This window comes from Heterocephalus glaber, unplaced genomic scaffold (assembly GCF_053883595.1).
Source record: "Heterocephalus glaber isolate CG9 unplaced genomic scaffold, H.glaber_assembly_v1.0 deba00001608, whole genome shotgun sequence".
NCBI classification, from domain to species: domain Eukaryota; kingdom Metazoa; phylum Chordata; class Mammalia; order Rodentia; family Bathyergidae; genus Heterocephalus; species Heterocephalus glaber.
The window spans coordinates 35,501,519-35,573,607 of NW_028258379.1; the positions used below are offsets into that span (position 1 = coordinate 35,501,519).

Below are 72,089 nucleotides of genomic sequence, written 5' to 3' on the forward strand. Positions count from 1 at the left end.
ACTCAAAAAGAATAAAGACAGAACACATATGTCCAGAAATTACTAGTAGTTTTACCTGCGGGATGGGGATATAAGATGTGCTATTCAAGGTAGAATAATGTTACCCTTTATTTGAAATATTTGAATGGTTCATATATGTGATTTAGCAGGGAGATTAAAAATCAAAGTAAAATAAGCTTGGGTAAAATTCTAGAACATGGGTTTGTAAAAAAGAGACAACTTTTTAGACATCTATGGGATTATTTTTCCTGATAACAAAGCTCTTCTGGATTGTAGTTTCTAGAAAATGTATTTCTAGAAAAGGGCTATGGAGAATTGCATGGTAGAAGTACTTGGTTATCGGCTGTAGGGCAGGAAAAGGTGGATGAAATAAGAACAGAAAGCTGAGAGGGCCCAGCCAGCCCCTTCTCTAGCTATGTGAGGAGGGAAATGGGCTATGCTAACGTGAACACAGAATGAAGAGAGTGAAGGACACCCAGGAGCTGAGGCTTGGCCAGAGTGAGAACCCAGGGATCAGCGGGACCCCAGAGTCTGCCTTCACCCCTATTGCACCTTGCAGGGCAGAAGGTTCACTGGGTTCTGAAAGGCTATGGCAGTGATGGCGAACCTATGCCACGCGGGCTGCAGTGGGTACGCAGAGCCCTGTGTGCTTCAACATTGCTCCAGCAGCCAAGCATCAGATATTCAGGTTTAATTGTAGTGTTGGCACTTTGCAATTAATCAGTGGGTTTGCAGTTTGGGCATTCAGTCCCTAAAAGGTTCACCATCACTGGGCTGTGGGCTCCCTAGGGCACCAGAGATGAAATCCAAGACTTGCAGCACATGTACAGGCACACAGAGCCCAGCCTTCAAATATCCACACCCTTGGTGTAAGACATAAACTGCTTTCCTGGGGACTTTAAGGAAAATTCCCTGTCTTAAGCCTTGGCATGAATGGGAAGTAAAACTAAAAATCTCTTGGAATATAATATAAAATGGCTTCAGCCCAGTCATGCACTCAAGCACCTGGTGATAGCCGACACAAATCATTTCTTGGCGGAAACTCATTTTCAGCAGCAGATTTAAGGAATTTCTACAAAGTTTTCTTTAAAAATGAGCTCATAAGTTAAAAATAACACAAAATACAACGAAACAAGGGACTATTAGAAAGATCCAGCAACACAACAGACAGCAGAATCAAGATTGGAAAAAATGCATATTCAAATTGTCCCAGCCAAGGAATTTTTTTTTTTTTGCGAATTAATCTGTAGGGATGAAAACAGTGATCAGTGGTTGCCTGGGGGGAGAAACTGAGGCAGGGACAGGCAGGGAAGATGAAATGAGTATGCTTGGCCGCGGTGGATGTGCTCCCTGTCTTGACTGTCGTGATGGTTTCACAAGTGTACGCCTATGTCAAGCTTATCAAATTGTACACTTTAAGTATGTGAAACTCATTGTAAATTTTTATACCTCAGTGAGGTTGCTGAAAAATAAGAATTTTTAATGTGTTGCAGTATGAAAGAAAATACCAAAAAATTGATGCATTGAGAAATAGTAAAAATGAATGATCAGGTGTATTAAAAGAACTGAATAGACAAGAAAAACATTTTAAAAAATGATAACTGGAATTTAAATCTCAATGACTGCTTAACAGTTGATTAGGTACAAATGGTGAATGGTTCACTGACATGGAAAAGCAACTGGAAGAGATGGTCTTGAATGTTCCCAAGAAAGAGGAAGAGGAGGAAAGAAAGGCCAGGAAACACTGAGCATGCAGAAGGAAGGCCTAATATCTATATGTCTATGTATTATCTATCTATCTATCATCTATCTATCATCTATTTATCTTTAGGATCCCAAAAGCACAGCATATAAGACTAACAGAGGTGTCATTTAAGAGATAATAATACCTGTAATTTCTCCAAAATTAATTAAAGACATCAATCTGAAAATTCACCAAGCCAAATAAATCCCAAACAGCTTCAGTATAACAAATCCACAGACACATTATAGTGAAAACCAGAAGAACAAAGACAAAGAGAAAATTTTAAAAGTTGCTGGAGGAAAAGAAGAAGAGATAACTTTTAAAATCTGAAGGTAATCAGAGCAAAATGGAAGCCAGAAGACCTCAAATAATGTCTACCATGCACTGAAAACAAAGACTGTTAAATAAGAATTAAGAATTGTCGGGGCCGGGGATTTAGCTCAGTGGTTCTGGTGCCTGGCTCGCAAGCGCAAGGTCCCGAGTTTGATTCCTGGTACCAAAAAAAAAAAAAGAACTGTGCAAGTCAGAGACAAATTATATCAAGAATGAGGGTGAGCTTAAGACATTTTCGTAAACAAAAAGAAAATGGAGCGAGTTTAACTACTATCAGAGTTTCTCTAAAGAAATTTTAAAGGTAGAAGTCAAGTAAGCCCAGGAAGATCTGCAAATCAAAGCAAGGATGATGATAAAAAGAAGTGGTATCTGTGTGATGATATCCAATCAAATATGGGGTGTATTAAAAATATCAAAGATGTATCAGGCTTAAAAACACAAAATACCTGAATAACAATACAGAAAAATGAAGAAGAAATGTCTTAAGTTAGATTGTTCCAGAGTTTTGATACTGCTCAGGAAGGAAGTAGACATACAGTAGCTCTTGCCTGTGATAAACAAAGTATGAATCTTAAAATTTCCTGGCTCTCAATTAAAAGATAGCAAACATGGTTTTTAATGTTCAAACTAGAAGAAGGAAAAGACAACTGAAGAGAGGAAAAGAAGAAATTAGATAAAACAAATGAAGAAAAGAAAGTTACTAGACCCTATGAAGTAGACTGATACAAATTAAATGTAGAAATGATTACAGTAAATGAACAATATCAAATGCTTCAGTTAAAAGACATAAAATGTTAGAATGGATAAAGCATAAAGGTGAGTGTATGCTGTTTAGAAGAGGGATATCTACAACACAGGGGTATGGGTAGCTTGAGATCAAGTGGGTGGCATAGATAGTCCTGGCAGCTACTATTCACAAAGAAGCAAGCAAGCCTACGTTAGAAAAGAAATTTCTAGAAAAAGATAAAGATCACCTCTTAATAACCAATAGCTTAGATAACAATTATATAAACCAGAGTATCTATTAGGATAATCTCAACATATATAAACAAAATCAAAACTTCAGAGTGATAGACAGACCCATCATTAAAGTTGGAGATTTTGAACATACTTCTCTAACTGACTGATTAATATGGAAGACAAAATATTTATAAGGACAAAATATAAATTTTAGCATATTTGAAACTCAGTATTGCTTGAATCCAGGTTCAAGTCTTGGCATCAGAATTTATTGGTTATGAACTCTGAGAAAGTTATTCACCTCTTTAGGCCTGCTCTATAAAAGATGGAAAATAGTAAGATTTGTGGAAATTTTATATGAAGCATTTAGGATATAAGCTGAAGAGTAATGGTTCTCTACATATTAAATGTTATTTTTAATCAAATCAATGAACATATTCAGAATACAATAGCCAACAATTGTAGAATACATTTTTTTCAAACATATACAGAACAAATAGAAAACTGGCTATATACTAGGCTAAAAGTAAATCTCATTCAGACTATATTCTATGACACCAAAATGAGGAAATTAGCACCAACATTGAACGTACATCTAGAAAATCACTATAGTTGTACACTTAGACATATATCTTTAAACAATCTGTATACTAAATAGTAACTACACTGGAAATTATAGCTATCTATTTTGTAACGTAAGAAAAATAAACCATCTAAAATGTGGGCAGTACAGTCAGAATAGTATCTAGAGGGAAATTTATATCTTTAAAAGATTCTTCTATTAAAGAAGAAAGGTTGAAAAATAATGAGCCTATTCTCCACAGTATGAGGTTAAAAACAATATAAAAACAAAAGTTACAAAGTAGGAAATGATTTTTATAAGAAGCAAAAATTAAGGAATTTTTCAAAACATGGAATATAGAAAAGAGAGATGGTGTAAGTAATAAAGAAAAGAGAGAGGAAGTTGTAATTACCAAGCTAAAGGTATTGAAATTATAACAAGATATGAATAACTTTACACTGATATATTTTAACTTTTAGGTAGGATAGAAAATTTTTAGAAAAACATGTGATTAGTGAAGTTGACTCAACAAGAATAAAAGAAGATATGCGTAGCCTTCTAATAGGAAAGAAAATTTGCTCAAACTTTGAACTTTCCACAAAAGTATTCTGGCCCTAGTGGTTTAACTAGGAGACTCTGCCACAAAGTAAAGTCATAAATATTTCTAATTTATACAGATTTGAAAAATTACACAATAGGCGAGGACACACTTAAGTAAATTTTGTGGTTAAACATACCTGAATCCCAGAAAGACCTTATGATCACAGAACAATCTCCCTGTAAATATAGGTACAAAAACCTTAAAGAAAATATGAGTCAGTAGAAAGCAGCCCTCTATAACCTGGACCACTCATCATGCCCAAGTTGGGTCCCGTTTAGGAATGAAAGTTCAGGTGAATATTTGATGGTTTAATATTGCTCGGATCTGGAGTCCTCCATAGCTTCTTCCAGTATGAGCTCCAGAGTGGTGGTTCTGGGAGGTGGAGGAATCTGAGCTTGTGAGAAATGAGGCCATGTAGGAGGTATCCAGGTCTTGGGATGACTTTGAAGGGGATTTGGGGACTGTAGTCCTCTGTGCTCCATCTTTTTCTTCCTGGACATGAAGTGAGTGGTTTTTCTCTGTCATGAAATCTCATCACAGGCACAAAGCAATCCCCATAGACTGAAACTTCCAGAACTCTGAGTGAAAAATGAACCTTTTCTCTTCGGAGGTTTATTATCTCAGGTATTTTGTTACAGTGATAGAAAGATGATTAACACAATTGAGACAATAATGAATGTAATATGCCCTAATAAGGGCATACTACTACAGGAAAAATTATGTGACCTCCTCAATTATAGGCAGAAAGAAATATTTGATGAAAATAATACCCACTACCGAGAAAAATCTAGCAAACTAGAAGGAAACTCCAATCACAAATCCCATGGCAGGCATCATACTTACCAGAAACATTGACACAGGCCCCTTGAGGTCAGAGTTGAAAGAACGTCCTCTATTTTCCAGTCCGCAGGCATCCTTGAGCCAGATATCCTAGCCATTTCATCAAGATAAAAAGAAGTCACAAGGTTTGAAGAGTAAATAACACCTCTGACATCCTTTGTTAATAAAATGATTGCCTGCATGGAAAATCCAAAAAGACCTATTCAGATATATCATTTGAATTTGTGGCAGAGTTTAGTGAACTTTTAGATTCCCAAATCAACTTACAAAAATCAGTCATACTTTTATACACAGCCAAGAAACAGCTAATATGATCTAAATGGGTATATTATTGTGAATAGCACAAAAAATAGAAGGAACTGAGAAGTATATCTAACAAAAGATCTTCAAGGTCCTTATGAAGAAAATGAGAAAAGATAATTACTATAAGACTTTAAGGCCTATAAAAATTGAAAAAAGCCAATGTTTGGATTGGAAGATCAGCACCATACAGTGACTGGTATCATGCAAATTCTTCCAAAAGTTATCTACAGATTCATTGTAATTTATACACTATCCTAATAGATTGTGTGTGTGTGTGTGTGTGTGTGTGTGTGTGTACACATTGACAGGATGATTCTATAACATTTATGGCATTGAAAACGTTGCAAAAGGCAGGAAAAGGAAGAGTGCCTTCAATGAGATGAACAAGATTGGCTGACTTTGGCAAATATCAATAATTACTTTACTGATAGTAATTAAGAGAGTGTGATATTGTTCTTGGGTCAGACAAACCTACAAATGAAATGAGAGAGAGAGAGAGAGAAACAGAGAGTTTCTTTTAAGCAAAATTGACATTACAAATCAGTAGCAAAAGAGTAGGTTGTATAATACGTGGTTCAGGACAATTTGTTAACCATATGAAAAAAAGAGTCCTACATGACACTATACACAAAAATGAATTTTAAGTTAGGGAAGATCTGTGAAAAAAGTAGTAAAAGTAATAAATGATCATATAGACTAATATAGTCATGAATTTGTAATTCATTAAAGATCCATGGAGTTGACAAAACAGGTGCATGTATTGGAAGACCAGCACCATACAATGACCTGTATTATGAAAAGTCTTCCAAAACTGATCTGCAGATTCATTGTTACTTACACACCATCCCAATAGATTAATTTATAGTAATGAATAAGTAAAGGACTCAAAGCACAAAACTAAAAATTCTTAAAGAAAAAGTTTAATAAGTTAAAAAGGCAGCAAAATAAAGGCAAATATAAACATAAAAATGGAATACATATTTATTTTGTGTATAGTAGATACAATTTTTAGTATACAGAGTAAATAATTAACTCCTACAAATCAGTAAGAAAATACAAGTGACCTAATAGAAAAATGGGCAAAAGATATGAACAGGCACTTCACAAAACAGGGAACTCAAATGGCCAATGGCAGAGGAAGAAGTGTGATCCCCTTGAACAACAGGGAAATGCAAATTAAAACCATGATGAGATACTATTTCATACCCACCATATGGGCCAAAATTGTAAATATCTGACAATAGTAAGTTTTGGCTGTGATATGGAGCAAGGGAGGCTCTCTGAATCCCTTAAGGGGGTACAAATTGGCATGTTCACTTTGGAGAACAATTGGCCATTATCTAGCAACATTGGATCTGTTTACATCCTTTGTCCCAGCACTTCCTCTCTCAGGTGCGCACCCTGAAGAAGCTACTCCATCTGGAGACTCATGGAGCAATCAGTCCAAAGGAGCTCATCGTAGCAAAACACTGGAAACAACCCAAGTGTACACCAGCAGTAGAATATATAAGTACACTCTGGCAGAGTCACACAATAGAATATTGTTTAGCTCTGAAAACAAATGGAGCCCAGGTACATACAACAACATGGATAGATCTCAGAAACATAATAAATTGTGAGCCAAAAATCCAAAACAAACCAGCAACAACAACCACTGAAAATCAGCACACGCTGTCAAGAGAATTCATTCAGCAGGATTCCATTTACATAAAGTTCAGCAGCATGCAACACCGAACAATAATTTTTAGGAATACAAACAAGTGGTAAAGCTCTGAAGAAAATAAGGGTGCATTCAACACAAAGCAGAAGAGCCACTCACAGAAAAGGCAAGGGAAGGAGCCAAGATGGGTAGCAAAAGGTTCTAGTTGCCAAATTTATCATATGGGTGTTGTGTTGTACTTTGGCTTTTTAGACCTTATACATATTTCATAAAATGTTATGTCTGAATTCGGTAATTCATAAATAGAATTTTACATTGTATTCAAGGTGTAATAAAAGTGACATATCTGGGGTGGTGATGACAATCATTACAATACTGACGAATGTGCTATAGAGAGGGCACTGCCCACATCTCTGGGATTCTAGGGGGTTTCCAGGAGGAATGAGTGTTTAATAGACATCAAAACTTTCTTGTTTCCATGGTTAGGAAGAATCTCCCAGCCCAGGTAAGAGAGGGAAGAGGGAGAATTCTGAAGTGGGGAGGATGCACTCTGGAATGTGTGCCTGAGATCTCACCAATAGCATTTCAGAGTCTCTGGAGTTTGGACAGTCTAAGAATTAGTAGGGATTCGGTCAAACACAGCACAGTACCATGTATGTGCATCAGGGAGATATTCTGGTTAATAACAGCCTTGTACTTGAATCCTCTGTCTACCAGCTTTGCAGCTATTTGACCTTGGATGAGTCATTTCTTCACCTTGAGGTTCAGTCATGACGATTGGAATTGTGTGGACCTAAAGATGCTGCTTTGAGGGTTAGATAAACAATGCCTAGAATGCACTGAGACGAGGCTGATCGACAGTGAGGGCTGATTACGTGTTACTTTGTTTACCCTGTGAGTTAAAAGGAAGGATGAGAACCACAGCACACACAGGCGTGAGGGTGCAAGGGAGTCGGGGTAACAGAGAACAACGCCAGGCTGGAGCCCTGTGTGGTGTCACTGCAGAATAGCACTGGGAGCCCAGTGCAGAGCAGGGAACAGGTCTAAGTTGTAGGTACCTGGCCAGGCAGGTGAACATGGCCTGAGGCAGAAGCCCTTCCTAAAGGGTGTCAGGTAGGAGCGCAGCAGAGGTGAACAGGGCCCGAGTCTAAGCCTTGTGCTATGGGACATTTTGTTGTCAGGAAAACCTTCCTGGCTGCTCTGCTGCAGGAGTAGCTTGGGGGCAGCAATGTGGGAACTGATGGAACAGCCATCTGGGAGGCTGCCGGCCCCCTTGCCAACCTGCTTGGTTTACCAGCAGCCCTTCACCCGGGGTGGGGCTAGATAGGAAGGGACTCAGGAGCCGCACAAAAGCCGCGTCTTTGACAGGTTCTCTTGGTGGCTCAGTCTCAGAGCTGATTTTAAATGCAAAGAGGGAAATGGGGGCAGCATGGTGAGCGGGGTGGTGCGGAGGAGGCCGAGCTCAGATCTTATCTGGACTCTTGGGCTGTCATCGGAGCTGTTCAGAGCAGGTGCTTCAAAGCCCTCGGCATTCCCTGCACCCGGCCCGCATCGGGCACACACACAAAGTGGGCATGCATTATTCACACGGCATCGCTCGCCTGGTGCAGCTCGGCAGAGCGTTTGCAATGTCGGTCCCTCCTTCCCCAAAAGCCCATTGTTAAGAATTATAAACAAACAGGACGGAAGCCTCCACAGTCACTTCGCTGGTGCTGCTGGCGGGATCCACAGTCATAACAGGAAATCATGCACTCGCTGCAGAAAGATTTGTTCTAAGAGACGGTATGATTGCCACTGACCTAAATTCCAGCACCCCAGCCCTGTGCCTGCAGAACTTTCAGCAAAGTACTGCTGGGGAGAGGCAGATTCAACGGATCTGTAGCGATCACTTTCTTTCTGTTCTATGAATGCATTGCCACGACTATCCAGTGACCCTGAAACCTACTTCTAATTCTGCAATTGGCTCCCCCAAGGTGGACTTAAAGGGGGCAGAAGACAACTGCATGCAGGGTTTGGAGAGAGCAGAGGGTGTTGTTGGCTTTTCATTAGCGAAAGCTGATGTCACCCTTGCTGTGACTGAGCGTAGTGACAGTGAAGCCGGGTCTGGCCTACAGCCACTTCCTTCCTGTACCTGTGATCTTTGAGATCCATCACTAAGTAGTTATCCAGAGGACCTTGGCTGTGGAAACTGGGCCACATTCTTTTCTACTTTGCAGATATGCTCATCTGGGCACAGTAGCCAAATGCCTTGCCCAAGGTCTTGAGCTCAGAGTTCACTCAGCTGGCTACTGTGCACCCATGGCAGAATGCAGCTTCTCAGGCCTTTTCATTCATTCATCCATTCATGCCATCCCTAAGTAGGCCATTCTAGAGCACCTGCCTCCTGCCAGGTGTGGTGCTGGAGGCTAATGATACAGAACTCAACACAATGTAATCCTAGCCCATAAAATGCTCATAGTCCAATAAGAGTAGATAGGTTAGCTACTAAATGTGACATGATGTAATAAGAACTATAATCCAGTCGCTAGGGGATTCCAGAGAGGAGTATTCTTTTCCCGGAAGGCTTCCTTGAAGAGGTGACACAGCATTGGCCTATAACACTAATAACCTGCATTTAGCAATAAGAAAGGGGATCAGAGGTCACAAGATGTGTGAAGTCTTTGAAGGTGGATCAGCATAACCCCTGCCTTCGATCATTCATTGTGGTAGGGGAAGTGGGTGCCCCCGGGCTGTGGAAATGGCTCACGACAATGATGGGTAACCCAATAAACAGGTAGCCCTGGTGTTCAAACGCTTCACAGAAGCCATAGAATCTGAAGAACAGTTCTTTTGTCACTAGGAAGCCCTTTTACAGTTTAGGAAGCCACAGGTTACAGAACTGAAGGGACTTGACCTGTCACAGAGCCAGAGCCAGCGAGGGAGAAACGAAGATTTACACCCCAGGGCCCCAAAGCCTGGTCCAGTGCCTCCCTGAGTGCAGGAGCTCTGGAGCACTTCCCTTTCCTCACCATCCAGACAGCCTCTGGATTGGCACAGTGTAGGATGTCAGCATGCACAGCACTGTACCTTAGGAGCTGGGGTCCCACTGCACCTCCCAGCTCCTACCACACCTGCAGGGTCCTCCGCACACTCAGAGCCCTGGGGCCTGCCTCCCTGTGATGAGGGAGAGTGGAAGAGTTTTGCCGGCGTGTGCGGGGTGCTCCTGCAGAGAGGCAGCAGGAAAGAGGCGGCCTGGAGTGCACCCTCAGGAGCCCCTGCTCAGTACCCCTCACATAGGGGAGCTCAGGGAGGACCCCCCCCCGCCCCAGAAGGAACTTGGGCTCTCAGGGAGGCCAGAACAGGGGACAGGGGCCTCAAAGGCTGCTCTGTGCTCAGGTGATGTCCCAGTCAGGGTGGTGCTCTGGCCAGTGCTGGGCCAGAGTCTGGGATACCACGGGGAGGAGCCTGGCAGGCCTCCTCACACTTGGCCTGACTTCTCATCCACCTGGCCCTGGCTGTGTGGCCCTGGATGAGCCGGTTGCATCTTGCTTCCCGTTCACTGAGGTGAAGGTGGGGCTTGGCTCAGTGAGTGGCAGGCAAGGGGTTCCTGAGGGCACCCCATGAAGAGGAGGTAGGACCAGGTTCTGACCCAGCACTGCCAGGATACACTCTGTGCATCTTGGGTTAAACTTCCCTGTGCCTCAGTTTCCTCAACGGTGAACTGAGAACATTGACTTTACCAGAAGAGGAGGGGAGTCCTCTGAGTGGATTATGGTCAAGGTAGACATTTTCCAGGACTTACTTCAAACGTTCTGTTCCCTGTAGCTGGAATATTCTCCTCCGTGCTTACCACCCGCTCTTTTCTCTCCCCTAACTCATTCTATGTCTATTTTGCATTTTTCCATATCTATTTTTTTTGTTTTGCTTTTCACTGATACATGATAATTTTACATATTATGGGTACCATGTGGGGTTTCCATTTAGGTATCCATTGCATAATGATCAAATCAGGGTAACTAGGGTATCCATCATCCCAAAATTTATATTTCTTCATGATGATAACATTAAAAAGAATCTCAAAAAGCAGCTCTCATGGAAGTAGAGGGTGGAATGGTGTCCACCAGAGGCTGGGGAGGCGAAGTTGAGGGGAGAAGGGGAGAGGTTGGTCATCCTGTGAAATCGACAGGAGGAAGGAGCTCTGGGGTCGTACTGCATGGAGGGTGACTATAATTAGCAACAATGCAATGTGTATTTCACAACAGCTACAGGAGAAGTGATTGCATGTTCCCTATCCATGCTCATTCCCAAGTTCAAGTTTCCTTTTGGAATGATGCTATCCCTCCTCTCCAACAGAGCACCTTCCTTTGTCATAACTGTGCTTTGAGATCATGATTATGATGTGCACTTGCATCCCTATTAGGTGGACATCAGCCCAGTAGACCTGCACCCCACAAAGCAGCCCCTGTTGCTAGCTTGTGCTCAGGAGTATGCTCTTGGCCACAGCCATAGCAAATGCTCATGAAAGAGGAGGATAAACTGCCAGAGTAGGACAAAGGACCACCAACTTTCCAAATGGCTGCAGGAGGGGAGCTGCTGCAGACCTGTTGAAAGCTTGTTTATTCCCTGGAGACCACCAGCTTCTCAGACCAGCGTTTACCAAATCTATGGTGGTTTCACCTTATCTGTTTTAGAGTGTTGTCCCATACAGGTATACACTGCATTAATAATCAAATCAAGGCAATTAGGGTATCCATCACCCTATTAAAATAAAGTATTGCACTCCCAACAAAGTGATTGTCTTATGCAGAATGCACCAGTAATTAACCTTGCAGAGACACTCTTCAAATCACTCTGGATGTTCATTGCTAGGTTGTGCAGTTCCTCCCTCCTCTCCTGTTTATATCTGCATAACTGTGTGTGTTGGTTGTGCTTTTTAATTCTCCCTGTATATTTTGACTTTATTAATTGATTCCATCTGATTACATTAATCAAAAGTAATTGAGATGTAAAATAGTTTTCAGTTGAAGTTTTTTTAACAGCCCGAACAGTAAAGAAAAGGGGATCAGAGTCTACTGACCAAATTGTGTTAGAAATAGTTTGCTGCCCGTTCAATGAATATTTTAAGTACAGTTTATGGAACTCCAAATTTATAATGCTTCACTGATTTGCTAAGAACATATTTTATTCTAATATTTAGTTATTTTATGCTCCTCTAAAACAGGTACAGTATCTTGATAAGAGAGTAGAGAAATTAACCAAGTTATTGTGTGGCACAAGTTAAATTTGTTTTATGTGTAATACAAATCTTTAGATTTTGTTTTTTGCTTGAATTTCTAGAAATGTGAACGAATGAGGTTTTAAGTACACAGTGCTACTTAGAAAGGTTGGCTGTTAAAAAGAAGCAATGGTATATCAGCACAAGCCCTAGAGATGTAGGAAGAATAGAGAACTTTTCCCTCCAGCATCTAGTGTGGGGCTCTTCTGTCTCCAGGGAGTCAGAGGTCAAGCTTGGGCCTTTCAGACTTTTCCCTAGTGTGTGTGTGTGTGTGTGTGTGTGTGTGTGTGTGTGTGTGTGTGTGTCAGCATATGTGTGTGTATTTACATTTATACGGTACCGTGGGCCGAGCCTGAGGATGGCCCTTCAACTCCTTCCTGCTCCTTTTCTCCCCACAGACGCAGTCCGTTTGACTCACCTTGTAGACCCTGGACGACACAGCCCCCGGAGACAGTTACCGTAGCATGTCCTTCCTCGGTCCCTTCCTGCGCATGCCCTGATCAATCACGCTACGTTCTGCCTAGCCCACGTGGGCCACGTAGTGCTATTTGCCCCACCTTCTCTTCCTGTTTGCCTTCCACTATAAATAGTGTGTGGCGCTCCAGGCAGCCGTTAGCTCCCACCAGACGAGCTATGGTTCCGTCTCTTCTCAGCTATCAAGAGTAATCTTGGTGTTTGTCGTCTTTTCTTCATCTCCCCCCACTCTCCCAGGCTTTCCCGTATGCTGTGTGGGTCGCGGGAATAAGGCATTTGACTTAATTTTTTCCATAATTGGAATTCAACTAGGCATTTTGTTGCACAGTTGAATTCTTCTAATGGTCTTCTAATAGACATCAGAAACTCGTCTCTGTTAGATCGATCTGTCTATCTATCTATCTACCTGTCATCCATCTATCTACCTATCTTTTTTCCATCCATGCTGGTATTCTGTATCATGCATGCACAATAATTAATTTAATGAAGCCCACTTACTTTGTTAGCAATTTTTGCTATTATTCATAACACACACAAAGCCGTGATAAGCCTTGTGCATGTATCATATAATACAGAGACTAGCTTTCTGCAGGTGTAATTCCTAGGCCCTTTGTTCTGCCTGTGTGAGCCACATTTTCATTTATTTTGCTATGAAAACCTATAGGTAGTTTGCTACAATTATTCATGTGACTTGGGCCTGCAGCCCTGGAATATTCCATAGCCGTGCTGTGAAAGATCTTCATGTGAACCCTCCTATGGCGACATGCAATTTATTCACAGAATTCACCTGTGTGCTTCCATTGCTAAGAAAACAGAGACCCTGCTCTGTGAACTCTGCTCAGCTCTGCTGGCTGTCTACATCTTGTCCTAAAAGCAAGAAAAATTGTCAGTTTTCAATTCACTTTGTTCTAGGTTAAATTGGTAAAGATGGTGATTCTTGTTCATCCAGGGGCATTTTCTTTCTTTTAAAAACATTGTGTAAAGATGATCAGATGTCCATGCTCCCTCCCACATCTCCACAGGAGCGTCGCCTTGCCCTGTGCAGCACAGCGGCCTTGAGAGGGAACTCAGGAGTCCAACCAGACAGGCCCATTCCCTACCAGACTTTGGGCAAATGGCTCAGCATCTTTCTGCCTTGGCCTTGCCACCTCTGAGACTGCAAGTGTGGTCAGGGGTGTCGAGCCCTCTGGATAGCAAACAGCAATTTTTATTACGTCAGAGCTGTATAAAGGTTGAAAGCCTGGCTTTGGATTTAGAGAATCTTGCAGTCAAGATTCTGCTCAGCATCTGCTTTGGTGGATTATTTGGGTGACTTAATAATCCCATTCCTTCTGACAGATGATGAAATCCCTCGAGTAAATCCCAGAGTCCCCCCGTGTGCAGTGTCACCCCCTCACCTCTGGTGCTGGCTGCTCAGCTTGGCTTTGTCACCTTTGCGACAAAGACCACAGCTTTGCTGAATTAAAAATAAAGACCTAAGCTGGCAAACCGAAGTGAATGGAGCCCATTGTTTAACGTGACTTTCCCTTATCTGTACAACACATGCATAAGATAATGCTGTTGACATTTTTGTCACCGAAATGAGATGCGGACCCTTAGCACTGCTTTAGATGGAAGTCTTAGGAGGAGGCACAGCAGCTTTCTTAGCATTCTATGATAAGAAAGACACTGCTCCTGTCTGACCAGGAGGCAACTGTAGCCCTGGCTCCCTCGTTCAACCACCTGGAGGAGCTGGCATGATCTGGCCAGTCCCAGAGAGGACATGGAACTGCGACTAAATAGGACGTGAGCAATGCAGAGGAGTGCAAAGATGCTTTCCGGTGCCTTTCCTTTCATAGATGATAAAACTGAAGAAAGGGGTCACCAGGGGAGAAAGGCAGACCATGTGACTCCGTGAGGCGCAGGGGTCCTTTTAAAATACCAGGGTATATTTTGTCTAAGAACTGTCCTTTTTCGGCAGACGGTCTACAGATTGTAATTCCATGTATAACACATCACTCCAAGCCCGTACCCATCTCTTCATCTTCAGCTCTGAGTGCTTTGGACTGAGCTTCAAGTGTGCCTCATTTAAGCACATTTAAAAAGTCCCCCACACTCAATTCACTGAAACATGCAACAAAAGGAACTAAGAGAGGAAGCCGAAATCTTAGTAGTTCCCTACACATTGAGTCTGGGCAGGAAAATAAAAATAACAATAAATCCACACCTAAGCATACTTAGTGGAACTGGCAATTGGTAAAAATTAAGAGACAAAAGCAACCAGTGAGAAAAGGCAGGATGTACGTGTGGAGGAAGGATGCTATGGAAGGGGAGGGATGCTGAACTAATGCCAAGCAAGACATTGGTTGACTATGCACACAGATTTATAGCAAACAAAGTAATTATTATGAGTTTGAATTTGTATAGCTTTGAAACAACAATACTAAAATATGAGACAACAATACCATGAAAGACAGGAGAGGGAATTCAATGCTCCGTAGTCTTTGTAACACTAAAGAGAATAATCATGTCAAATAGACTTTTCTTAGTCAAATATTTATTTTAAAGGTAAGAAACTGACACAAGAAAAAAGGAAAAAAATCCATAATAAAGTTAGGGCAACAAACTCAAATAGAGGCAGAAATTAAGGAGAAAATTAAAAATGGGTAAATAAAAATTATTAGAGTATATTTAACTTTATCAGTGGTCACAGTGAATATAAATAAATGAAACTTTCTAGTTATAAGAAAGATACGTATATTGGAGTAAAATAAAAAAACTTCCAGCTATATTCTGTTTGCAAGAAACATGCATAAATGTAGTGGCACAGAAATATTGGAAGTGAAAAATTTTAAGAGAATGATAAGAAGAAACAATTTAGGAAATCCCAAGGAATCTGTGAAATATTTCTAGAGGTAAGAAGTCTATCAAAGTCACTGGATGTAAGAAAAACATATAAATAATTCACTATATTTTTACATACTAGGAGAAAACACATAGGTACCAAAATTTAAAATATAAAACTACTTAAAATAAAAAAACCTTAGTTATAAAACTAGTAAAAATTGCAGAACTTATATGATAAAAATGATGCTACACTGATAAAGAAAATAAAAGTAAATCTGAAAAAGAGAGACTTTCTTCTTGGATTGAGAAATCCAACATAGTAACAGTATCAGTTATCTACATGGTGAGAGCTAAGTTTAATGTGATTCCAATCAAAATCTCAGTGAGATTTTTTTGGTAAAGATAAGATTATTTTGAAGTTCATATGAAAATAAAGAGACAGAGAGAGAAAGGCTAGAATACATAAAACTATTTAAAAAAAAAAAAGAATAAGGTTGGGAGCACTCTGGCTACCCAATTTCCAGAATTAGTATAGGGTTATAGTAATCGAAACTGTGGTGTTGCTACAGAAATAGACACATAGATCAATGAACAGAATAGAATACTCAGAAATAAACCTACTCAAAATATGCCTAATGAGTTTTTTAAAGTGTCAAAGTAATTAATTGAAAAGGATAACATTTTCAATAAATAATGCTGGAGAAATTGTAAGCCCACAGGCAAAAAAGTACAAAAAATCCAAGTGACCTGAGTCTCACCCTTATACAAAAATTAAATCTTAAATAGATGAGGAATTTAAATAAAGAAGTGTGCTTCAGAAAAAAATCTTCAGTATCTAAGGATAAGTACACTTGACATAAACCACACAATCCATAAAAGGAAAAACTGATAAGTTGGATTTCATCAACATTAAGAACTTTTCCTCTGCAAAAAACACCGTTAGAAGAAGAAAAAGACAAGCTGCAGAGCGGGAGAAGATCTTTGCATACCCCAATGGGATAAAAGAATCCATAAAGAACTCTTAAAAAGCAATTATAAAAAAAAAAACCTAACAAAAACCTCAAACAATTCAATTGGAAAGTGGTCAAAGACAACAGAGACATTTCACTAAGGAAGATATACATACAGCAAATCAGCACATGAAACGTTCAACATCTTATTAGGGAAATGTGAATGAAATCAGCAATGATATCAGTCTATACCTATAGAAGAGCTACAATAAAAGAGAATGAAACATCAAATGCTGGTGAGGACACACCAAAACTGGGTTCCCTCATCCTTTGCTGGTGGGAATGTAAGATGGTACAGCTATTCAGGAAGAGATTTTGTTAGTTTCTTAAATTCTCAACACACAGTTACCCTATGATCAAGGAATTGCACATTTAGTTTTCAATTTATATCAGAAAAGTGAAGATTGAAATTCACATAAAGATCTATATACAGATGTTTATAGTGATTTCATTCATAATAGTGGTCATGGCTACAAAGCGAGTATGAGAACTCCTTGTATCAATGGAAATGTTCCATAGTTCATTGTACATTGTTGTTATCCTAGTCTGGGTATTAATATCTTGCATGACTTGAACATTGGGACAAACTGGATAAAGAGCACATGGGGTCTCTCTTTATGGTTTCTTAAAACTATATGTGAACCTGCAATTATTTTAAAATGTAAATGTTCATTAAAAAATAAACATGCAAACAATTTCCATCTGTTTTCTGTTTACAAGGGAAGCACACATAAATAATGAGAGAAATATTGTAGGCAAAGAGATTTAAAAAATACAGTAAAAGTACAATCCAAAGGAAAGCTGGAAAGGCAATATCAGTATTACATCAAATAGACTTTGAAGCAAAAAAGGCATGAAGGGAAAGAATCTCATTAGATAACAAAACAATAGAGACAGCTCTGCAGGAAGTTATAACAATCCCAAATCTCTGTGTTCCTAACAACACACTCTCAAAGTAGGAAAGGTGGGCAGAACTGTAATAATAATAATAGAGACATTCGGTTGCAGTGATAGATTTTAACAGTCTCTTAGGAGAGATCAGAAAGACAGAAATTTACTATGGAAAATTCAAGCACTAAAAATAACAGGCATAGGGTTGGAAGTTGTAGCTCAGTGGGAGTGTTTGCCTGGCATGTAGTAGGTCCAGAGTTTGAGCCCCAGTACTATAAAAATGAATGAATAAATAAATACAAACAAGTAAATAGGCTTGAAGGTCAGTTTCGAGAAGTTGTTTCCATCATTCTGCAGAAAAAAATAAGTGAGATAGAGCATGGTTTTTATGACAGTGATTTTCTTTGTTTCAATGGAATGTCTTTATTTACCACTGTGCCTTTACAATAGCCTTTCTCCTATAAAATGATACTATTGATGGCCTGATGTTTATTACTGTTGCTGTTTAATTTCTTTCTTCAATGGACAAAGTTCAAGTCTACCATACTGTAAGAACTGGGAAGAGATTCTGATTCTCCTGCTCTTCCTGGTTCCTCAGTGAACAGAGCGATTGGGGTCCCTGGTGGAGGGCCACTGACGCTTGCTGTGTGTGCTCCCATGACTGCGACTCCTCACTCCACGCACTTTTCTCAAGGTGACCTTCTTTGTAATGACCTTGAGGGCAATGTTATCTCCCATCCCCCATTTAACAGAAGAGTAAACTGCATTTCAAAGAACTGTGTTAACTCTTGCTACCTGAAGCTTTTCACATTTAGCATTTGATCCCCAGTTCAGGCCACTTTTTCCAGCAAATGTCTGTTCTCCTTCCATTACCCAAGTCACTGTTTGAACTGCGGTTCTCCATGGTGATGCTTTCCCATCCTGTGGGCTGCTCCATGAAGTCACACCCAGTTTAGAATAAATAACACTATTTATTTGAGGGGAAAAAAGAAAGTTTTGAGCTCTCTGCATTAAGTTCCTGTCAATATGCCTTCTCAAATTATATGCTTCTCAAGAGGAGAAGGCTGCTTTAATAAAAATAGATCCTACACGACATGTTATTCTTTATAATTGGACCAAAGATCACAAAGGGTGCACACTTACAAGATAATCTGAAAATGAACAGACAAATAATATAGTAATCACCAAATCCTTATTACTCGAAGCCTATCCTTGGCAGGAGGCCCTTTCTCCCTTGATGATCAGGCCTGACCCCTATTAATTTTAATAGGAGTTAAGTAGTCACATCAAGGGAGGTATCACTGAGTACACTCGCAGCAAAGCAACCCTGGAGATTAAGACCTCCACTTTTGGCTTTCTACTGAAAATGTGACACATCGCCTGATGCTTATCTGCTTTTAATTGTGTGTTTTGTGTGTGTGTGTGTGTTTTCCTCCCTTCTTTTTGCAGAGGAGGCAATTTGCAAATCATTGCTATCTGCCTCCCTACAAGGAAGAGATAAATTATATGAGAGGCTGTGGCGTTTGGCCTGTTTGATATCCTTTCCTGATAAATTGAAGTGCACTTTCATAATTAATACCCAATCTTTTCTGATCAACTCCAAGGGTGCTAAAGCTTGGGGATATCTGACTGTAATGAAAAACAATTGTTGTGATGCACTCTGCTTTTTCCCCCTCCTTTTTATCATTATGGTCAAAAATATGCACAGAACAAATCTAGCAGAGATTTTGTTGGACAGCGTTAGAAAGATCTCTCGGTTTTATTAAGCAGTGTCTTCAAAGATTAAGCAGAGACAGACCTGCTTCTGTGAGCTTTTTAACATGTAAGTGACATTTCCCTGCGTTTAAATATGGCTTTGTTAGGCTGTGCTTGCAATCAGAATGCAAAAAAAGCCCCGCTGTTGGAACCTGAAACCAAAAAGAAATAGATCCTCCTTTAGTTTCGCTCTTGAAATAGGAAGTCGAGAGAAAGCCAGAATCAGAGAAATCAAATTAGATTTAAAATTCCTGTGAACTCTCCAAATGCAAGATCAGGATAAACACTTCTTTCTGAACAACTAAACCAAACAAAGCAAGACACCATTTAATAAGATTTTGTGACAGATAAGTGAGTCTGTATTTATGCAGGACTTCATGGCTGCAGAAAGAATTTAGAAAATTAGCTCACAAATTCCCTACATAGGCTGACTTAGGTCAGGCAACAATTATTGAAATAAGACCATGTTGCAGATAAGGAAATTGAGGCTCAGTAGGTGGGCATGACTTCTCAGGGCAGAGCTGGGGTCAGTGTGCAGATCTGCTGATTTCGGGTGGATTTCTCTTTCCACAACAGGAGTCTCCCTAGTATTTCATGGTGACTCAGAAGTCACTAAGTACATGTGTGATTTAGACAAAACAGAGAAGAGGAAAAGCCTATGTCAACCCATTGGTGAGCCACTTCCATTCGTCTTCCATCTTTTCTTTCCAGAACACCAGCCAGACCCCTGGCATCTTAGGGTTACTGCTGGGACCCGATGCTCCCGCTCCTGTCCTGCTGTTTTGATTCCTGGCTCCTCTTACATTCACAAGCCCAGGCTATCAACCATGAAGTGATATATTCCTGTCCATGAAGACAGACCAGAGAACATGCTCAGCTCTGGAGCAAACAGCAACTTGGAGGACTGTCCAGAGAGCTGTGGATGTAGATGCCAAGGTGATTTGTTTTTTTGTAAAAGAGCTGAGCTTCTGGAAAAGACCACAGAGTCATGTGGCCTTACCCTTACTAGAAACAGATAATTATTTTTAAGTTCCTGATTCATGGGGAAAGTAAATAAGGCCAAACTGAGACTTTATATTTCAATGTGCTTTCCATGAGCTGAGGGAGATTTTGTGATTCCTGTGATATTCTACAACATGAAACCATCCTTCCAAACACCCAAACCTCTACTATTATTGTTCATATATTCATTGAAAACCTGCTTGGGGTAAAGATCTTATCTGCTATGGAGCTTACTTTCTAGTAGAGACCGAAGCAAGACGTAACACGTAAGTTTAAAATGCAGGTGCCGGACGGTGGTGCAGAGAACACAACTCAAGGGGAGTGGACAGAAAATGAAGAGTGGGTTTGTTTCAGGAGATGTCTCCAAGGAAGTGGCATTTTGAACAGTGACTTGACCAAAAAGAGCAAACCATGTAAACAAGGAGGGAAAGGGCATTCTAGGAAGAAGACTAGCAGGGTGAGGACATTGTAGGGTTCACAGCTATGGTGCACTGGGAGCACAGCGTGTTGGCCAGTGAGAGAGGGCTGGCTGGGACCTCAGAGCCTTTGCAAATGCACCCACAAAAGGACATCCCAGACTGCCACCACCGAGCTTCGTGAATTTGGGAAGTTTATTTCTCCCTCAAGCTTATAACCAGTAGAAGTAGACCTAGGGTGCAGATCCTCAGGCCCAAAGAGACGTGCTTTGTTGTCCACATGTGGTTAGGGTTAAATGCTGGATGTTCCCGAAACCTATGCTAAGGACCACGGACTCTTGGCTGCAGGGTAGAGAGTTGAATAAAGCATTTTGTTCCAGGAAGTGATTTGATGGAGGTAGAGGTTTGATTCAAAGGTAAGTAAATGCTCACAGGAGGTCAGTTTAGAAGTAGCCAGTTTTGGGTTCCCATTGGCTCAGTGAGAACAGTCAGAGGCAGGTGTAAGAAATGAGGTTTGGAGAAAGGAACATTCAGAGGAGTTGCCAAAGGCAAAAAAGAGGCCAGGCACATGCAGGTGGCCTTGAAATCTCACATACATCAAGAACTGAGAGCCACACTGACCGGGACCCAGGGTGAAGAGCAGCAGCATGCTTGGGGATTGTGTGGATGAACCAAGTTTGGATTGCACAGAAATTTGTCTCTCGGAGATGACAATACATAGTGGCTAACCTTAGAATCACATGCTGCTCTGAGAATTAAAACCATCACAGCCTCAATGGATGGATTAGTCCTTTGTTGGCACAAACCCACTGAAACAACTTACAAGTGCACGCCGGGACTTGGGTGTAAACTGAATCCTGATTCAGGGGATCAGCGACCCTCTCGGAGAGTTAGGAATGCAATGAGATTATCACTCAAGAAGTGGATGCTTGGTGGATTTTGTCACATTGATCAGGGATAAAACCTTTGTGATCAGTTGGAGGATGAGCAACCTAGGACAGAAAAAGGGCAAGTCCAGCCTTCTAGATCCCCCAGTGCCCATAAGAACTGTGCCAGTGAAAGCAGCCCTTGCTCAGAGCTTTCTGTGGTGTGAAACTGTCCTAGCCACATGTAAGAATCTCCTACCCACTCTTTGAGCCCCGATGCTCTGCTCACTAAACAACCTCTGAGTCCTTGTGAGAATTTGGATCAACATGAGCCTTTTTTTTTGGTACCAGGGATCGAACTCGGGTCCTTGTGCTTGTGCAGCAGGCAGCAAAACCACTGAGCTAAATCCCCGGCCCAACATGAGCCTTTTGTCGCTGGCTGGTCAATCGCTCCCTGAAACTGAATCAATTGACATTTAGGTAGCTATACATGTGACTTTTTGAGCTTGGTTAGTATGAGTCCAGCCATAGCACATGGCCAACTTGCTTGAGGTTCTGAATGTGGAACGGTGAATGGCAAAGTCTGGCTTGAACCATAGTGTATTCATGGTTTGCTATTTCTAGAAATCTTCCTCTGCCACCACCTTCTCTTTTTCAGGTGATGGTGCTCTTGACCTCTTTGGGATAAGTCAGCTCCCTGTGAGTTTCCCAATAGGCAGATCTAGGTTGTGTATGTTCACTTTCTGTCATCCACACAGGAAGGACTCATTACTGAACGAATGAATGGATATGTGTTTACCTTTAGCCTATAAAGGTTCTAATTTGATGTCATGTTTGTGCACGAACTATTAAATCTAAATCTTTGCTCCCACCAAAATTAGCCTTAGTAGAAGCAAGAGCTTTCATAAATACTTCTTGGTGTTGAAGCTACACAGCCCTTTATTAATGACTCTTCCAGGCTCTCTTACTGTGCTCAGATTGGCAAAGAAGAGTTCTGTGCTCACAGAAGGTAATTCAAGAACAATTAAAAGTTGATTTCATACATATGAGATGTGTGGACTGGGGGTAGGAATTTTGGATGTCTTACAAGAGTGTGTCATGTTTCATCTTCTGCTTTGGGTTTATGGGGGGCCTGCCTGAAGCCACAAGCATCTACCACATCCCTTTCACTACACATCATGTAACAGAACCATGTTCTCATTCAAAACTACATCTGCAAGATCATTGTGCAGAAAGAGGTCCAGGTTTTCTAACAACCCCAGCTCTGACTGGAGAGTCTTAGGAGAAACTCAGTAGCTAATTAGAAGGTGTAACAGGTCATCTTTAACCATGAACAATTGAAACAAAATAGATTGTTAGTTCCCTGATGGGAGAGGTGGTAGCTGGAGGTTCATGAGCTTATGTAATGGTTGAGCCTTTTTTACTTCAAAAACATGCAAACATAAAGCTACATTCCCCCAACCCCAAAGTACAGCACCCACTGATAAGTATTATTCAGAAGGCTTTCTTTGTTTTGCTTGCTTGCTGCTTTTTTTTTTCACAGCAAAGAAAATGCCTGGATACTCACAGAATTTCTCCAAAGTCCTGATCATAGGAATACCCAAGCCTTCCTGGAACCTGTGCCACCTCAGGGTAGCAACGTGGCAGCTGCTTCTGCCCCACGGCACAGCTGGCTTTGAGCAGGAAACGAGGGAGACCTTCTCCGCCGAAAACTACAGGGAGTTTTTGGTGAGCAGAATGCAATTACCCCAGCTGGAGAGGTGCCAGGGAAGAGAGTACACGCCCGACAGTTGCAAAGGCATTGGGGGCTCTCTGCCCCGTAGACTGGATTTTAAACAGAGGACAGAATGAGAATATAATGACGATCATCTTAATAGCTCTAAGGTAATGATGATGATGCTAATCACTATAATATATTCAATGAGGACTCTAACTTTTCAGGATTAAGAGTGAAAAGTCCTAGATTCTATAACTGAAAACACTGGGTTCATAACAAAAGATATGCCTGTAGTCATATCATTTTATTAAGTTCTTCAAAATTGTTGACACAAGTAAACAAATTCTGGAGCAATGGCTAGCATCTGCTTTCCTGGTGAACACTGAGCCCCTGGCTGCCCACACTGGGCTCGGTCTGTGGCAGATTGGATTCTCTTTACAGGGCGTGTACTTTGGGGTTTCATAAATGCTTTTTACGAAAACTGTTTTCTCTGCACACTTACAGTAATTTGAAAAGCAGTGTGTGTTTTTTTAATACCCAGCTTACAGATGAAGAAACTGAGGCCCAGAGAGATGATCTGATGCCTTACAGGCACAAATCAGTAAGCATGAAAGCAGTTCACACTTCATCACCCATCCTCAGCTTTCACTTTTCTCCCAGAGAAAACTCAGATAATGCATGTCATTCTTCCTTCTCTAGAAATGCTAATTTATGTTCCTCAACATATTTTTTAGTGCCGGATTTTAAAATTATGTAAGATGTAGCTTAGAAGTCGGAGCCATCAAAAAGTTCAATCATGACTAGTTGACTAGAAAATATATTTGATAATAAAAATTCAGTTCGAAAAAATGGATTACATAATCCATTTTGCTAAACATAGCCTGCAAGAATCTAATGAGAGTCAACTCTGAAATCAATCACTTGAGAAACTAAATTGTTAAAGTTCTTGTGAAGTAGTTTCCTGATAAATGGCATCCTTTGACAGAGCGTCTGGGTAAATACGGAGCACTCATGATTGATCCTCACGAATCTTGGGTTATTTTTAAGAGAATATTTCATTTTTATATTTATATGTGGTTGCCATGAATGACAGACATGGATTCAAATTCCAGTTCCACCACCGCCTTGGTGACCTTGGATGTGGTCCTTCGTTCTGCAGTGAGACGGCAGGAGGTAGAAGAAGGCTGACATAATATGCATAGCTGGGATGATTAAATGATATGTATGAAAATGCTCAGGGTGACATCTGCCACATAGCATGTGCTCCCAAGCTCTAAAAAAAACATTTCCTAGTATTATTTACAGTTACCTACCTTCAATCAAAATAAAATACTAGGAGAATCACAGGTCACACTTCTCTATAAAGATATTAATTTTCGTGTTAAACCTTGAGACTTCATTTGGGCATTTAAATCGAAAGGCTGAATGAACTAAACCGCATTTAGAGTTTGCAGATATAAAAAATCCTTTGAAAAATAGCAGCACAGCAGAAAAATGTTTCAAATGATCAGAGGCACAAAGCACTTGAGTGCTATAAAACAAACAAAACAAAATAGAAACAGTCTCTTTCTATTTGATTGATTTTCAGGCTTCATTTGTTTATTTACCTAATATTTGTTAAATGTCTATTAAGTGACAGACAATGTGCTAGGTGATGAGAATGTAAAATTTTTTAAAGGAATCAGGACAAATAAGTGTACTCTGATCTCAGGAGACTTACCAGATAACTGTTAAACAGATGCAAAGACAAATGATTTTCATATAATAATTGTATTTATTTATAAGTGCTAGTAACTTAGGGTCAAATCACTTGGAGACTCTTTGAAGATGTTTAGATAATTTCCAGTGTCTTCAAACGTGAGAGATCCCAGGTCAGGGTTGGAAATCACCAGCTGGGAGGGGTGCTTCTGCCTCCTTGGGCATCCTGGGTCTTCTTTATTGTTGTAATCTGGGGCTTCCCTAGCTTAGCTAGGAGGGCCCTTCACGAATGAAACCTGTGTGGAAACAGGTAACGCCATTTTTAACATCCACACTGCCCTGCCAGGTCCTGCTTCACATAACATCTGTGAGAGATACATGGGACCTTGGGTTCAAGTTGTCAACCCCAGGCCAGGCCTAGAGTACTCAATACAAAGAGGATTGGGCTTCCTCATTGGGAAGGTCCAAGTGTTTTAAGAATTAAACCAGAAGTGTTGGTTTAATTTCATTTCATGACTCTGTATGAGAGATGGTGTTCTGGGTTAAAATAGAAGGGAAAACATCTTCAGGGCGCTACCAGTTCACACATCACCCCAGGCTCTTATCCCTTTCTCGTCATGGCAGATAAAAGGAAACAGAGTCAACAACAGAAAAGGAAGGGAGAGGGAAACAAGAGAAGAGAAACTGCAAGTCTGGAAGGCTCCACTCCCTGATGTCACCTGAAATCTTTGTCTACAATTAGACCTTGCGTTCCTCTCTCAGACCCGCCTCCCAATTAACTTGGTCTGCCTGTGTCGGTGAGCTTCTGCAGAAACACCTTTCTGCCTCTTGACTCTGTTGGAAAATCCTACCTTTAAATGTGTATCTAAATTTCTTCCTTTCCAAGTTGCAACTTGTGACCTTTAGGAAAATTTGCGATGTTCATTATCTGTTTAATTTACAACTAGAGTCTTATTCCATTCTTGAAATGCTTTTGGAAACTGGAGAAATATGGTCTCAAAATGCAAAATTGTCTTGTTGAATCTGCAAGTACTCATCTGCAGGGAGAACATAGGATAAGGAGTTAGCAGGGGTGTATTTAACAGACTCTTGCTATGTGTTCCAGGAAATAACCGGACATCTTTAGGGTTTTTACCTATACAATGAGTGGATTGGTTCCTAGGCATGTTTCAACAATTTTCTCATCAGTAACAGACAAGGTTATTGGCCTTGATGACTCACAAAATCCTTATTGATCCAACGTCATTCTTGTATGATTTCTTCATTTCATGAGAGTCTTTGGCTGTAAAATTCACCCTTTCTTCCCCTCAACTTATGAGCTATGGCGCAGCCTGCTTCCTTCCATTTGCTGGAAATCAGGAGTTGTCAGATGGTTTTGTGACACTGGCATAGATGAAGCTGGTCTTCCATCATAATAAACTAAAGCAACGCTAAACCAAGTTGCACGGAGACACGACTATATTTGCACGTGCATATGTATGTACACACAAAGAGACTATGGTAGTTATGGAGTCATAGAGATACGATGGGGACATTTTTTTTTACCTTTTTCTTCTTAAAAACCATTAGGATCAGATTTGGCACGGAACTGTGGCATTTCTGTTAGGATACGGCAAATGGGGGAAATTAAATCTGACTTGGAAACAAAACTGGTATAATGTGCATAATTTACATAACCTCTTTTGTGTCAGTAGAAGAGATTGCGTTTAGCTGGAAACGGGCTTTTAAAAAGGTCACACAGCTTTCTCTCATTTCACTACCCCTTCCACAGAGCCCTTTCCAGAGCCCCCAGAGTGGAAGGTTTGAAGCCTGAACACCAGGCTGCAGGCCACACCCCCTTGCACCCTCATCCCAAGAGTGCACCATATTTTCCATTTCTTCAACTTGCACTGGCAATCTGTTTTAGCATAATTTACACATTTACACATTTTAGAGAGCAAGGCACAGTCATGCAACTTAATTCCCCAAAACATAAGCACTGAAGCCTGCTTCTGAACATTGGCTCTGCAGAGCATGTCTAGGCCTCTGCAGAAACCCAGCCCAAGACACATGCCCTTTTGGAATCAGCGTCCAGGGTACCCACTGCTTGTCCCTCTCCAACCCCATTGTCTGGAGTGGCGATTTATGGTTGTCCTTTAAATGGTGATTCAGGGTCTGCCTACCTGAATCCTAGGTTCCTTCTGCCTTCCAGGTGTTAGCATTGGCAGCCACTGGAAACTGCTGAAGGACTTGCTTCAGAGTGTGAGGGAAGCAACCTTTCGATGAAATGTCATTTGATAGAATCCTCTCCCAGCGCCATTTCTTTTAAATGGACTTGTAGGAATCAGGGAAAATAGGGCCAATGCCTTTGGGCAGGGGCACCTTGAACTGGCGAAACTTACCTCTCTCTTCCTGGCCCAAGGCTGTCCCATTGAAGACAGACCAATGCCCTGGGGCGCCAGTTTCATCTCTATACAGAGAAGACACACAGTTCTGTAAGAATCTTGCGGAAAGGAATTAGCTAGGGAATGTCTACAGAAGAACGTGGGCGTGCTTGGAACTGCGCCGATACCAGCTTCCTTCTCTTCTCCTTACCAGTGGGACCGGGTTCTCTGGACCGTAAAAAGGGAAAAGACAAATCATTTGTAGAACAAAGTTATGTCTTGCATCTCTGGAGCGGAAGACGCTGTTTGTGACCCCCTCTTCTGACAGCTGCTTTCCTACGCAGGATAATTGAGTTTCTCTCCTATTCAGTCAGGTCGCTTCCTTAAAAATAGTGATTAAAAAAGATTTACTGGAGGGCAGGATGACATTTATATGGACTAGAGGCATTTTCTTGTTCATTTTGTTTGGGGAGTAACCTTTCTGAAAGGGTAGATTTAATTTAGGGAACACTTCATTAAGCGGGAACTGATCACTGGAAGGAATATTTTGCAATGAAAAATGCCATTCCCAAAGAAGGGTGTTCTCAGCCCCACAAAATCTGACAGTTCAGGGAATTGAGGATTTGAGGAGGTGGAGCAAGCTCCTTTGAGTCAGTGGTTCTTGAATTTCTTTTCTTTTCTTTCTTGCTGTTTTTGCCCGTTTTGATTTTGAATCATTGGCGGTGCAGCAGTGACTACTTTCAAGCTGCTGGAAACTTTTGCTGAAGTATTCGCGATCAGGGTCACAGAGAGACACTTTTAGTGCTGGTCCATTGTTGGGTATGTTCTAAGAGTGACTGATTGCTCCCCCTGCCTGAAAACACTCACCTCCAGTCACTGGAACTATTTTGAGATCTTTACGGATTTGTTGTCCGCAGGGTCTCTGAGGAAAACTCCAAAGTCTAACAGAGAACTTCAAGGAAGAGAATTGACCCTGTTACTTCAGAACAGCCCCGGCGGGTAACAGTAAGACACTAGCAGCGTGTATTAGCTGCATCTTTTCTCCTTGCACCTTCTACTAGCTGAGCACAGCGGTGGTTTTCGGTGACACTTGGGTTGTCTCTGGCAAGCTCTGCCGCATGACAAGTTTTTCTTCTATTTTCTTCTCCTGCCCTTGTGTTCTGAGGATCTGTCAACAGATTCCTGTCTTGTACTTTTGGTGGCCGAGTGTTCTCTGATGGCTAAATTTCAAAGAGACTTTTTAAGCCAGGTTTGCAAATATCTCTTTATCCCTCTTTCCTGATCTCTCAGTATCTGCCCAGGCACCCAGTGTGAGTCTGCCACCCCTGGGGTACAGCACCAAGCCCAGGAATGTGAGGTCTTCAGGATCCAGCTCCCCAGTCCATGTGACTGCCTGTTGTGAGCTGCCTTACACTGTGTGCAATATATTACCATTGTCCATGTTTCAGTGAATCATTTCCTACAATGGGACAATTTCTCTAGTAGATGCAAAATGTGATAGGGTTTCTAACCAAACACTCTACCTCACACACTGAATCATGATGATTTTAAAGCATTTCTAGGTCAGAAAATATCCTGAATATAAGCTTTTATCTTTCTTTATAAATTAAAATATTTTAAAAATGAATCTATTGCTTAGGGCATGTTTTAACAAATTATTCTAGGCAAAAGTTACAATTTTTCCTATCATTTGAATTTGCAGAGATTAAAAAAAAAATCTCAAAGCAGAAGAAACACTCTTATGTGTTACTTGCAGGAGGGAAAATTGTGTGCTTTTTATAAAGGGCAATTTGCCAATGTACATCAGGAACATTAAATATGTTAGCACCCATGACCTAGTAACCCTATTTTCAGGAATCTATTCTGAGCAAGTAATCCAATGTACACAGCTATTTCACATGAATTGGTTTATTTAAGCATTACCTGCAATCATGAAGAAAAGGAAAGGCAACTAGAAAATGCTCCAAATAGGTGAATGATTAGGTTAAATGTTGTCGATGTGTATTAGGTTACGTTAATAAAGAAATGTTAACGATACAAGGAAAATGTTTATTGACAACGTGAAAGACAAAAGGCAGAATATACGGTTTGATGAGTGTTTTGAACTGAACGCTAGAAAATATATATGCATCGAAGGTGAAGAGACCTCATGCCAAAATGTTTATTAGTGATGATTCTCTGATACTGAAGTTACCAGCCATTTCCTTCTTCCTTTTTATGCTTTGTGTGCTATAAACATACAAAATCATTTTTAAAATATTCTAAATAGTAATCATACATTGGCTTAAATTGTGTGTGAATGCGTGTAGATGAAGACTCATTTTTTTTTTTTTAGAAAAATAAAATATGTCTAGCAATAAGGATGAAACAAAGAAAGACTTGGGCTAAGTTCACATTTTTCAAACCAACTTGTGCTTCTAAAATAAAATTCTTCCTCTCCACACACTGGGTTCCTGGAAGTTGACCAAAATCTGCTCAGTAATATTAATTCCACTTAAAAAAGGGAAGAGAGCATATTGAGTTACACGCGCTTAGGGGCTGGGTGCTTGGAAAGAATCAGTTGGTGAGGACCGAAGTGATGTCGGCATGTTTCTATTTGCATTTGGAAAACTGACAGATAATTGAAAGGAAGCAGTGAAGGAAATTTCTCAAAGGAAGCCCACCGAGAAGCCAGCAGAGTCCTGCCCGTGGAGGTGCCCAGGTCGGCGAGGCTGGAGGCAGAATCATCTAGAACTGCACGCTTCTTCGGGTATGTGTGGGTTCTCCGTCTGCTCTCTTGGATCAGAAAGACCTCCGCCTTGCCCTGCAGCTAGGGTGCAGTGCCCTGTACTCAGAACCACCTCATTCTCTCCAATGACAATTTCTACAATATTCCTGATACCTTACACGCAGGAAATCATCAGGACAGTGATCCATCCTGTTGCCTTTCAAAGTGCCCACAGAAAACAGTCATGACAGATGTTATTTTTAATAAATTTATTAGCCTTTTTATTATAAATGATGGTAGTACTTACTACCTTCTGTACATTCTCAATATGCATATTTTGACATAATCACGATTGAACAGTGGTTCAAAGGTTGTAGGCATGCACAGAATATGTACACGGATAGAGTTAAAAGTGGAATAACAGCAGTGTAAAAAGGGAATTTGTTCCTAATTTTTTTAAAAACAGGAAGAGATAAATCTTGTAGAGGGAGAGGGAGAAAAGAAGGGATAAAAAGAAAGAGAGAAACGGGGAGATGTGGCAGAGAGAGAAAAAGAAGAATCAAAAGAAACTTGGGTAACAATACCATGCACTTTTTGTTGGTACTGCATAAGATGAAAATAAAACAGGGCGGTGACAGTGTAAATCTGAATTTACCACTGCACTGTGCCCTCAGGGAAGGGGGAGGTTGCTGGGAAGCAAACCGAATTTATCCGAGAACATTGGTTTCATGTCTGTGTTCTTTAGATCCCAGCTTCCCACAAAATGTATTTATTTAACAAATGTCACCCAAAACAGCTTGGTAGCAGATGAGGTTTATTTAATGGCAGCAAAACAGGTGAAACATTCCCTACATTTTTCGTCTCTGTTTATGTTTCTATCAAAAAGAAAAAAATTGAGCTACGTACCGCTCTTTACTCTCTCAGAGTCGTGGCATGTATGGGAAAATAGCACAGATTTTGCTTAGTAACTGGCTTTGAAAATACTAATCTCTGTATTTTCTCAAAGCAATTTATGATTTTTCGGCTGAGAGGACAGGATCATCAAATCCAGACTCGACTTCATTTTTTATTTTATTTTATTTTTCAGTACTTTCTCTTTGAGATCTGCTGTCCAGATTTGGCATGGTGCTAAGTTCCTTTAAGTCTATGTTCTCTTCCCATTTTAGCTTCACTAGGCTTCGGAGTGGCCTCTCAGAGAGGAAGGAAAGCACCCATGTCTTCCGCAGCAGCCCTTTCATCTGTAACCTTTCTCCAAGTGAATGCTAATTGAAAAAGAAAGAACACCACTAATCTTGGAATTTAAATGCATTTAACAAAACCAATCTCACTGTAAATTGTTGTTTCGCCATTCCCTTTTCCCTAACAGATGTCGAGAAACTGCAATTCCTATTAAGAGCACTTGACGGTTTACTCGGCACGGAACTTCAGCCCCAGCCTGCATCAATCTAAATGCGTTTCGAGACGTCAGGCCCCCGAAAAGTGCAGACGGTTAGTCAGTTATTTTTAAATGTAATCTTCACATAAAAGAATCATAGCATTTTCCCTTTCACTTTGTCATCCCTTCTCTTCTTTAACGATGGCATTGAGCATAGGAATAGAAGAGAATTTTTAGGACCCGTTTCATTTAAGTTGAGTTTGGTGTGAGCTGCTAATGGCTTTGTCGTGGGGGTCGGAGACATATTAGTCAAGATTATGAAGTTGATCGGGAAAGAATGCACTGTCCAGTGTTGTAGCCCAAATGTTTGGCATCCGGACCAGAGGTCTGCTTTCTGCAGGACATGCACCTTCGCGGTGCTCCTGGAGACAGAGCTGGAGAGAGGGGGCTGAGGTGAAGGAGCCCTGGGCTGGGATCCCTGACGTGGTACCAGCTGGTAGATGGGAGCAAGATGAACTCGGTGTCCACATCTGAATCCAGACGTCCCCCACATTCACTTGGCCAGAACCTCAGATTATCTTACCGTAGCTCTCATTTGTTTAAAAGCACTTGTTTGACACTTGGCACCCAGAGTACACATACGACACAGCCAAGCTGCGTGACTCTGCAGAGCCGGGTCTTCCCTGCAGCAGGTCGCCGGGACCTTGTCTCACCAGTATCAAGCTGAACAATTTGGAAAGACCATGTTTTCAAAGATCTCTGCGTCCTGACATGTTTTCCCTTTCCGGTGCACTGTCTGTTCCTCTTACTAACTTATTAAGGATGAGAGAGAAAAGGTGCACAGAGGGAGTAGGAACATCAACTCAAATCTGCCAAAAGCCTCCTCTGTGTAGAGCCCAGTAGGGACCCGTACCTGTGCGGGGTGCCTGGTGATTCGCCAGTACAGCGAGCTTGCTGCAGGACTTCCTCCCTGCTGCACGGTATCTGGGTGTCTTGGCTTGTATTCAACCCATTTTCTAGATGAGAAAACTGAGACTCTCAAAGGCTGATCTGACCCCAAATCTAATCTGTGGACCTGAAGCTACTTGCCAATCCATGTGGGCTTCTAGTGCTTTCTCTTTTCACTATTTAAAAATATATTTTAGAGGTAGTTAAATATATCCTAAGTCTTCTAGTGCCTGGTCAGGATCCAGAGGGCAGAAGCTTATCCTGACTCAGGTCTGTATGGTCCCGGGATTCTCCCCCTCCGGCTACCTGTGTACTAGTGGCTGAGTGACGGATTGTGGAATTGTCAGAGTGGCAGCCTCACCTGCATCTTGGGTGTGATGTTTCAGCACATGTTAGTCATGCTGGGCTGGAATATAAAACATGCCCCATCCAGGGGCATTCGTGTCCTGGCCCCCAAGCCAAATAGTCTGTCTGCTTCAGGTGGAGAGTGGATCTCCCTGGGTGCTGGAATCTGGCAGGTCTGGTTCTGGACTGATCTCTCAAGCAGCCTCAGGAAAATTAGCTTGAGTGCAGCTAAACATAGCTGTCATCCTCTGGGGCAGGGCGGTGGCTTGTCTGGCAAATGTGGGACAGTTTCCAGGCTAATCCAACAGAAGTCAGAAACTGGGGACAGCCAAGCACATTGGCTCTGACTGCGGCACTGTGAGCTTTTCTTATCTCCGGGTTTGCCCTATCTTGGATTTGTTTCCTGCTTCTCTTTGTCTCTCTGTCAAGTTTCCGGCCTCCTCTCCCTTCTACTGGCTTGTTCCTGGCCCTGGCTCCTTTTATTTCTTTTCAGCCTTTGTCTTCCTTCCTTTCCTCTCTCTCCTTTTTCTCTCCCTTATTTGCAAATCTGCTCTTTCTTGGTGAGAAGTAGCAAGGAAACTGCATCCCACAGAGAGACAGAAGGACCTGGCCCCTTCCGAGGAGCTTAGGATGAGACCAGTGTGGTGGCTCAGAGACTCCGTCCAGTGCAGAGTACCCGCTGGGTTTCACGCATTCTGACTCGATTTGACACTTAGCGTCCTCTGCCTGGGGCAGAAGTGCCCAGCCCTAAGTCTACCTGGGGAAGCTGAAGGGGATCCACAGCGGGGCTGTCTGCTCTGTGTGCACAGCCAGGTGCTGCGGGCAGACTTCTGCTCTATCCTTTGAGCTTCATGACAGTAGAAGGTACTGGGAGTCAGAGGGACACTGAGATTTAAAATCCTAAGATAAGTTAGACTGATCCTTCTTCTCGTGCAGGAAGAAACCAAATTTCATAGAGTTTGAGAGACTTTTCCAGACTCAAAAATAAAATAAAATAGGCGAAAAGGAAAACCCAAATCCAGATCTCTTGATTTTTACCTTTTTTTCCTCCCTATACCGACTATTTCATAGAAGGGGAAGAAGAAGGGAGAAGGTGGGATCAGAGGAGAAGGAAGGAGGAAAGCAGAACCGAGGCCCTAGCAGGGTGATCCTTAACAATCCACAGGCTGAACTACGTGCACTGAATTGGGAATTAAAAGACCATTATGATCCCAGCACTCTGGGAGGCTGACAAGTTCAAGACCAACATGGGCAACTTAATAATTTAGTGAGATCCTAACTCAAAAAAAGGGTTGGGGATGTAATTCAGTGTGAAGGCTCTGAATTAAATTCCCAGTACAACCACCACCACCACCACCACCACTGAAAAAGAGAAAGTCTTCTCCAGGCTCAGTTTCCTTTCCCCAGCAGCAGTTCACAGCTTTCCCTCCTTTAGAAGATCTAGATTTAAACTTAAGCCACCTCTGTGTGTTCCTGCTTCACATTCCACAATTTTAGAGCCATGAATAGTTCAGTTCATGCAAGCAGCTCCCGAGTTACCCATCACGACCCCATTTTACACATGGGGAGGGTGAACTTGCTGCCTCCTCCAGGTGAATCTTCATCCCTCCCGGGCAGGGAACACAGCTGAGCTTAGTGGTGAAGAACACAAAGTGAGAAATCAGATGCACTTTTCTCAAATTCTGTTTATTTACGTTTTTACCCTTTCTATTCTTCTCAGCCCTAGGTAATGAATTTGAACTTCAGCTTTCTCATCTGTCTGTGGGAATTAGGAAGCTGGGACTGCAGAAGTAATAGGGGCTAAGTAGTAGGAGCGCGGATAGAAAGGCATCCAGCCCTGCACTGAAGGAGACGGCTACCCAGGAAGCCAAAGCAAGAGAAAAGCGCGGTGGGCACCTGCTACTCTGCAGCGTGGAGCTGGGTTCTGAAGGTGGGTGAGCAGAGCAGATCAAGGAGGATAAAAGGATCTTCCTACATCTGTAATTTCCCTCTCTCCATTCAGCAGACTCAAACTGAGCCCCTACTAGGTTTGAGTCATGCTTCCTGGGTTTGAAACTGTCGGAATGCTTGAGAAAACAACAACACAGAAACGATTACCAGTGGGTGCAGAAACAAGCAAGTTCTTAATGAGGCAAAAACAGTGGCTGGCGGAGCGGAGCTCGCGTCCTGGAGGGGCTGACGTTCCCACGCGGCCCCAGCCCCTCCTGTGCGGCTCCCAGTGTGTAGGAGCAGAGAGGAGGCACGGAAGGAAGCGGGTGTGCTCAGTGCAATGCATGCAGTATCTGCCGAGGTGGCTGATCTGCAGCCTTCCCAGAGAAGATGAGGACAAGGCAGGGGAGGTGAGTTGATTACAGGAATTTAGATTGATCCGCAGGGCCCACCCCCAGCACAGAAGGAAGAATGGCAGTCACTGCCATTGCAGAGCCTTGGGTGTGATAATTACAGGTGGGTCTGCAGCCTTGCACATCCCCTACATTGTTATCTGAGAGCCTGGTTCCCCGGCCAGCATTTTCAGACCGATTGCAAGCACATTGTCTGTCACTGGGACTCAGGTTTAGTATGAACAAAGCCACATGGAAAACCAAGGCTGCCTGGCTCCTAGTCTTCTTGCCTTTCCCTTCCTTCAAGGGGAGTCACCTTTGGCTCATGCCCTGGATTTGATGCCGGGCACCACTTGGTGTGCTGCCCCGTGTGCCTCTTCATCATCATGTCATGCCTGGGCACCTCTTCCACCCACAGCCACCACCCTTCAGAGTCCACTGCACTTGTGCCCCTCAGGAGGGGCCCTGCCCAAGCCCAGAGGTGCCCCTCATGTGGGATCAGCAGAGCAGGGCATCCTCTCCTGTGTCAACTTCCCCTTCCTCTAAATATCTGCTCCCCTGGGCCAATCTTCCCAATCAAGCCACAGGGCTCCTGGTGATGTACCAGGAAAGTCTGCATATCTCAGTTGTGCTGTGGTCATCACTAGCACGCATGCCTGTCAGTGAACCATAGCAGGCCTGGATGGAGGTGGAGTCACGCTGGCTGTGCCTTGTTTTGTGTGCTGTGTGTTAGAGTGGGATTCTGGCTTGGCCACCTCCCAGAAGTGACCTTGGGCCAATCGCTTAAGCTCTGGGTGCCCTCCAGTGTCCTGTGAAGATCAAGTGAATGTTGTGGCAGTGTAGAGGGAAGGCCTACACCTTGTCAGTGGTCAGCTCTGAGGTGAGGAAGACTTGAGCCTGAAGCCCAGGACAGGGAAGACCCATGTTCAGAGAGGCAGTCAGGAGCCCAAGCCAAGCCAGCTTGGCCTCTGACTGTGGGACTCATGTGGCACTGAACACTGGGGAGAGTGTGTGCGTGTGCGTGTCAGAGAGAGGGAGAGAGAGGTGGGTAGAGGAATGAGGAGAGAAGACGACGCCAGCCTGTTTCCAAATCTGAGCAGATTTCTAATTAGGATAACATTCAGGCATTCTGAAGAGGAGATGGGAGCACAGAGGCGCTCATCTGTGGGGCTGCTTAGAAGTGCACGGTGGCAGAAGGTAATCAAGCTGCCTTGAACCTCTGCAACGGCCTGGCTCCGAGTCTGCCACGAGCTATCTTTGTTTCCCTATCTTTTCCTGGAGCCTTTAGCAATCGCTAACAATCCTATTTACTCTGTGTACCAGACAAACACAGTTACCGTTACCATCTCACTATTTTTATCTAATATTGAAATTTCTCTCCCTAAGAGCAGCCCTGAATATATTATGATATCTACTGAATAAATGATGTGCGTAATATACTGTGCAGAGAGATGGTATTTATGGAGCTCAGGACTAACTGAAATGAAGGAATCATTCAGTTCTCCTTTGAAAGGAAATTCAATTGGATAAATTTTCAAGAAAGCAAAGACTTTTTTTTTTTTTTTTTGAATCCATGCAAACTTTTGGATTCAAGGCCAACTTCTCCCTCTCCCTTGGTGGGACAGACTGCCCTGCCATTTCTAGCATATTTTCTCTGCAGAAATCAAGATTAACTCTCTGTTCCAATGTGAGGCATGTCCTATTAGTAGCATCATTGCTGTCAGTTTTAAGTATAATGGTATGTCAAGCACATGTAACAGTGTTTGAGATGCTACAAATTATTTACTCCAAATGTTTTTGAGTCACAGGGGTCGAAAGCATTCCCATTTTGCAGACGAGGAGCCTCTGCTACATAAGCAGCACTAAGAAGCAAATTCCTGATACTTCAAAGCTTTACCAGCTCGATTAGGAGCTTCATCTTCACTATGCAATTGTGTTCTGACCTTGCCCTTACCCGGAGTTGCCACAGTGACGGAGCTAGTGATATTAATGGAGCTGTTCTCTGCTTGTGTAACAGTTTACAAAGCTCCACCTGAACCTCACGCCCTCCAAACATGAATCGGGGAACTGAGTGCAGGAAAGGAAGAGTGGACAGATTCTGCAAGGTCTCACGAGGGATGAATGTGGAACCTGGGTTCAGAGCAGAACGTGCACCCAGCCCCTGAATTCAGAAACACAATCCAGCCACCTTCACTTGCACGCAATTCTAGTTCAGAAGTCAGGTTCTCCTTTTGGCACGTGTCCTCCTCCTGTGAACTTGCCTCTACCTTCTCTCTCCCCTTAAAGATAGAAAAAAGAATCCTAGAGTTGGAAGAGTTGGAACAAGAACAGTAAAACAACAACAACAACAAAAAACCAGACTCTAGGGGATTTTCTCAACAATCCTCTCCCTTTTTCAACCAAGGAAAGCAATTTTGCAGATGGTGCTCAGGAAGGTGGGGTGCGGTCCCTTTCTAAAAAATTCCATATGCCTCTCTTATTGTGGCACAAGGCTACTTCTTGGCGAGTTTTCAGCCCATTAAGACAAAGTATTTCATCCTGTGACTCTCAGGCCTTTCTGCCTACCTACTGGATCTGTCCCCAACCCCCATTCCAATTCCATCCCTTGTGAGACAGCTCATAGAGGGTTAGCAAAATTGGTCAAAAACCTCCTTTTCAGCATTCCAGGACCTGCTGATAAGCACCCAAGACCACATCCCCCCAGGAAAGAGTCCTTTGGGTGTTGTCATGGTTAATCTTGATTGGATTGAGAAATAACTAGCAGCCAGGAGTAGTGGCATATGCCTGTAGTTTCAGGATTTGGGAGGCAGGGGCAGGAGGATCACAGTGAATTTGAGGACAGCCTGGGATACAGAGAGTTCAATGCCAATCTGAACAACCACATACAACTACATAGTGAGACCTTGTCTCAACAAAACCAAAAACCCCCACCAAAAACAAAACTAGTAAAGCACACTTCTGCGAGTGTCTGTGAGGGTGATTGACCTGATTGGCAGACACGATTGGCATGTGAGACGGCAAACTGAGGGAGGAGACCCACCCTGAATAGGGCGGCACTATCCAATAGGCTGTAGGCACAAAGAAAGGAAGGCAGGAAGAGCCCCTCCCTCTTCCCCCTCCATGCCCTTCCACTATGATGTTTCTGTTACCACACAGCCCTACACTAATGGATCCCAGCTGACCATGGACTGAAATCTGAAACTGTGAGCCAAAGTAAACCTTTCCTCCTTTAAGCTGTTTTTTTCAGATATTTTATCAGAGCGTTGGAAAGCTGACTGAAACAGCTAGGGACAAGAGGTTAGATACAAAGAAAGGTCAAATAAGTCAGGTAAATACAACTTTCAAAAGTTTCTTTTTTTTTTTTTTCAAAAGTTTCTTTATGGTAGAATTTGGTGACACATTTGAAGGGTTAATGTGCATGAGAAGTAGCCATGAGGAACAAAATATAAAGTATTTCCAAATTTATTCGTCTACAGAACTATTTGTTTGTAAAGACTATCTTGTGTGGCTAAGGATCTTTGGTTCATACTGAAGATAATGATATTTTAGACAAGTGGTCAACATTTTATGATCTTCAGCACAAATCTATTTTGTAGATAAAATTTTATTGCAAGCACAGACATGCGTGTTTGTTGATGTGTTGTCTGTCTGCTTTTACATCACAATAGTAGAAATAAGGAATTGCAACAGGAACTACTTAGACTACAATTTCAAAATTATTCACTCTTCGGTCCTTAATAGAAAAAGTGTGCAGCCCCCTAGAAGGTAATACAATGGGCTTCTTCTTACTTTTTATAACAAACTTAGAGCTTCAGTATTAATTACAATGTTAGAGCCAGAATATTTTCTCTTTCTTTTAATGGTGTAAAGGGTCTAGCCATTGAGAAGGGTGTTGAAACACATTTCTAGAGTTGTAAATAAGGATTCATCCAATTTTCTATTCACAGATAACTCACCAATGGATGTCATCTCTGTGTGATGTTTACAATCCCTGAGATCATAGAAATGGACAGTTCAGGATGGGGCAGTTACACCAGCTTGATTGTGTCCTCATCCATTGGGTCCTGGATGGAAGAAAGCAGCACGGAGGGGCTGTGTCCCCATTGTCAACTGTACCGAAAATGAAAGCCCATTCTGAGTTTCCCAGTGAAGAGCCTCCCTCTCTGTCTTCCAGGAGCTGCCACAGGCCTCCCCAACTTAGTGTTTGCTGTAGACTTAAATTTAGCCTTACATTCATTAATATTTTTTACTTTTGTTGCAGATTGGTTTCTAGTGAACTGAATATTAAAAAGACATTACAGAGAGAAACGATGCGCCCGGCTGATTGTTTCTTCCCCAAATGGATACCATGATGAGTGAGCACTTTCATTTACATAAACAATCAGTCGAAAGGGCCGACTACATATGAGCATTCATATTTGGTGACATCCTGATTGTAACCATCAATAACAATATTTTTATTCTTGGATAATAAACATCATTACACAGTGTGTTTTCGGTGAGTGGGCACTCAATGGGGGGAAGAAGGAGATGATCAGAAAGATCAAGAAGAGAGGTCAGGAATAGAGGTAACCTTGCACATTTAAGGGATGCAATCAATGTTTTTGCCAAGGGCCCATCGGCACATACCAGGGAGGCCTGTGATTCACAACACGTGTGGATGAAATGTGTTGCCCTAGCTTGTGGTCTGCTGGATGATGAGGACACCCATGGTCAGGCCATGGCAGCCCCACATGACTTGTGTCAGCCCCAGGAAGACACGTTTCCATGGGGTTCTTCCAATGCAGCCATGCTAAGATCCTGTGATTCTGATTGTATTCATTGGTTCCATCTTTGGGTTGCTTGTTTTTTAATTTCCCCCTTTTCAATTTCATATTCTTTTATCCATGCATGGCATATCTCCAGAACCTCTCTACCTTTCAGCCCCTAGGTTACTGAATTTGTGTCTCTGTTCACACTTAGTACCCACAACCTAGGTCAGAGCATACATACTGTCTTCTTCCACCCCCAAAGTGGACTTTTTATTTTTTAAATTTGAATCTTGAATAAATAAATTTGGTAAACTCTAGACAAGATTATCTTCTAAATAAACACAGGAAGAAAATGACATAAGGACCAAAGAAGAACTAAGGTCTGAAAAGATTATGAAAGAGGTTAGTCATCTGGTCATAAGCATAGACTTCACCACAGACAGGCATCGATTTGAAACTTGGCCCTGCCATTGATAAGCTGTGTGTCCTAGAAAACTCATCCCATCTTTTTGAGGCTCAATTTCCCCATCTGCAAAACCGAAGTGACAGTATTTAATCAGGAGGATAACAACTGTAAGGTTTCTGGTAACAGTTGCAGGGGTCACTGAAGCAGCATATGTGGGGTCAGCCCTCTAATATCTGACCCGTAATGTGAGCTGGGTCAGTGTTTGCAAGCACCACTGTGTGAAGATGCAAGGATCATACTTGGCAGGAAGTTAACAGTTTGTACAGTTCCCGAGTAATGGATTTACTTGTCAAAAGAAAATAACATCCATACTGCAAAAGAAATAGACTGGTAATAGGGGGTGGTGCACTATGGAATTCGTGGTGAATGAATTTCACTTAAAAACTGCCACTGAGACTACTGCAAAAACCCGGGCTTTGCCTAGCTTCGTGTGGTTTGGTTCCATGATTTCTTCTATGGTCTTTGTCACCAGGACCTTTGTTGTTTCTTGGGAACAGGGAATTTTCTCTTTGTCACTTTGGATCCCGTAAAGAACAATCTCCATAACTTTGTGCATCTGTCAATTTGGCTAGGTCAAGGTACCCAAATGTTTGGTGCAATATTACCATGGATGTTTCTATAAAGGTGTTTTTGAGGGAGAACCAGATTAACATTTAACTCAATGAATTTGGAGTAAATACCTTCCATAATGTGGGAGGCCCTTGTCTAATCAGCTAAAGGCTTAAATAAAACAGACTGACTTTATCCTGCAAAACAAATGGGTGCTTTCTATAATGCTGATAATCATATACCACTTACGGTCTTAAAAACACATCCACTTGGACACTTTCTGTTCACATACTCTAGGCTCATCAGAAAGATTTTGTATAGATTCTCAGTTTTCAGTAGGAGGAACTGAAGCTCAGAGCTCTGCATCGGTTGGCTTCTTCAAGCTCAGGTGGCTGATGAAGGTCTAACACAGACACACCATGTCTGCACATTATGGTGTGACAACAAGCTGGTGCCTAAGGTGTTCCCATGTGCTGACCACACTGAGGGCCAGCTCCTCCCTAGTGATATTCTTCTCCAACTGTGAAGCCATATCCAGGTTGGGGAGATCTTGATAAGGTAAGATCATGCCAACCTGTGTCACCAGTTGAGGGTTCCCAAGGGCCATGGTGAAGGCATCTCTGTCTGGCCTGGCCTTCTCCCTGACCTGTACTGACTATGAGATCTTGCTCAGCTTGCTGCTTCTCTCTGGTTCCAGTTTCCCCACCTGTATGCAAGGAGAACCATATCCAAATGGCAGCATGAGGATGATATTAAATGCGCAAATGTAAGGGAGTTACAGTCGAGCGTGTAACAGGTGCTCCATAAGGGCTGGTCTTATTTCTCCCTTCCCTGGAATGAGTTAACTTTGCTTTACTACACTTGAGATCGCTGGACAGATCTGGACAATGGGAAGTCTGCAGACACAGAGGCTTTATAAGATGGGAAGATGACCAGGCCTGTTCTCTGCCCTCCTCACACACCAGGGCCACACCACTGGCTTCAGCCATGTGGTGCTGTGTGTCTTTTCCTGCAGTATTCCTGCTCTTCCCTCTCTGGCCTGGCGGAGGAAAGCGTGGTGAATCTGAAAGCCACCCTTTCACTCTCCAATACTTACTTTAGGATGAACTTAAGGAAGAAATAAACTTTGGTCATGTTCAATCACTGATGGTTGGGATTTCTCCTTTCACTCTTCCTTATCAGGCACTTGTCCACTCAGCATGGTCAGTTACCTTTGCAAGAACTCACCTGCTTAGATAGACCCATGTCCACACATGCACACACACATGCACACATACACATGCACACACACATGCATACACACATGCATGCACACACATGCTCACCAAACATTTAGCATTTTGGGGGCTTCATGAACATTTTATTGACTTAATATTTGAATTTTCTTCTGCTTCTCAGATTTTGCTTACACAGTGTGTAATATAAAAGATCTGAAAGTTTGTGTTTGGAAAGACTTTCAGAGACCAGTTGAGAATTCCCTCCACCCACATCTTCACTCACTTTCCTTGTTTCCAGTTACCCATGGACAAATGTGGTCTGAAAATATTACTATTTGTCAGGGCTCCTTCAAGAAATAGTGACCACATTGAAATAACTCTCTCTTTTTTTTTTTTTTTTGGTACCCGGGGTCGAACTCGGGTCCTTGCGCTTGCGGGGCAGGCATTGAAACCACTGAGCTAAATCCCTGGCCTGAAATAACTCTTTTTTAATAGTGCATGGCTATAGTTACACTCTTAGTTATCGATAAGTTCTTTTTACAGGGAAGTACATAAAGGGGAAAAAAGCAATCTGTATAGGCTTTGGTATAGTCTGCAGGTTCAGGCCTCTGGAGGGTCCTGAACGTAGCCCTGTGCATAAAGAGACCACTGTAGAGCAGTCTTGAAGCTGCTCACCTCCTTGACTCTCTCCTGTGGCATTGTGCCTGCTGTCTCTCATGGAAGCTCATGGTCAGATGGCCCTCGGTGTCCTTGTTTTGAGTTTCAGGTCAGGATGAGTGTGTGCTGCCCCTCTAGCAGCTCAACATGACACCACCCTGTGAGGAACCTGGAAACAAGCTGATTGCTTTTCCTGGAGAGAACCCCTTTAGTAAGTGAAAGCATGGCCATGTACACTTTGTTTGGCAAAGGCACATTTATCTCCACGTGATCGACATATTAAGGGACAATTTGGGTATTACACAAATTTTGCATTTGTTTACACATAATTTCCTCCATAAGAGATACTAAGTGAAAACGTAAAATTGCACCCAGGGCCAACAGGGATGTTCACTGTCTCCTCCGGTTACCAGTCACTGTCCCCTTTCTACCCTGAAGGTACCTGCAAGCTTCAGCTCTCCCATGTCCTCTCCACAGCAAGCTATGAGCCATCTTTGAGGCACAGGGCCATGTGTCATGTAGTTTAAATTTCTTAACTACTTAACTTGCGCGAAAACTTTTCTATTAGGGCTTATATTTTTTCACATGCCAATGACGATGTTTTTAAATGTTATATCTAAGTTCCTCTGTAATTACTGTCAGGTTTCTGTTTGTTTGTTTTTTGCAGTTCTGGTGATTGCATCGAGGGCCTTTGTGTTGAGCTGGATCTCTCATCCTTTTTTATTTCATATTTTGAAATAGGGTCTCACTAAGTTGCTAAGGTGCTCATCCTGGGCTTGAATTTGTGATCTTCCTGCCCCAGCCTCACAGAGTGCTGGGATTATAGGCATGCACCACCACATCCGACTTTCCCTATGGGAGTGATGGTGAACTTTTTAGAGCTGTCAATGATTCAAACAGCCTGTTGTGGCATGCGTGCCATAGGTTCGCCATCACTGCTGGGTGGTATTGATGGCATCATTTTGCCAAGCAGGTGATTTTCAGGAAAATGAATAACAAAAGACTCAACCATAGGGCTTGTGTCTTCTCTGGTTTGTGGATGGGATGGGGGTGTATTTGCCATAAGTACATCTTCCTGTTCTCTCAAGAAAACTCATCAGTGATGAACAAATACATTGAGTCCCCACTGCCTTGGAGTTTACAGATTAGACATTTACCAGCCTCCCACTTCTCTCAGGAGGGAGCACAAACCGGCAAACAAAGGAGGAAGCCACTGGAAACAGGAAAAGAATGAATTCGTGTTGGGTGGTCACCCATACCAGGGGCTGCGCCAGGTGTTTTAGAAACTTTAAATTGACTCAACACACCAAAGCCCCTTGGGTGAGATTTCTGCCTGCTGGTTTGGAAGTTTTAGGTCTTCCCAATAGCTGGGACTCAAATCCAATTGCTCCCTGGCTCTTACTGTTACGTATTTCCGATACACTATGATTTTGTTCAGTTCACCGGGTGTTTGCTGAATCAAGCACAAACTGTGTTCTTGCGATTATAGATTCCTTGCAGGAGGTCCACCAAGTAGCTAGAGAAGTGAAAGTTGGAATTGCCAAATAAAAGCAGGTGAGATTTGCCTGACCATCAGGGATGAAAAGAGAAAAACAAATATACAGATTATTAATAAATATCATTTGCTTTCAACCTCATTTAGAACTCATGAAGTTTGCATAATTCATGCAATCATCCAGTGGAACATTTGTACAGTTAGTTTCCATATGGAAGTGATGAGCTCCAGTCTCCTGTCTATGAAATGCAAGGGAGATCAGCAAGCTACCTCTGGAGTGGGGCCCGAGAGATCACTGTGGGCCAGAAATGGCCATACAGTGGAGTTGTAGTCATTTGGTGCCTGCATGGAAACAGAAAGCTGGACCTGCAGCCAGAAAGGCAGTAAAAACAGACAATTCATCCCGTTTCTACGACTCGTATTCATCACTGCAGACAACCAGGTAATTCAATTATCTGTGGCCTTGGAAGTCTGTGTCATGTGGTTTATGCGCCCTTCCCCATTTCTTGGCTGCACTGTCAGGCCTGAGGGTGGTGGCCCTGGAATGGCTGGAGGAGGGGGAGCTGTGAGGTGCTCATGGAAGGGGGCTGTGAAGAAGAATTTGTGTTATTTACTCTGAAAGTGATGACAATGATTTCATGGTCCAGAATGCACTGTCCCCTGGAGCCCCCGTAAGAATAACATCATTCACTTTTATAGCAGCACATTTTACACAAACTCTTTTGTTGGTGGAGAAAAATGGCTCGTCTGACATGACCGCAAGAGAAATCTCCTTGTGTTCTTCCCTTCTCTTGCTCCTAATATGTTCATGCCATCTCCAAGAGCATAGAAAATGTGTGCCATCGGGATGGTAATGAGGTGGTAGACTTTCTCTAACATCAGAATTTCAATAAGGTGGAATTTTCCTCAGAAAAAGGACAGTGATCTTCTCACAAACACTGTCCTTTGTCCTGAGGCACACAAAATCCCCAAATCCCTAAAATATTTCATCTGAAGATAAGATAATTTTGTTCAAGCCTAAGCTGAAAAAGAAAGAAGGGGAAAAAGTCATCTATCAGATGCAGCCAGGAAAGTCCTGTTGCTTAGGGAGAAGGTAAATTAAAGGCTCCTATCTTATCTGTATTTCAATTAAAATCTTATTTTTGGTGCCCGGCAGTGCAACCCATTGAAGTCTTTCCAAGTTAAAAAAATATCATTTCAGTTGGTGGACGGTAAAAAAATCTTTAATGGGCATGTTCTACATGTGATATGGGCTACTTTTCATATGGGGGAGAAATGACATGAACAATATTTTGAAAGGGATGTGAAACTTACAAAGGTGGGAAGGGCAATGGATGTATGTACTCTGGCGAATTCTTCCTTGCAGTCTTTCTCTTTGCAGAGCCTTGTTTGAATATTTGCAATCCCAACCCCTGTACTTAGAAAATCAGAGTTAAGAGGGGAAGAGAAAGCCAGGGAAAAGAGTTGGGAACTGTCTGTCTCCTTATCAATATCCTTCTGGGATACTGAGTTCAGGATTGGGTTTATTTCAACAAAGTGGTGAAAAGAGAAAAGCTAGTATTAAAGTTTTAAGAATGTTACCCTTGCAGTTAATTTTTCTGGAAAAAGTTTTGTAGAACCCAATGGATGGGATCCAGGGCTTTGTGATAAATCATACACTCAATAAGGCATCAAGCAATAGATCAATCAATCAACCAATATAATTAAAAGTGAGGGGATATAAACTAGTTTCAAAGGCAAAAATCAGACAAGTGTGGAACATGGATTTTAAGTGGCAGTGAGTGAAGACTTTCTCTGTCCATAGGGCTCTGCTCTCACTGAGGATTAGGTGGGGGCAGGGGATGAAGGACCGTGTTACAAAATGAAGGGAGCTGGTGCAGGTTCTGATGTAACATTGCTACAGATGACTGAGACAGCGGTCCCCCCACTTCCTCCAGGAGGGGCGCAGCTGTCACACTGCAGGTTTTGCAGACGTGTGGTCCCTGTTATGACTGCTTAAATCTGCCACTGTAGCACAAAATCAGATTTGGGAAGGGCATAAGGGATGGGTACACCTGCCTTGCAACACAGCTTTGTGTGTAGACATTGAGATTTGCATTCAATATATTTTTCACATGTCCTAAATATTGTTCTTAATTTGATTTTTTTCAATCATAAAACATGTAGAAACAACTTCTAACTCACAGATTATACAAAAGCAGACAGTGCCCTGATTTGCCTGTTAGCAGGTGTTTGCAAATGCTGGTTGGGATGCGGGCTCAGGATCACCATAAAGTAGTCAGATCCATGGCTGAAAGGAGAACCTCAGAGAACACAGGGTCAGGATGATGAGAATGCTTTGACTCCTAAGGTTCCCAGAGGCCACATCGAGATCTTCTGAGACAGTTAGGTTGCACTGGGAAGGCAGGAGGCTGTGGCCCATCTGCAACTAGAAACAATTATTCAAGAGAAGGATGGATGAATAATAATTAAAATGGTAAGTTGTCTTATTGAGCAAACATCTGCTGAGCACATCTCTAAGCCACACACGGTGGTTCCACATACTGTTCTTGCTTGTAGGGCTTCACATTAGTGGAGCCAGCTAGGTATTATTCCTACTAGCACCTTGCAAATAAAAAAACCTGAGGCCCAGCGAGTAGCTAACTTGCCAGAGGGGGCACAGAGGTGATGACCTATGGATGCAGTGGACACCAGTGCATGTGGGTCACAGCAGGAGGTGTGCGATACTGCTGTAAGGAACACATCTGGGTAGCTGCAGCTGCTGAGCCTGAGCTCAGAGGAAGCCACCTCCATTTGCCAGGAGAAGGGGTGAGCTTCATAGCCTCTGTGAGCCTCAGTCTCCATGCCTATGAAGTAGAACAGTAACTGTCTGCATTGCATAAAAAGGGATGGAGGAGTAAGTGAGCGAATGTATGGTCCATAAATAGGGCTGATAAATATTTTCTAATCCTACCACTCACTATACATTGCCCCGCATCTTCTCAAACCCAGTCATACTTGGGGCTCGTGTATATCCTTTGCTTTGCATGTTTCTCTCTGTCTTTGAATGACTCCCCCAGACATTCCTGGCATCAGGATTTGGAGAATAAGGCCATGCTGCTGCATCCCCAAACATAAATCTCACCACACCGTAAACAGCCTTGAACAATCCTGAGGACTTTTCAACAGCTCCTGGGATTCTCCCCAGAGTCCTTATGTCTTCCTGGTCTCCATTCAGTCCAGAAACAGAAGTGACACCCAGCACGGCTGATAGACTGCAGAACCAGCCGGCCGGGAGGGACCCGGAGGGAGACTCTCACCTGGCCCTGCCTCTGAGGGTGACTGCAAAGGCATCATCCCAGGAGCCCCACTGTGCAGCCAGCCTCAGAGGGAGCAGTAGTATCTGCCAAGCTCAACACCACGTCATCTCACAAGGAAATCCCTGATTATTCTAGGCAGTGAAATTCTTTGGGTTTAAGGATTTCATTTTCTTGATTTAAACATAGCGATCAGAACCTACAGAGAACAATCCAAGTGCTCTCATTCCAAAACCTTCAGGACTCCCTGATCTGTAGCATAAGGTTCTCATTTCTTTTTCTTCTGGTATCAATGGTCTTTCAAACTCTTACTTACCCATGCACACCATAAAGATTAATCAGCTCCAGTTTCCATCTTTCAGGCACTTCTGAGAAGCTCACTTTAAGAACACAGACTGACATAATCTCCCATCCCTGCTTTGCAGCCAGCCAAGGCCAAGGCTGTTGGGCATGGCTGGTCCAGTGCCAGCCAGTGTCCTTTATGCTGGAAGCAGGAGCTTGGTTTTAGCAAACCATTATCACTGATTCCAAGTTTATTGATTTTGTAGTGTTGATTGATTCAATTTGTGAATTCATCTCATTTTGGTTTACATTTAGTTTTATATTTTGCATTTTTAAGTGATTCTATAATAAAATCTTCTGCAAGAAGAAAATAAAGAAGAGGCAGCACAGATTCTCCTCTCTGAAGTTGGGATGCACCTCCCAATCGATGGCATGCCCAGGGACAATCGAGTCTCGGTGGGCACCGGCATCGCCGATTGTAGGACTGCAGAGGTGACGTGACCCAGGAGATGGTGGCACAGTAGCTTTGGCAACCCCTGGGGCCCACTCCGTCATCTGAAGTGGGGCTCAGCTTCTTGCAACAACATTTCCAAACTCCACAACACCACCCAACACCAGTAACCTGGTTCGTTTCTGGACTGGTGTGGGAAATGCTGTGCAGTACCTCATTCGGTATGACAGGGAACAGAGCACTGTATGTAAGATTAGACCCCAGCTGGAAAAATATTCATGAAAGTTGTCATCTGTGAACAAGTTTAGGCTGGACTTTCCTTCTGAGCACATGAGGAATATACAATGGAAGTCTATGTCTACTTAGACATCAAGGATTTCTTCCTATCCATAGAAAATAAAATTCTAAGTAATCAGAAAGCCACATGCCGTGGTTTTATCTGTGTGATGCTTTTTGTTTTTTTCTTAATGGGAAAGAATAAATTGCTCTATCTTACAATTGATAGTATTTTATATGTAGTAAAAATGATTGTGTCCTAATCATAGACTAGGCTGAAGATGCACACAGATGAACAGACATGATCTTTGTCCCTTATGACTCCTAGTCAGGTATAAAAGGTTGTCAGTTCCCGGGTCCTCTAGGCACCATATCCCTGATCTAAAATACTGATCCTTCAAGGCCCAGCTTCAATGACATTTCCACTCACAGACTTTCAAGGTATCATTTCTCACTCTGCAGAAAAAATGGGTTCCTTCTCGGCACTTCTGTGATGTTTTCATCACACTCAAGGGGCTGGAGCCAGGCGCCTGGGTTGCCATCCCAGCATTTCCACTTGCTGGCTTTGTCACTTTGGGCAAAAGTAAGTACAAGAGGTCTCAGTTTCTTCATCTGTGTAATGCATCTGTAGCTCATCCTCACCTTGTGTGGCTACTTCGAGCATGAAGTATAGTACTATGGGCCATGCACTTCCAAGAGTACCTAGTGCGGATCAGACCAGTCATTTGCCATAGGTCAAATCCATCCCACTGTAATGTGGTCCATTGTGATGCAGGTCTAGACATAAGCTCCTAGAAAGATGGAAAGGTGCCTGAAATCAGCTTCATGTCTCTCCCGCAATGTGGACATGGAGCATGAGAAAGGCAGAAAAGCAGAGATGTTCCATGTTATGCGGGCAGCATAGTGGACATCTTCTTCCAGATGGACAAGTGGGAACAGCACCTGCTATGTCTCTAAGCTTTCCTCCTTTTGGTACAGCACTGCTCAGGGTAGAGTCATTCATTTAATCCTCAGCCCTTATTTATTAAGCACCCAACACTTCTCAGGCACTGTTGTATGGTTTGAGAAGAGACAGATGAAAAATACTTGTGGCATGAATGAACTAATAAATATTCACTTTACAAAGAGTAGGGTGATTCTAGAAGACAGATCAAGCACCCAGGGTATAGGACCTTTCCAGGTGAACTTTGTCATGTTTTTTTTATTTTATGTTATGTTTCTTTGAACTGACAAATGCTCTCCTAAAATTACAGCCACCAGTCTGACTGTGTGATCTTCTAGACTACGCCTGGGTCACCTTAGCTCCTTTGGGGGCCATCTGTGACTCAGCAGCGATCAGGGATCAGACTGTAATGTGGAAACTCCAGGGATTTCCATGGCAGGTATCCCAGCGTTGAGTATGTCCCTCCCTCTGCTCCATGAGGTGTCCCAGTTCCGGAACTGATTTCCAGCCTCTATTCTTTATCTTTACGCCATCCTTCCACAGTGACTTGGACTGTTCTTGTTTCGGTTCTTTGCTGGTTCTGTTTGGTTTCGCCCCCTCAGCCCTTCCTCCTTGCAAAAGAACTGCATGCTTGGGTCCTCTCCCAAATCCACATGTTGAAATGGCAGCTTTGATGTGTGAGTTTGTTGAAACTTCCTCACAGAGCGATGACATAAGGAGGTGGAACCTTAGAGAGGTGACTAGGTCACAAGGGCAGAACCTTCATGAGTAACATCAGTGACCTTATAAAAGAGACCCCAGAGAGTTTGTTGGTCCCTTCCAGCAAGTAAGGATGCAGCAAAGAGGCCATTTGGGAATCAGGAAGTGAACTATCCCCAGGTCTCAATTACCCAACACTTTCATCTGGGATGTCCCAGGCTCCAGAACTGTAAGGACAGACTCACGGTGCTTATGAACTCTGTGGTATTCTGTTAGAACAGCCTGAAAGGACAAAGTCAATGCCCAGGGATGACTTTCTCCTAGGTAGCTCTGGCTTTTGCTTCTGTGCAGGGTGAGGGGCCGCCTTCCCTCAGTCTCCCCCACTTGCCACTGGCCAGTCCCTCCTTCCCTGAAACATCCACAGAGGAGACATGCAGCTGTAAATGCCACTTTCCAACTATTTCTAAGTGTTCCCCTTTTGAGCCAAAGGTAGTCTGTTTTGGGAGCCATGTTAGTTTGGACTAATGACTTGTATGAGTCACTTCCAGCCTAAGTGTTTATTTGTAGGTGAAGAATGTAGAGTTGTCTCTCTGCTGCTCTAGCAGCAAGTATTGTTCAGCTTGAGTCTTGGGGTGAGGAGGTAAAGAACAGAGCCCAGGGGCCATGGGAGACAGGGAGCATGAGAAAGGAATGAAGCTCAGCTATATGCCATGGTACTGGGGGAAGGGGTGTTCTTATCCTCACAGCACAATGAGTGTGCTTACAGACGGATCAAGGCAAGCAGCACTCGGTACACCCTTAATCTTTACCTCTTTTTGTTTATTATATTCACCCATTAACTTTGCACAGAAGGTGGATTAAATCCATGTGAGATTTTTGGTACGGCATCAGCCACACACTTCAAGGTCTGTATGTCAGTATCCTATGGAAGACGCTGTGTGTTGTGAAGATGATGAACTAGTTCTGGCATCTATTGCAACTGAAAAGTAGCAGAAAGCTGTCTAATAGAACATCTACTGCCTGGTGAGCAGGGCTGGAATTAGGGGATGGTGGCAGGCGACATTATAAGCAATTGTGCTTGATGCAGGGTTCACTTAGATTCATCTATAGTGCCGAGTCATTTCCAAATGCCAGGCATCACTCTGCATGCAGGAGCAGTGTCTAATATTTCTAAACATATTTCAGCTCTGTGACACCTTAATGGTATAGGATAACACTCGGCCTCCCTCTTAGAAAAATGGATACTCTCATTTCTCTAAACATTGGGCCTTTACCTTTAACCATTTCCATTTAAATGCAAATTTCAATCATGTCCACCTTTCTGTGTTCCAACATGAGCATAGGGAAATGATAGCAGCTTGAATCCAAATTTCAAGAGGCCGGAAGCTGCTCCCTACAGGGGTCCTAGACAAGTTTAAATGGCTCTTTTTTCTTTTGCCCCCATGTTTCTGGGATTAGTCTCAAAGGAAAGATGTTTGCTTTCACTGGGAGGAGTGGCCAAGTCAGAAGAAAGAAGGGGCCACCATGATGGTGCTTCCTGAAATGAGATAGTTCTAGAAGCTTCTGGAAGCTGATGGCTTGTACTTCTCTTATCCCTGACTCCCATAGACAAAGCTTAGGGCCTAGGATCTCCTCACCAGCTGAGGTGCACAGTGACTGCATAGTTTCTTTCCGAAGGCAGACCTCGGTTTCTCAGCACACACCTCTGGCTTCTTCATTGAGTCTGGCGAGAGTGAGCCCATGTCGCTGGTCAAGTAGGTCCTACCTGGTGTACAGACAGGATCCTGAGCCCAGGCCAGGCAAGGCTGGTAGCACAGTCCCCATCACAGTAGGCCAGAGGAGTGGGCATGGCTGGGGAAGGCACTGAGTTGAAATGGGAGTCTGCTGGGAGGATAGAAGGGAGCTGGAGGCTTTCAGAATACCATGTAGTGAGGAGTCAGGACTCATTAGGACATCAGAAGCTTCTGGAAACTTTTTCTCAGAGGAAAGAGCCTAAGTTCAGTGTCTAAACTGCCTGAGCTCAACTCAGATAGTGACCTCCAGCATGGGATTATGGGCACGTCCATGCACATGGATGTCAGGTTTCCAGACACAGGAAAAGCACCTGTACCTCAGGGTGCTATGGGGAGGAAAACTGCTCTAAGAATTCCTATCAAGGACATGGAACAACCCCAACCCTGACAGAACCTGAGGAAGCCAGCAAAGATGCCCTGTAGGGGAGGAGAGTGATATTGCTCCTCTCCCTGCCCCTCGGCTCCCTGGAAGATCCCCTCTGTTCTGGGGAGGACTTTGCCTGGGGAGGAGAGCAGGAGAGAAGGAGGCTGCTCCACAGCCTGGCTGCCTGGGGGACAAGGACTCTGCACTGAGGAGGAGAAGGAGGCCACAGCAGTGGAGGGAAAGGAGAAGGAGGCCTCTGGAGCCATTGTGTCTGAGGCTGAGCCCAGATCCTTGGGGACACCATCCAGAGCGTCACTGTGCTGTCATTGTGAATAGGACCATGTGTTTGGCAGTCTGTCACCTTGGGAAGGTGAGAGGTATCTGTCTCACACCCCAGGATGGCTGCAGGTTGTGTTGATCAAGGCCAAGGAGAGCGGGTTGGAGTGCTGAGGTTTGCAAATACTGGGGGAAGTGCAGAGGATCGTGTCTAGGACAGGAGGGTGGCCCAGACCTTGTCAGGTGAGGCAGGGAAGGGAGGATGTGTCAACAGGGAGGGCAGGAGGCCCACCCAAGCTCACCTTTGGCTGGAAGATTCTTCTATGGGAGAAGCCTGGAGTGGCCAAACTGAGTGCCCCAGGAAGGTGAAGGGTGGAAGCAGGCAAGCTTTTCCCATGACTTGAAATTCGAATTGTAATCCAGGAGACTGTGTAGCAGGTGGTGAGCAGCCTTCCTCAAAGGGCGAGGAGGGCTGGTTCTGCTGGGCTGGGGCAGAAGTGCAAAGGTACTGAGGACAGCTTCCGGCTTCAGGTAGGAGGAACCTGAGGCAGCCACTGAGCTTCTAATGGGAACAGGCCTCTCAGATTGTCTCCTCTGCAAAGAAATCCACTACCTGTCATGCCTGGGGCCTGTGGACTTGCACTGAAATGTGATTCCCTTGATTGCCAGGCAAGGAGTTTTCAATCTAACACAGGCACATGGATTGACCACTCCCCAAGAGACACCTGAGTATTGGGCTTGGAGGGGAAGCAGGATCATGACAAAGAGAAGAGGACCTTGCGGCCCCATCCACACAGTGCAGAAAGATGTGTCTTCCTGAGTTTGGGTCCTTCCTCACTGAAGGAGATGTAACCTCAGGCTCTATAGTCAGCCAGGAATGGTAGAGAGAGGAAGTGAACTCAGCACCCAGTGACCAGCTGTTCCCGCACAAGGTGCGGCTGTTTCTGAGAAACGATATGCAGTGCTGGACTCAGGAGCCCTGGGTTCTACACAGACTAATCTAGCATGGCACTTCAAAGGTTTCTCCGTCAGATGTCCTTAGAACAGAAAGATCAGTGGGAGGTGCCACCTGCTCTGCTCCTTGGGAACATTCCTAAGAAAATTGGCAGAAAAGTAGTGAAGTTTCTGAGAAGGGGATATGTATGACGGTTGCTTTATTTGAACTCCTCGAAAACACAGATTACCCTTTCTCCTGACACCTTCCAGCCAGCCACCAGATTTACTGTGACAAGTGCTGCTTTATTTAAAATCCACTGTTTATTCTTTCATTCTCTACAGACTCTCCGCTTGATGGCAGACATTGAGCTGAGAGATTTCCATTCATTCTGGCCTAGAATAGCTTCTGGTCTAGAGAAAGAGATCAACACACCAACAGATCTCTAAAGTGCTGGGTGATAAGTGCTAGAGGACTCGAGGTCACCCAGAAGGGGACAGGTAGCCCACTTTGTGGAAAGTTTCAGATATGAGGTTGTGGCTGAGCTGAGACCTAAAATAAGAGTGGAAGGAGCAAGGTGAGAGAAGGAACTTGAAAGAAATATCTTGTGTTAATTTCTTTGTTTCCTTCTTGGAAAGTGTCTGAGGTCATTTGCTCTGTGCATTTCCTTAGTTTCAATACCCTGAGAAAGGAATCTTTTCCTGGAATCTTCATAAAACACTTACTATCCTTTTGGTCAGAATTTAACCTGTGGCATTAAAATAGCCTGAGGCTTCTTTTTATTTCTGTACAACATCGGCAAAATTGTCCCTGAGAGTGTGGACCAAAGAAGGGACTTGTGACATCCACCCAACACCTCCTGCTACCCTCTTATCCACACATATAAAATACCCATGGAGGTCACAGAAGTGACGTCCTGTAGCAGAAAGTACAGTAGAACAAAGGCCCAAGTCTTTATTTGAAGTCTTCACTCTGTTGTGTTGAGATCTTGGATGATTAGTAAGTATCTGTAAAACAAGCTCGGTGAGAAGTGCTTTAGAATGTCTTTGGGTGAAACCCTGCAGTGCCTCCCCAGATCAGAGTTGGACTTGAACATCTCATGAGTTTCAGATCCCCACTCCCCACTGTAGCCCTAGCTGCCCAGAAAGACAGTGGTTCTCCCTATGCAGCAGAAGTGAGAATATCTACCTCCAAGGAAGTAGCAGGGCCCGGTGAGGGGCTGGATGTGAGAGTGCTTTGCAACCAAAGGGCTCATGCAACGAGGGATCCCATCCTTTGGATGAACCAGGATGAATTTACAGACCTCCCCAGCAAGCTTCGATAAGTGACGCTAAGTCGGAGAACAACTGACAAGTTTAGTCTGGAGCAGGTGGACAAAAGGGGTCAGCACCTATTGACTCCAGCAGGTGAAATGAAGTCACTACCTTCATGCTCCTAAGGACAAAGCTTGCCATCTAAACCCATCCCTGTCACACTGAGCACCAGAGTAGGGTGAAGAATCAGAGGCCCTGAGCCCACATAGCAGGTAAAACGGAGTCCAGCACTGTCCTTTGAACTGATTCTGCCCTGGAAAGCAAGCAAACCTGAAATGGTTGATGCACAGGCTGTAATGAGCACGTGGCTTGGTCAGAGGACTCTGATGGGGGCCTGGTGTTCAGCTGCAGAGGGTTAGGGTTCTACCTTGTTGTGCTACTGAAGAGACGAGGATACATGGGAGAGATCACAAGAGTTACAATGAGGACTGAAAGCACACAGTATTCACAGAAAAGCAAAACAGAGCCAGGAGCAGGGGTGTGGACCAGGGTGTGGATGCTCCCTGAGGTTTTGCACTTCTTAGGACCAGAGCTCAGTGCTCAGCATGCACTGGTGCAGGGTCGACCATGACTGAATCCCTGTACGAGCTCCTTGAACCACTTCCTCCTGCTCCCCCGTTTATCACTGTCATCATCATCTCCCAGCTCTTTCCTCTCGCTGCATTGTCCCCTTCCCTGTGTCCTCCATTGCCTTTGTCCTTCCCAGCATTTGACTTCAGCCCAGAGGTCCACAAGCTGTCTCAAGGGGCTGGCTTTTCTGCCTGGGCCCTGTCGCTTGTCACTCTGTCCCAGGAATCAGCTAATGTTGTAAACTCACTGTGATCTTTATCATCTGCTTCCCACACTTCCCTGGAGCATCATCCACATCCAAGCAATGGCAGTGATAATCCTGGGGACTTCCGCTTGCCCAGAAACTAGGACAGTGTGTGACACATTGCAGGTGCTCAGTAACTGGTGATATAATGTTCCATGACTCTGTCACCCTGACTACAGCTTCTGTGTGTAGAGCACAGAGCTCATGCCAGGCCCTGGTTCTGGATAAATATCATTGCGAATCTTTGGGTTGGTTCTGAAACATAAATACTGTTGTGAATCCCACATGGTTAGATTAGCAACCTCAAACTCACACACGCACACACACACGTTTTCCCAACAGATGGCTCCTGTACATATCAGAAAGCCCCCAGATATGGATCAGCCAAGGTTTGACCTTTATGGCTTGGGTCCTGGTGGTCAAGCTCCTAAGGCCTAGGTGACAAGCAGGACAAGTGTTTCAGAACAGCCCCTCCAAGGCCAGCTCATCTCTCAGGGCTGGAATGCTCACCGCCTGCTGGGCCTGGGGTGCACTCCGCAGAAGGGGCGCGCTCTGCCAGGCAGGAGCGTGCTAACTGGAGTCAGATGTTGCAGCTCCAGAGACAGGGCCAGTCCCTGTGCACTTGGGGGAACTTGAAAGAATTCTGGAAGAGCCATAAATCTTGGACTGGAGCCTTTTATCAAGCTCTAATTTATCATGGTCTCTCAATTACTTTGACTGGAGAAGTCATAATCCATATGTATCGGAGATTCGGTTGGCTTGGGCCTGTTTCTCATGACGAGGGCAGCTCCTGACACAAGATTTAACTGAGGGGAATTCCACTTGGTGGCGACTTGTTCCCACATCCATCGCCCCTCTGCCGTTCCTGGTTGCTCCCCTGGCTGACATTCTCCAGCCACTTCCTCTGTTCCCCTAGGGCACTGATGCCGAACCTTTCAGAGCGTCCAATGACACAAACAGCCCGCTCCAGCGCTGTGCCGAAGATTTGCCACCCTTGCTGTAGGGGGGCAGGAGAAGAGAGCTGATCTCAAGGGACTTGATATGCAATGGGAAAAACAGACAACCAAGTCCTTGCACTGCACAGTGACACCTGCTCTGGAGGCCAAGCGTGGGTGTCCTGTGGCCACCGAAGAAGGACGCACGACCAAACTCAGGGAGATTTTGCAACCTTCGAAACGTGAAGGTGGTACGAAGGCTGGCAAAGAGACGATGGTGGGAAGTGGCAGAGAACTCGCAAGAGGCAGGTGTGGCCAGAACTGTAGCAGAGGACACTGCAGGCAGGTTGCTAAGGCTTGGGCTACAGTAGCCCCTTCTCCAAGCCCAGACACATCCAACGGGCCCACCGGGCATCTCCACGTGGGGGTCTGTGCCTGGGCCACATCCCACCTGGCATAGTCGGAACACAGCCTGTGGCTCCTTGCTTGGCCCCTTCTCCCCTGGCTCGCTTCAGTTCTCCCCATCTCAGCCCAGGCCATCACCAATAAATCAGGCCCCACATCTGCAAGTCAAACTCACCTCTTCTCTTTCCTTAAACTCTCTCAGGGCACCATGAGTCCTGCCGATTTTACCTTCCGTCTTTCCCCAGTTTGTCCTTACCAATTGTGTCCCCACCCCAGCACTCGAGTCACTGTAGTTCAAGTAGACATGCGCCTTTGCCAACTTCCTCCCCAGGAGATGGACCCCTTCCCAGCAGACGCGGTGTCACAGGGACCCCATAGCCCCCAGAGCCCTTCGCAGCTGCTTGGGAATCCACATCTACTCGTGCACCTTTCAGACCCTGGTAGTCATGGAGTCTGATGCTCATTTGCCTTGGATCCTTTGCAATGCACACTGGGCAGAGGCGGCCTTTGGAATTCAAAATCATCAAGCTATTTGTTGCCTTTTACCTAACATTTCCCTAGGTGGCAGAGGCATTCAAATTCCAATCAGCCACCACCAGATGGCTGGGGCTGTCCCTGTTGGTCACTGATGTCTGAACAGCAGTGGTTCTAGATGCTGCTGGTTTTCAGAAAACCTGCAAGGATGGCATCTACTGTAGGAATCCAAGGAGGGTCCCCAGGCTATGACCTCGTGTAATCCCCTCAGTTATAACCTTGTCATGATGCACCCAAAACATAATATTTTGCATTTGTGCAGCACTGCACCTTTGTTTACCAATGATTCCAGGAATGCAGGTGAATTCTGTAAATAATCAGAAGACAAAGATAAGAATAAGCAAGTAGCTACTACGTATGAATGACTGCAGTGTGCCAGGCTCTGCTCAAATCAAGTTATATCTCTTATTTTCATCCTGATAACCACACTGGGGAGCAGATTTTGTTATTATGCCCATGTTACAGATTAGGAGAGAGGGAGGTACTGAAGAATTAAGCAGCTTGCCCAAGGCTCTATGAGTGGTCAGTGGTGTAGGTAACATTTATACCCATGCCATGGGGCTCCAGCATTTATGCTCTTAGCCAGTAATAAGAGTCGAAAATAATTTTAGTATTATCCACTGTTCTGGGATAATTTATATCTCCCTCTTCTTCTCTCTTCCTCCAAATTTTTATGTGGAAGCCCTGATTCCTGCAAGCTCAGAACGTCACGGTACCCAGATACGGGCCCTGTAAAGAGGCAAAATGAAGTCAGATGGGTTCTAATTCAGTATGACCAGTGTCCTTATAAACAGAGAAATTTAGGCACTAGGGATGCCCAAAGGTGTGTGAGGAAACAGTGAGACAACGGCCACCTACAAGCTAAGGCGAGGGGCCTCAGAGAAACCAAACGCATAGACATATTCATTTGGATTTCTACCTTGGAGAACTGTGAAAAGCTGTTGTTTAATCCAGTCAGTCTGCAGTATTTTGTTATGCCAGCCCTAGAAAAGGGATATATTCATCTCAACACTGCTGTGCAGTCTTTTAGTCTTTCATGAAACTAAGCACCTTGCAAATATGCTTGTGACCTGAGAAGGCTATGCTCCGGGAAGACAGATAAATTATAAAAGATTTGTATCCTGAGGGAATCTGTGGTCCATCTCCATGCATGGTTCTGACCTAGTAAAACAATGTAAGATGGCAAGAGATTATAAAATAGAGTGGACCCTCAAGTTAGAACCGGCCTGACATACAAACAACTTGGCTTATGACCGGAATTTTAGTTTTAATTTACAACCAAAGTCTTGAGTTACAACCTAAATTCTGGCCACTTGTGCCTGCAGATAGTCTCAGATACAGATTTAACCCTTAAAGAGTTCTGGAAGGAACATTACAATATCCAGAGAGACTTTGAAGGCTGTGTAGAGGAGCCTGAACCTTCATTGACCAACTTGAGTTACAGCCAGCCCTCAAGAATGAATTGAGTTCGTAAGTTAAGGGTTCACTATATGACCATTTCACTCATCCATTCAACACATTTTTTTTTTTTTGGTATTGGGGATCAAACTCTGGACTTCTGAGGCTGCTGAGGCGCTTCTGAGGCTGCTGGCGACACCACTGAGCTAAGTCTCCGGCCCCAGGACATTTTCATTTATACTTCTTAAGAAGAGCTAGAGAGCAGAAGAGATATGGTGATAAGAAGAAAATAAAGAGGTTTAGACTCCCAGGCTATGGGTGAAGCCACTTGGGTAAAGACGAGAGAAGTAGACCCAGGAACCAGACTTCATAGGTTCAATTCTCTGCCACCTGTTGGGCTGGGACTATGAGCAAGGATCCTGGTCTCTTTGTGTCTCTGTTGAAAAAGTGTTTACACATCCCTACTGCAGAAGTCTGCTGGCAGAACACCGGAGAGCTGTGCACAGGTAATACCCTAGCAGTGGAAGCCCCAGCATACCTACACAGCACCAGGAGCTGCAGTGAAGCCAAGCCACCGAGTCAGCGTCCAAGGCTGTAACCTCTGTGTTCCTCATAGACATTCGCCCAGGACACATCCGCAGCCCTGAGGCCACTGCAGGCCAGGGTGGGTGGGGAATGTTCCCGGGAGGAGTCAGCACTTAGCAGTCCAGTGGTGGGACTCTCCCAGTCCCTTGAGTTTCAGCTTCCTCATCCGAACAATGAGAACTGACTATTTTCCTCAGGTTTAGAGGTGTTGTAAGAGTTTGAACACAAACAGCCTTTACCTTTGCACTTCACAGGAGAGTAAATGGAGGCAACAGAAGGGGCATAAGTAGGCCAGTAGGCCACCGTCATGCGGCTAGAGAATGTCACAACACCTATGTGAATTATTTTGTCCTTCTTCTTTGTCCCTTCTTTTCTGCTAGGGATTGAATCAGGGCCTTGTGCATGCTAGCCAAGCGCTCTGTCACTGAGCTACATCCCTGTTTGTTTGTTCAATTATTTATTTATTTATTTCGATCTTGAGGCATCATTCCTTTAAATTGCATGTGGGTGGGAGTACAGGGCACATTTGGACTACACTCTTAATTGCTGGCAAGTTGGAGAAAGTGGCCAACGGTTCTTTGAGGTCAAGGCAAGTAAACTAACTGGGTAAGCCAGATCTCAGGGGACATCAGAGGGATGTCCCCTGTGGAGTCCGTGTGAAGTCCTCGAGTGACAGAGGAGTGCTCTCATTAATGCACAGGGTACCAGCCCTGATGACCCTCCAGAACACAGCTGCTGCCAGACCTCCAGACTGGGGGACACTAGACCCACCCTTCTCCATGGCTCCTGTTCCCGAGGGCTTGCCATGAGTATTCATATTTTTGATCATACTACTTATGTGTAACTGTGGGGGAAGCAGAGGAGGTGAAGCTGGTGTCTGGGAGTGGACACTTTGGCAGAGACCCCCTTGGACACCTGGAGGCCACATGAGAACACCGTCTCTCCACATCAGGCACAGCATTCCGAAACCCAAGGTCTGACAATCATGCATTAGAATTTGGCATGCTTTTCTTGTGCTGTCTGAACCCTGAGCACATTTGAGAAATCTTACTAATGTGGTGATTATGAACAAAGGTGGAAGAGGCAGATATAGCATTTTGTTGCCTTGCAAGCTCAGGGGTAATTCTGCTACTCCCCAAAGTCTGCTAATCCTCAGAGATTGTATCTGGGATGTAGGGGTGGAGGAGGAGTCTAGGTACCCATTCCCCACACAGGTGTGTGATGAATATTTCTTCTGGACTCTACACAGCACAGAGATCCCCGGAGCTTCTTGGGGTTTGCAGTGTGTTCTTCTCATGTAGCTGTCAGAGCAGGAAGGCGAAGACTGCAGGAGGGGCAGGGAGTAGAGGGGCTGAGGCCAGTGCACCCCAAGTGGGCAGTGTTTGCAGCAGAGCCAGCTGGAGACCAGGCAGGGCCTGCTGCCAGGAGAGCAGCTGTGTGTCTGGAAGCCAGAGGACAGGTGGTGCAGGCCAGCAACAGGCAGTGGCTGTGCTCGAGTTGGGGTCTGGAGTAGGACTTGGCTGTCAGGGAGACCCAGGGGATGGGAAATCTGCAAGTGAGCCAAGCTGATAGGTGGGGTGCAGGGGGCAGCTACCTCCTGACAGGTGCCAGGATGTGGAGCAGGAGGGGCACAGACAACAGCTGGCAAGCCCGAGTGGCAGATCTCTACCTGTGGCAGCCCCAGGTCCAAGGGACCAGGCCTGCTCCTGGCTGTGACCCAGTAGAATAGAGGGAGTGCCCTGTCCCGTGCAGGGCTGAGCAAAGATACAGGGTTCCAGGGAGGGACTTGGAATAATGGTGACAGTTTGGGAAGATGCAAAAGGGAGCCCCAGAAGCTCATGGGGGAGCTTGCACTGAGGTTGGCCTGAGGTTTGATCTACCCAGACTCTCCCCAGAATCCTTCGCTCATTCTAGGTGAGCATCAGGAGGTAATGGGAGCCGATGACAGCAAATGGGCAGGAATGCGGGTCAGAGAGGCATGACCTCCATCGGCCACCCACCCACGCTTGTCAGATGCCTGGCTGAGACCCCCACCTCTGACATGGGGAACAGAAAGGAGAGGGAGAAGGTGACTGTCCCGCTGTGCTCTTAGTGACTCTACATAAGACACTGTGAGGAATTGCAATTCCCCAGTTCTCAAAGCCAGCCACGGGGTACATTAAACCACATGGCGTAAGTGCAGAGCATGGCCCCAAAGAAGCAGAAACAAGGAACAGGGGACGTAAGTCACATCAATACCTTTTTCATTTCCAACGTGGCATAGACATTAAAAACATCCGTCTCCGTATCTCCAGCTGTACATTTCTGTATGCCTCCCAGAGTGAAAGATCAGCTCCAAACGGGAGGCCATGTTGGTATTAAAAGTTTAACAAGGTGCGATTTCAGAGGTGTTAACTTTTGATGGTCAGAAACAGCAGTAGGCAAAAACTTCAGGCTGGCCCACCGGGTAGTGGAGCACTTGGCCCCCGCTTCTTCACCTGCAGTGAAACGTGTGGCCAGATGGAGACAATGAGTGGAGATCAGGTGCAGCACTGGGCCAATGGCGTAGGCGCAGCATCAAGGGGATTCTTCGGATGGGCAAGCTCAGTGCAGCTGTGCTCTGCATTGTGCCGAGCGATGCTTGTGTCACATTCATAAAACCTTCTCTAACCAGTGGATTTCACCAACATGGACATCAATATCAACATCCGGGTCCCAGTGAGGCAAGCCTGACTCAGAATCTCCTAAGGAAATAACCCTCTGACGAATAGGGGTTTGGTAGTGTTTCTGAACGTGTCCAGGTGGCTGGCCTTATAGGAAAAGGGAGACAGTTGGTTGAGGGGTCAAATATTCTAACTGGCCCTAGGAAGACTGCAAGATGCCAGCCATTGTACTGGGCCCTTCATGCCCGGTGTTGGCTGCCTGATACATGCCAACATTGCCCCGTTCTTGCATTGTTTAAGAGGTGCGAGGTCCCAAGTAAGACTCTGAGGGTCTGAAGGGCTGGCTGCAGCTTCACTGGGATGCACGATGTCCCTGCATTCCTGCATCCATCCACTTGGCTTTCATTCATTTTTGGTAGTTACAAGTCCAGCCTGTGGTGTGCTCCAAAGCACAGCCTAAACTTGACTTCAGGGTCGCCTCTCACAGTGTGGCTGAGGAACCTCCTGTCACTCTGCATCTGTTTCCTCATCGATAAAATCACAGTGCCCATTTCACATGGTTTTGGGAGAATTAATTAAGGTAAGCAACTTATATAGTTATTCCTACAAAGTGAGAAATAATAATATTAACTGTATACATTAGCTGCCATATTGTACTTACTGCCCTCATGGTCAGGGACAATTCAGTGTCTCAAGTACAGCATTCTGAGCTAGAAGATAAAACAGGTAAAGTAGTTTTGTCTCTCAAGTTCTACAGCGAGAAACTGGGTTTTGAAGGAATAGTGGTGCATTGTGTATCTTGTGTTATCGTGACATCACAGCAAGGCACAAGTGCATGTCCAGTGTTTTTCCATTGCCTGGTACTTTTCTATACATATACTTCACATGGATGTGTCATATACTTCACATGTCTCAACTCATCTCATCTTTGCAAAACCCACAGAAGTCATCACTTTAAAAAAATATCTCCGGGGCCAGGGATTTAGCTCAGTGGTGCTGCCGTCTGCCTTGAAAGTGCAAGGTCCTGAGTTCAATCCCTGGTACCAAAAAAAAAAATCCATTTGAAGTTGAGTCAATGAATCTATTAGAACTTTCTCATCAATTTGATTTGTTTGAATACATAAGAGCAATATGTGTACATATGTGTAAATACCGAATAGTTTCTCTGGTGTGAGAAACTGAGAGTAATTAAGGATACACATGGATGAAATGGCCTAATATTTCTCGGATTGTGTTTCCATCACATGTCATATGAGTGTATCGAAATTTAAATTAGGGAGAAGCTTGGTGTTCGTAGAGTCTGCTAACTAACTGGAGTTTTTTTCCAGACCACTATTTGTTCAGTGTTGGTTTTGGGGATCTTTCTGAAACAAATCATATCCTCTGGTGTCTTGTTGGTTCTTGAGATGCTTTTTTAAGTTATATGGAAAAATGTTCAGTGCTTTTCAGTTTTGTTTTGGTTGAGTTCTACTGTATTTGAATATTATTGTAGTTATTTTCCCCTTCCATTGTTCTTCTTTGAATGGTTTCAATTTTTCGTATGTGTGTGTGTTTGATAATAAAGTTATTTTAAAAATTTTTTAAAAAGAGTAATATGTGTGCATATTATTCTTTATAGTCATCTAATTTTTCCCATCCTTATCTATCCAAGCACTGTAGTGTGGAAATGTTTGCTATTTTCCTGGACACTTTACAGATGAACACACTGTTGGGAGGAGTACAGGTAGTAGTCCGGGACCCCTGAGGAGAAGACAGTTCACCCCTAACTTTCATGAACTGTCCATGTCCACAATCACCATCCCAGTCTTTCTCTGAGATGTGCCCACCTAGAAAGGCAAAAAGCTGTCCCACTCGGGCTCATGGTGCTACAGTTGGCTTTGGTGGCACCGTTATTTTGACCTTTTCCTTTTAATGTAATCCATTCCTCTCAAGCTTTGTTCAGTTTCTGATCTGCTTTGCAACCCCTTTGCAATTCTTGCTGTGATCCCATATTGCATTCTCTTGTAGTTTCTGACCATGTTTTCCACACATAGATGCATTTGCACTTTTCCAAGCTGCATTTCATTTCTAACTCATAATTCCAGCTTCAACAAGTTCCCTGCATTATGCCTCTCACTTTGATCGTGCTCCCAAGCCATTATGATTTAGGATAGCCTTGGAAAACTCCACTAACCTGCTTTCTGTTCAGTAATGGCACTACAGAACGAGACCAGACCCTTCCTACCCTGTGCCTTGAGGACCAAATCCACAGACAATTAGGCATCATCAGTTTCATTGGATCTATTCTGCTTCCCAACTCAAATTATTGTCAGGCAACTGTGCTCAGCATTGCTCAGTTGAGGACTGATTTCAAGAGCTGAAAGTCCACGTGTTCCTCTGCTTTCTTCATCTGGTTTTATAAACCTATCAAAAGGGAATGATTTCTCCCTCACAGCACATGTTATTATTTATGGGTCCAGACACACTATTATTTTATGTTATGATTCTGGATTGTTCAAATGTTTCCTATATTCTTTGTTCTGTTGTTTCTCTTATTAGAAACTGTCCTTTGATTTACTGCCTTGATTGTTCTTTCTCTTCTTGCACATTTACTAGTTGTCAGGCATCTGGTGCAAAGCCCTGTGCCTTTGAGGACACAGAGAAGGACAAGACCCATGAAGCATGAAATCCCACTACAAAAAACCTAGACCAATGACACTGGCCATCTGACCGTGGAAATTTGCTGAGTGTTTCCCAATACTAGACACCGGTCAAGTCTCTTTAAATAGAACTATACTTTGTTAAAATCTCAAGAGGCAGGACCCAAAGAACATGTTGGTCAACCAAGGCTAAAGGAACTGAAGTGACTTGCTTAAGGAAGTGCTGAAGCTGGGACTTGAACTCCCGTCTGGTTCTAATGCATGTGCTCTTTGCTTTCAGTGGGCGGTGGTACTCCTCCTCCATCTTCGCTTACAGGGAAGCCTTGAGTTATCTCTCCCTCTGTTCAAAGTCATTCTTGCTCAGCCTTTTTACTAGGGACGGATCAGCTACCTCTGCAGTCTTCAGCCTCTCTCCCGAGCTGGGTGCAGGCCGGGCATCCCAAAGCCATTTGTAGTTAGTATCTCGAGCAATGAACTTCAGTGGTGTTTTTATAGCCCAGCATACAGTGGATTCAGTGAAGGATGGTGTATTGGTCAGCTTTTCCATCACTGGGACCAAACTTCTGAAACCCACCACCTAAAGGTGGAGAGGTTTATTCAGCTCTTGGTTACAGGGGATTCAGTCTACAGTTGCCTGGCTCCAAGGCAGAAATGGCATGGTGATAGAAAGCTGTTCAACTCATGGCAGTCAGGAAGCAGAAAGAACAGGAAGACCCAGAGAAACAGGAAGGGGCTAGAAGAAGAACACACCCTTCCAGGTCAAGCCCAAAGTGACCCAGCTCCTCCAGCCAGGCCTCCGTGCCTAACAGCACATTCAGCCATAAACTCATCCATGGATCAATCCCCTGACTATTACAGTGCCCCCTAATACAATCATCTTCTGAAATATTTGAGATTCATGGGAGATATTTTAGATCTAAACTCTAACAGATGGGAAAGTGAACTAAAAATGATTTGAGCTGCTCAGTCATGGGTTGATCCAGGAGACACTGCTTAGAGTTATGTGATCCTAGGGCCACCTCTTCACTTTGGGGTTTCTCAGATGGGCTAAATAATATTTATAATCTTGGCTGTCCATGCCACGAGTCTTGATAGTGGTGGTGGAGTTACAACAAGGTTGACTACAAATGAATGGGGTGAGCATGTGGAAAATTGATTTTCATGTGGTGAGCTCCAGTGCAGGATACTAGCATCCTTTTGTTCCAAGCAGTGTGGAAATACACTCAGGGCCCGAAGCTTCTGGCTTCTTTCTGGTGACCTGCATCATTCTTTTCTAGGTGTGCTTTATCACTAAATATGCAACTTGATCTCTAAAGCTCTAGAGTAGGACATTCCCACTAGAACATCTTCCAGATGCCTTGAACTCAGCACATCCAAAGTGAACCCTCAGCCTCCTCTTTCACTGCATGGTCTCCCGTACTTCCTGTCTCACTCATTAGCTCCACTCTAGTTTGGAAGTTAAAGCCCTTTTCTCACTTTCCAACCACTTCCCAGCTATGGACTGAGAAACGACCTTTCCATTAGCATCCACCTTCTTGGGTCAAAACATTGCCATAGTTTTTACCTGATTTCTTGGTTTCTAGACCTGCTTCCTCCTTCTGTTGTTGCGATCCCATGTTATCCATCCTAGTCATGCACAGCCCCATGGCTCAGAGCAGCTTCAATGCCCAAGGAATAAAGCAAAGGAAGCTCCTGGACAATGAGAGGCATTTGCAATTGTCCTGCAGTGAACCTGGAGGTGAGAGCCAGACCATCCCAGGAGAGGGAGCACTTCCATAATGAAGAACACAAGGCCTCTTTGGAAAACACCTGAGTGTCAAGCTGGCTAAAAGCCAGTTCCAAAGGCTTCTGAACCATAAGGTCAGGTGGCATCACAACAAAGGACTCCATTATTTTCAATACCAAAATCTGTTTTAGTTATGTTCTTTATTAAAAATTAATTTTATTGGTACATTTTAGGTATACAATATAATGAAATTCATCATTGGAAATTTGCACCTTTACATAATCTTTCTTGGTTCTTATCTTTCTCCCTTCCCCTGCCCTCCCTTCAACCCTCCATCCCTCCCTATTTACAAAGACTGTTTCCTTTTTTTCATTTTTTCATATTAATTCCATTGCCTTCTATGCTTTCCCCTACCCCTCCCACTTCCCCTTCCCCTTAGCCCCTTTTCTTCCTATTTCACATTATCTATTATACATTTTAGCCCTTATTTACACTTTCAGTTTCTCACACTAGAGAAACTACTCAGTATTTACACATGTGTGCCCTATTTATTTCACTTAAGAGTATCAACTCAATGTGCATCCATTTGGCAATAAACGTCTCTAATTTCTCATTTTTTGTGGCTGAGTTGTACTCCATTTTAGAAAAAAACCACATCTTCTTTATCCAGTCTCAGGTTGATGGGCAATTGGGCTGCTTCCAAGTTTTAGCTATCACAAATTGTGCTGTTATAAACATGGGTGCACATATATCACTGTGGTATGATTCTTTTAATTCTTTGGGGAAGATTCCCAGCAGGGGAACAGCTGGGTCAAATGGAACTTCCAGACCTAGTTCTTTGAGGTATTTCCATACTGATTTCCACAGTGGTTGCACCAGTCTACACTCCCACCAGCAGTGGAGCAGGGTTCCTCTTTCCCCACAGCACTGCCAGCATTTGTTATTGGTTCATTTCTTGATAGCAGCCATTATTTCTGGGGTGAGGTGGAATCTCAGTGTTGTTTTCATTTGCATCTCTCGAATGACCAGTGATGTTGAACATTTTTTATATGTTTATTTGCTGTTTCTACTTCTTTGTCTGAGAAATGTCAGTTTATTTCAGATGCCCATTTTTTGATTTGGTCTTTAACTTTGGGAGGTCTGATTTTTTTAAGTTCTTTATAGATGCCAGATAGTAGACCTTTGTCTGAGGGATAGCTGGTAAAAATTTTTTCCTACATTGCAGGCTGTCTCTTCACACTGCTGGTGGTTTCGCTTGGTGTGCAGGAGATTTTTAGTAAGAAGAGATCCCACTTGTTGATTGTGCTAGTTCACGGGCAACTGAGGCTCTGTTCATAAAATCTTTTCCTACACCAATGTCTTCAACAGTTCTACCTAACCTCTGTTCCAGCTGATTCACCATTTCTGCTTTAATATTTAGACCTTTAATCCATTTTGATTTTAGTTGAGTGGATGGTGAGAGATATAGGTCTAATTTTAGTCTTTGGCAAGTTGAAGCCCAATTTTTCCAGCACCATTTATTAAAGAGGCTATCTTTCCTCCAGTGAGGGTGTTTGGCTCCTTTGTCAAAGATGAGGTGGCTGAATGTGTCTGGAGTTGTTCCTGCATCTTCTAATCTGTTCCACTGGTCCTCAGGTCTGTGTCTTTGCCAGTACCAAGCTGTTTTTATCACAGTAGCTTTGTAGTATAGTTTCAAGTTGGGGGTTGTGATACCCCCTGCCATGTCTCTGTTGCCTAGAATTGCTATTGCTGTTCTGGGTCTCTTCTTCTTCCAAACGAATTTTTGGATTGTTTTCTCAAGGTCCATGAAGTTTGCTGCTGGGATTTCAATTGGGATTGCATTGAATCTATATAGCAGTTTTGGAAGTGTGGCCATTTTCACTATTTTGATTCTTCCTACCCAGGAGAAAGGGATGTCTTTCCATTTTCTGATATCCCCTTCAATCTCTGTTTTCAGAGTGCTATAGTTTTCAGACAAAAGGTCTTTGATTTCTTTTGTTAGGTTGATTCCTAGGTATTTCATTTTTTTGAATGCTATTGTGAAAGGAATTATTTACCCTATTTCTCTCTCAGTGAGTCTGTTGTTCATGTAGAGGAAAGCTATTGACTTTGTGTGTTGACCTTGTATCCAGCTACTTTTCTGAAGACTTTTGGTGGAGTTCTTGGGGCCTTCTATACAGAGTATCATGTCATCTGCTAATAATGACAATTTGACTTCTTCATTTCCTATCTTTATTCCTTTTATTTCTTTCTCTTGTCTAATTGCTGTGGCTAATGTTTCCCAAACTATATTGGAGTGGTGATAGTGGACATCCTTGTCTTGTTCCTGATTTTAGTGTGAAGGATTTCCATTTTTGACCATTTAGTATGATATTAGCTTTTGGTTTTTCATAGATGGCTTTTATCAGATTAAGGTAGAGACCATCTATTCCAACTTTTTGTAGGTTTTTTTTTTTATCATAAATGCATGTTGGATACTGTCAAATGCTTTTTCTGCATCTATTGAGATGATCGTACGGTTGTTGTGTTTGGCTCTATTGATATAGTGTATTACATTGATTGATTTGCATATGTTGAACCATCCCTTCATCCCTGGGATGAATCCCTCTTGGTCGGGGTGTATGATCTTCTTGATGATCTTCTGCATTCTGTTTGCCAGTACCTTATTCAGGATTTTTGCATCTATGTTCGTTAGTGAGATTGGCCGATAGTTCTCTTTTTCTGTTGGGTCTTTCTCTGTTTTGGGGATCAAGGTGATGCTTGCATCCAGGAATGAATTCGGGAGTACCACTTCCCTTTGAATTTTGTTGAAGAATTTAAACAGTAGTGGCAGTAGTTCCTCTCTAAATGTCTTGTAGAATTCAGCAGTGAAGCCATCAAGACCTGGGCTTTTCTTGGTATGTTTTTAATTATGTTTTCAATTTCATTGATATTGACTTGTTTAGACTTTTTAAGTCTTCTTCGTTAAACTTTGGTAATTCATACGTGTCTAGGAATATGTCCATTTCTTCTGTGTTTTTCCATCTTATTGGCATATAGGTTCTTGTAGTAGGTATTGATGATCCTCTGGATTTCTGCTAGGTCCATTGTAATTTCATCCTTTTCATCCTTAATTGGATGGATTGGGGCCTTTTCTTTCCTTTTTCTGATAAGGCTGGCTAAAGATTTGTCAATTTTGTTTATTCTTTCGAAGAACCAACTCTTGACTTCATTGATTTTTTGTATCCTTCTCTTAGTCTCCCTTGCATTGATTTATCCTCTGATATTTATAATTTCCTCCCTTGTATGAGTTTTGGGGTTGTCATGCTCTTCTTTTTCTAGAACCTTAAGTTTCAGCATCAGGTCTTTTATTTGGGCTTGCTCTGTTTTCCTAATATGAGTATTCACTGCTATGATTTTCCCTCATAAGACTGCTTTCATTCTGTCACATAGATTCTGATATGTTGTATTATCATTGTCATTGTCATTTAATTGTAGGAACTTTCTGATTTCTTCTTTAATTTCCTCTATGACCCTTTGGTTCTTCTGAAGTGTATTGTTCAATTTCCATGTGTTTATGAAATTCTTGTGGTTTCTCTTGCTATTGATCTCCAATTTCACTGCACTTTGGTCTGCTAGTATACAGGGGTTAACTTCAATTCCTTTGCACATACTTAAACATGTTTTATGAGCAAGTATGTGGTCTATTTTGGAGAATGGCCCGTGTGCAGCTGAGAAGAATGTGTATTCTGATTTGGTGGGGTGGAACACTCTGTAACCTTCTGTTAAGTTCATTTGTTCAAGAGTTTGATTGAGTTCTAGTATTTCATTGCTGGGTTTTTTTGTCTAGCTGATCTATCTATTTGTTACAGTGGGATATTGAGGTCTCCCACTACTACTGTATTAGTGTTTATATAATTTTTCATGTCCATTAGTATTTGTTTTATATAGTTGTGTACACTACTGTTTGGTGCATAGATATTTATGATTGTCATCTCTTCCCCTTGGATTGTTCTCTTTACAAGGATGTAGTGGTTCTTCTTTGTCTCTCTTAATCAGTATGGGTTTGAAATCCACTTGATCTGCAAAGAGGATAGCTACTCCTGCCTTTTTTCAGTTTCCTGTTGCATGGAGTATTGTTCCCTCCTTTACCTTTCAGTCTATGAGTTTCTTTTTGAATTAAGTGTGTTTCTTGTATGCAGCATATTGTTGAATCTTGCTTCTTGACCCATTCTGCCAGTCTCTTTCTTTTGACTGGTGAATTGAGACCATTAACATTGATGGTTATAACTGATAAGTGTTGACTTATCATTGTCATGACTTTTTGTTTTTGTTGGATTCTCCCTCTTAGCTTTTAATTTCTTGTCATGCCTGATCTATTCATTCTGCTGGGCTTCCTGGGGTTGTGCTCCTTATTGTATTTTCCTAGGATATTTCCTAAAATTTTGTGGGTGCTGGTTTGGTAGCCATGAAGTTCCTAAGGTGCTCTTTGTCATGAAAGTATCTTATTTCACCATCAATTTTGAAAGATAGTTTTGCAGGGTACAGCCATCTGGGTTGGAGGCTGTTTTCCTTCAGGGCTTGGAATATGTCACTCCAAGCTCTTCTTGCCTTGAGTATTTGTGTTGAGAAGTCTGCTTTGATTCTGATGGGCTTTCCTTTGTATGTGATTTGTTTCTTTTCTTTAACTGCTTGTAGAATATTGTTCTTCTGTTGGGTTTCTGGAATCTTAACAATTATATGCCTTTGTGTAGATTTTTTTTGATCAAGGCTAGTTGGAGTCCTATATGCCTCACTTCTCTGTATATCAAATTCTTTTCTCCTGCTTGGGACATTTTCTACCATCACTTCTTTGAACAGATTTTTTATGTCTTCTGCACTCTGTCCTGTTTCTTCATTGACTCTGATCAGTCTTATGTTATTCTTCTTTGCATTGTCTAGCAGCTGCTGGATTGATTTCTCATGGTCCCTTACTATTTTAAAGCAATTTTTCTTTTCCTGGTCACTAATTGCAATCTTATCTTCTATATCTGAAATTCTGTCTTCACATTGGCTCATTCTCCTGCATAGACTTTCAGTGGAGTTTTTAATCTCCTGGAAATCTGTTCGCATCTGTTTTATGGATTCCATTTTTTTCCTATGTTGGGATTCTACCATGTTCTTCAGCTCCTCTATTTTTTTCCTGTTTCCTCTCTAGATTTATTAATCATATTTTGCACTATAGGCACAATCTCTGCTGTTATCTGAGAGGTTTTTTTCTGATTACATTTTTTTCCAGATCCTCTCTTGTTGTCAGTTCAGGGAGTCCAGGTGGTTCAGTAACAGAGTGTTCCATCTCATTTCCCTTTGAGGTTGCTTTGGGTGATCTGGAAGTCTGGTTTTGAGACTTGTTTATGTGTCTTCTCATTTCAAGGGTGTGGGTAGTGGTGTGTGCTTCTGGTGCCTGTGTGGCTCACTTCCTCAGCACTGATCCTGGCCTGTCTTATGTTACTTTCTTATTGCTTGGACAAAATACCTGACATCCACAAGTTAAAAGAAGAAAAATTTATTTTGGCTCACAGTTTGTAGAGGTTTTAATCCATAGTTGTCTGGATCCAAGGCAAGGTGGCATGGCATGCATCTGTGGTACAGGAGAAAATGCTCATGGCATAGCAAGCAGGAAGCAGAGAGGAATCAAGGCAGAAGGGAGGGATATAGAC

General features: G+C 43.4%; 3 long non-coding RNA genes across 4 annotated transcripts; 1 reads left to right on the plus strand and 2 right to left on the minus strand.

Moving 5' to 3' along the window:
* Nucleotides 1-3,989: 3,989 nt before the first annotated feature.
* On the minus strand, nt 3,990-12,763 carry LOC110345787 (uncharacterized). 2 transcript variants are annotated; one of them, XR_002389395.2, is made up of 3 exons: nt 12,676-12,763; nt 5,044-5,130; nt 3,990-4,692 (listed from the first exon to the last, which is right to left on the minus strand). It is a non-coding gene; the product is annotated as an uncharacterized LOC110345787 (long non-coding RNA). The 2 variants fall into 2 exon arrangements; XR_002389389.1 differs by having other exon boundaries at nt 5,044-5,216; nt 12,676-12,747.
* Nucleotides 12,764-25,004: 12,241 nt separating this feature from the next.
* LOC110346761 (uncharacterized) lies at nt 25,005-27,505 on the minus strand. The gene is made up of 3 exons (XR_002390981.2): nt 27,075-27,505; nt 25,764-25,949; nt 25,005-25,208 (listed from the first exon to the last, which is right to left on the minus strand). It is a non-coding gene; the product is annotated as an uncharacterized LOC110346761 (long non-coding RNA).
* A 183-nt stretch (nt 27,506-27,688) lies between these two features.
* On the plus strand, nt 27,689-39,520 carry LOC101712901 (uncharacterized). Its single transcript, XR_204844.4, has 5 exons — nt 27,689-28,094; nt 28,193-28,280; nt 29,893-30,024; nt 31,349-31,470; nt 34,371-39,520. It is a non-coding gene; the product is annotated as an uncharacterized LOC101712901 (long non-coding RNA).
* The last annotated feature ends 32,569 nt before the right edge of the window (nt 39,521-72,089 follow it).